Source organism: Pelobates fuscus, chromosome 5 (assembly GCF_036172605.1).
Source record: "Pelobates fuscus isolate aPelFus1 chromosome 5, aPelFus1.pri, whole genome shotgun sequence".
Lineage (NCBI taxonomy): Eukaryota > Metazoa > Chordata > Amphibia > Anura > Pelobatidae > Pelobates > Pelobates fuscus.
Genome location: NC_086321.1, coordinates 165,313,987 through 165,386,075, shown reverse-complemented (window position 1 = coordinate 165,386,075; position 72,089 = coordinate 165,313,987). Strand labels below are relative to the sequence as shown.

At 35.0% G+C, this 72,089-nt stretch overlaps 1 long non-coding RNA gene across 1 annotated transcript; it reads left to right on the top strand.

Moving 5' to 3' along the window:
• Positions 1–14,199: 14,199 nt before the first annotated feature.
• On the top strand, positions 14,200–37,939 carry LOC134611080 (uncharacterized). The gene is made up of 5 exons (XR_010090879.1): positions 14,200–14,711; positions 15,838–15,882; positions 33,672–33,790; positions 35,938–35,990; positions 37,220–37,939. It is a non-coding gene; the product is annotated as an uncharacterized LOC134611080 (long non-coding RNA).
• Positions 37,940–72,089: the final 34,150 nt, after the last annotated feature.

The window sequence follows — 72,089 nt, the reverse complement described above, 5'->3', positions numbered from 1 at the left end:
GTGCCCAATGACTGGCCACTAGGGAAGGGCCAATGATGCCACTTACAATACATCATTGGTAATGCCAATGGGTAGTTCCATGTGAAAAGGGGGTAGTGATGTTTAATGAAGCTGGGGCTGGTGAAGAGACACACAATATGAGCTGGGGGAAAAAGAGACACACCAATAGGCGAGGGAAGTAAAAGACACACAAAAGGGTGTGGAGTGAAGTAAGAGACACAGAAAGGACTGGGGGAAAGTAAAAGGCACACAGACCAAGGGGAAGTAATACATAAAGCAGAAAACATTGGGCACAGTCAGATACACTTAGGATACATTAGAAAGGCTAAGACATTCAAAAGATTGCATAAGAAACGCACAATGATATATAAGAAATTTAACGTTTGGTTAAGAGACACACTGATGAAGATGCATTTTTTTTGTGGGGAGAGGAAAATGCATCTTAACCTGTGTAGTCAAAATTCCTCGCATTGGCCCTGCAGACAACCATCTGCATTTTTGCAGATACCTATAGCAATGGACAGTGTTTTAAACACAGATTTATTTTTTTTAAACCAAAGCATGGGCTATGATGCAAAATGACCAGTGACCATAAACCAGCCATGGACTGCAATTTCAACATTGTGATTTGTACCAGCTCATTTCATCAGTTCCTAAACATATCATGTTTCAACCTGTGTTTAAAAATCAAGAATTAATATAAATAAACAAAGAAAATTACAATACATTGCTTATAGTAACAAAGAAACACTCAAAGGATAGTAAAAAGCACAGTGGAAATGAAACACAGATCATTATGTAATCTTCACAACTTAATATGAAAACAGCCCATGGGTGAACCATTTGTAATGATAACATTGTTAGTTAAGGCTATTTAGAATAAACACCTGATGAATTGGTCCTGACTTAGTTATATATGTGAGACACATAAATTAAGCATCCAAGTATACATGGATGATATCCCCTACTTCATCAGACATTTGAAATGATTGGAGCATTTCATTCAGGCAGCCTGACAACAATTCAAAATACACATAAAATGTGCATTATGCGTGTGCACTGATTCTCCCCTCTTATCTCTAATGTAGGAGAACTCTGGGGAGAGCTGCACTATGGTTTCCAGGCATGGTTAATACCTGTACTAATTAAGATGTGCATGCAAGCAGCCTTCCATCATATGTCACAACATGAAAGGAGAACACAGCACTCAGGAATCTGTAATTAACTTGCTAATGTGCCACGCTATAGAAGATACTGCAAGTCCCTGAAATTCAATAAACAGCGGATGTGAGGAGGCACAGGCTGATGAGAGTAACGGATGCTTTTTTCATGCCAATAAAAGGCTGCAATGTTTAAGTCCAAATGTACTTTAATCATGTATAGTAATTACACAGAATGGTAGGATTCAAGTTGTCACCTGACAGAAAATTTTAATTTTGTTTGCAATTTTGATCTTTTATATTGTATGTAGGTTGTTCTGCATGGTAGGATTATTTTGACGTCACTTTAATTAGGAATGATTCATACAAAAAATCTTATGAAATTAATAAAGTTCAAAGAATGTAAAGGACTTATATTTTAGACTCTGGACCATGGCCAGCCTTAGGTAGTTAGCTGCCTTGTGCAAAAAATCTTCACTGCGCCTCTCCCTGGTCATACTCCTTCATCCATGTATAGTGTGTGTGTATAGGGGTGTAATGTTTGTATAGGGGATTTATTAAATTAATAAGTATTTAAAAACAAATATTCATTCCCCGTAGCCTGTTGTTACCTTGTAGGGAGAGGGGCATGCTGATCTCAAGTGGTCCAGTGTGCTGGGAAACTGGTTTGCCCCTCCACCATACAGCTGTATACACACAGTCCCCTGGCACATAATCACACTAGACACAGAGCTCCCCCTATGCTACTCATTATTCTCCGCTCTCACTGCCATATTAGGTTTATAGTCCTGGGTAGAGAATCCTGAAAATCTTCACCCAGGTGCTACACATAGCTCGACCTGCTTTATAGAGGTGCTCTGTGCACCTCCCTCACACCTGTCACCCTCGGAGTGTGCAAGCTAAGTCGGCTGCATGGTGCCCCTTACTGCCATAGTGCCCTGTGCGGCCTCACAGCTTGTACATCCCTAAGGCCGACCCTGCTCTGGACAAGAGTTTAAACTCACAATATGTTTTACTACCATAGCATTTGATGGTTGGCAACCATTAACTTTAACTGATTACTTCAAAATAATATTTTTAAAACCAAAACTATTGACGTGTTTTTTTTTTCTGTGTGGAGCCACACAATATAACGATTTATAAAATGTAGCCTACCACTATTGAGAAATAAAAATAGTAATCACAACATTCAATCATTTAATTTCTCACCTAGAACTAAAGAAATAAAGTTTCTTTATTTTCCTTTTGACTTATTTAGTTATTACTATTAGGCATCAGCAACATTTGCATCACCCATTTAATAGAATTCAAATGGATGTTTGAAAACACATTTAAATCTAGTGCTACATTTGGAGTAATCAGCAGAATCAATCTTTTTTTTTTTTTTTTAAGAGTGTTTCAACTGATTAAGCCAAAATAGAATTAATGAAAACAGTGAATATTTGGTTAGTTGACTTGGCACAAGAGAACCCAGACAATCACAACAGTCAGCTTTGGGCCTTGTCATTCAGGTGTAGCTGATACCCCCCCAAGCAAAGTAAGCAAGGGTTTCGGTTAATAATAACAAGTGTGGAAATATGTATCTGACCTGTTTAAGTTTTGCCTTTAAAATATGGTTCGTAGTTGTACTCATTTTAATAGGTATGACTGAATATAAGTGTATAGTCTGGTACTTTATTATTTAAAAGAAGCTGTTTAGGATAGTTATTTTATTCACCCTTATAAAGCATGGAATATGATGGAGACATAGTTGCCCAGGAGATTTTCCACTGAGAGTATTCCATTGAAAATGTGTGTTTAATGTCATGTATAGAGCATCACATCAAATTTTTCAACGTTTGCGTGATTGGATTTTGCTTATATGTGGGTATTTATTTTGAAAACATTTTAATTTCATTGCAGCTTAAGCTAATTGAAAACATAGACATAGATTATGATCGGGAAAATAGATATCGTGATGAAAAAACATGGTTTGAAAATAGAAGGATGAAGGGAAGGATGATCACATCTTAAAAATATATTTATCATCCCAAATTTCATAACCTGTAATGAAAAGACTTGCAAGCAAAAAAAAAATTAAGCCAGTACAATTAAGATAATCTTGTAATAACACAGATATTTTTTTTTCCGGAAGCACAGCTTAAATAAAGGTTCCTGCTAGTTTGTTTGTTAGTACCTGAAAAAAAATCAGGGTTGGTGGGGAGCCTTTTCTAAAAAATTCTTATACCATTTAAAGCTAGAATACATACACTGATCAGCCACAATATTAAAACCACCTTCCTAATATTTTATAGATCCCCATTGTGCTACCAAAATACCTCTGATGCGTCGAGGCATGGACTTCACAGGATCACTAACATGTCCAAGACATTAGCAACAGATTCTTTAAGTCATACAAGTTGCGAAGTGAGGTCTCCATGGATCACATTTGTTGTTCCTGAATATTACACAGATGCTCACTTGGTTTAAGATCTGGGGGATTTGGAGGCCAAGGCAACATCTCAAACTATTTGTTATGTTCCTCAAAACATTCCTGAGCAATTTTTTGTAATGCAACAGGGAGCATTATCCTGCTGTAAGATGCCACTGACATCAGGGATTACCACTGCTATGAACGTGGTCTGCAACAATCTCTAGGTAGGTGGTATGTGTCAAAGTAGAATCCAGATGAATGCCAGGACCCAAAGAACATTACCCAGAGCCTCCACCTGCTTGCCTTCTTCCTATTGTGCATCCTCATGCCATCTCTTCTAAAAGTAAATGACTCACATGTACCCAGCTATTGAATTGATCTAAAAGAGAATGTCACAGGAGGCAACCTTCTTCCATTGCTCCATGGTCCAACCCCATTGAAGGAGCTTTCAGCAGTGCACAGTGTTCATCATGACTGGTCGGCAGCTACACAGCCCAATATGCAGCAAACTGGTTATGTCCTGTGTGTTTTGACACCTTTCTATCATGAAACAACATATACACCAGTGGGGATTGTACACTACATGCTGTTATACTCAGAGATGGTTTTATAACTCTACTAAATGTGAGTGCTACGTCATAGACCTCTTTGTTGTTTGTTCTGCACTAGACACTAAATACTCTGCACCATTACAAGTTATCTTTCTTCTTTATTACATATACCTGCCACCATTAGAAGCCTGGACAATTTACAAGTAAAGAATATTCCAAGTGTCTAATAATCTATTGGAATTTTGTTTTGGCGCAACCTGTACATATATTTTGTATTAACTTACCACTGCATACTAGGACCATCAAAAAAAGATTAGCCGTTTTGTAGATGCTCTGACCCAGTTGTCTAGCCATCACTATTTGACCCTTACCAAAGTAAGGGCCAGTTAAACACATGAGCTATTAGAGCTGAAGTTTCAGGTCATGTCACCAGGATAAGCCCACTGGTTTAAAAAAAAAAAAATCTTTATTTTAAATTTTTTATTACTTTTTACATGCTCTTGCTTTGTGCGGAAGAAATTATGTATGGGAACTGAAGTTGGATGTAGAGGAGCAAAATTTGTGTGGACTAGATGACCAAAAACTAGTTAAGTTAAACGTGACTTGGCACACTGTGCAAATGCTCTTGCTGCATCAGTCTCTCTAACAGTGTGGCATAGCCTCTTAATTTTACACTCACTACATCTATCTTTTTCTCTGTCCCATACGGCATAAAGCAAGATCCTGCTTGCTAGTAAGAAGGGAAGGGGAGGACTGGACAAATTAGTGTTGGGGACACCAGAAAACTGTCCCCAGAAAGCATCATTAAATGCACTGGCACCCAGAGTAGGGTGCTAAAAAAGCACTGTCTGCCTAGTCTGCCCTTAGTTGGCTGATCTTCGTGATTCACACCAGGCTGACCTTTCTAGGAGGGCCCATCATTTTGGGCAGTGCCCCTTATGTAATTCATGTCACTAGCCCACCTCCTTTTATCCCGTTCACCGACATCCCATTTCAAAGAATGCTGATGCTGGGGGGGGGGGGGGGGGGGAGGCGGGATTAGAGATTAGAGGTTAGCAAAGGGTATGTGTATTCTTATATCTGCATTCCCCTGGATACATGACACTTGTGAGGTATGACTGTTTAAGTGTTTTCTGTCAATAAAATTCTGTAATTAGGCCCATCATAATTGTCAACACCAAGTCCAATGGGCTCTTTATTCGGCCCTGGTCAAAGTCACTCAAATATTTTCACTTGCCATTTTTTCCTGTTTCCTGCATGAAATTCAAGAACTGACTGTTCACTTTCTACCTAACATAGCCCACCTACTGACAGGTGCCACTGCAACAATATAATCAATGTTATTCACTCCACCTGTCAGTGGTTTTGATGTTGTTTTTGATTGGTGTATATCATACTACTTGGTCTTATGCAGACGCATATTGTATATAATTGTTAGAAAGTTTGGAAGTAGCATTGCCACCAAAGCAGAAGTGAAAGTTTTAGCCACATGATATCACTAAAGTGGGGATATGGAGATAGGAGAAAACATGCTGCAAGTGTCGTATAGTGGCTTATATCCATTGCAGGCACCTGGGGCAAATAAGTGATTGGCATGTATAAAATATATAAAAGGCATGTGGCCAGAGCACCTATCTGAAGAGCTTGCAACAGGGTTTAGTAATAACTATACAGTTATGGTAAGTAGAAATGTACTTGGGTCTGTTGCAAGCAGCAGGTAGTACAAACTATCATGTAATGTCTTTTTGCAATGTCACATTTAATACAAACACATGATTCCGCACACACTTGCATTCTTATTGTTTGCAGAGACTCACTGTAAATACCTTTTTACTTACCTTCTCTACATAGTGCACACAAAGAATACACACAGAGAATCACCCCAGTTTGGTTCACTAGGGTGATTGAAGCAAGATACGGCTGAAACACGCAATTCAAGAGTTTCTCTTTATAGCAACATCAGATTAAGCCAGCATGTTCTTTCATTTGATGCCCTGTCATGTTGAAATTGTGCTTTATGTGACTATTACACTCATATTCTGCCACCAATCTAAAAGAAAATATGCCATAAAACTATTACATCAGATATCCCTTAATGAAAAACACGATACCCTATAAATACACTTTCATAGGATAAATTGTTAAATATACTATATTTAAATTTAAAAAACTGCCACATTTACATAACAGTTTACAATAAGAAAGGGGACAGCTATGTCTGTGTCAAAAGCAGGATATTTTATGTTTTACACAGAAAATAAATGGCAACCTTAATTTAATTTGAACAGTTGTAGATCAAAACAAAAAAGCTGAGAGACATCATGTATGAAAAATCTTTACATTTTACATTTAACTTTTGTGGGTTTCTATCAAATGCAGAAAAGTGTAACAGGAAAATCTTTGAATTTGATGTCTTGTAAATTTATGCCGCTATCTAGAACCTTTTTAAATCTATCAGGGTTATTCACTAAAGATCAAAAGTGTGTGGATTGACAAAGTTTAGTTTAAATTACCAAAATTCAGCTGGAATTGTAACTCTTATAATTACTAAAGGCAAATGTATTTTAGCTGAATAAGAACATCTCATTTAGTATAATCAGGTGTCTGATTTAAAAGAGTAATTCTGTAACTCTGGCAGTACAAATTTGATGAAATGAATCATAATGGGAAAAATATGACTTCCACATAACTATCATGAAGATAAATTCCTTCTTAGTCCACCATGTACTCCCATTGCCCAGCAGTTATCTTGCTGTGACAATCCACCCTCAAGGCTCCATGCAATTAATGGTGGGATGAGTCCTGTAATAGAACAAGGGGCATGCCATTGGTCCTCCTCCTAATGTACCGCCCATGGAAATCAAGTTAAGTCTATATAAAGAAATACGGGACCTACCATTGCTACCCCAACATTAGTAGTAATAGGGAAGACCTGCCCCAGGTTCCATCCAGCCAATTTAAACACCAATAAAACACGAGCACACTAGTGACAGGGGATATCCAATGTTTGTCACAATGCTGAAAAGAGGTCGCTCTGACTTGCTCTTTATAGGACGTGATAATTGTGAAATTTGATTACCTGGAACTTGACTTGAAGAACCAGCCATCAAATGAGAGGATATCTGGTTTGCTAGTTTGAACAAGTGGAGGCTTAAAAAAACAAATAAATATTCTATTAAAGTCCCCATTCATTGCTTACAGTCACTAGTTCCTTGAACACCCAACTGCAATGTAAGGTGAGGGGGGCAGAGACAGATCTCCCTCATTTTCATTGTATGAAATATATGTCCCAATCACCATCTGAATTTCAGCAATATTATCTGGGTTGGCTAGATATAGTGTGACCAATGTCTTTTTTCAGACGCATCCAAATGCCACCGAATTATGCAAGATTATTTTTGGTAATCCTGATTTGGGGCATTCAGATTTTAGTTAGTAATGCTAACAGGCACATTGTGTAATAAATTGTGGCATATGTAAACCTGGGTATTCTTTTCAGGACATATTAAAAAATAATCCCAATGTACTATATTATGCATCAATATACAAATGGAAATGTCTTTGTATTATATTAATAATTAAATTGATTTTGTAAGTCACTCATAATAGTTTTGTGTCAATTAATGATAAAAGCTATAAATTAAATGGTATGATAGGCTCCGCAACCCATAACATATCCTTATTCCTTCTTGTGATATTATCATATAAAGAAATATAGTTTTCTAGCGAGGGGCAGCAAGTTAAATGCCAGTCATTTTGAAAGAAAATGACATGGTTTACAGTTGAAAAGGTTAAGAAATTCCAAGTGTCACAGAAAGACCAACACATTGCTTACTGTAAATAGGTTGTGACAATATTTGGGCAGACAATATTTAGGCCATAATCCACTTTTGACTAAACTCCCTTGTTCCCTACATGTCATCATAATTCTTGCTTATATCTCTTATTCTCTGGTTACATGGCCAAATTCCACAACCTGAAAAAATAAGTGAATATGATTGCATAGGGTGAATTATGCACATTCTTACAAAATAATTATATAGAGATAATTCTTTATACGTATGTATTTTTAATATACATAAAATGCCCACTCATATAATTTCCACTCATGGACATGACCTTGCCAATAGAGTTCTGCAAACATTTATTTGAGCCTGTTTGTACGAATCAAATTCCATTGAATCCACACCCAAACTAACTGATCGATTCATCATTAACCCATGGAGTCTTAAAGCAACACTATTGTGTCAGAAACACAAATGTGTATTCCTAACACTATATTTGCCTTAGTCACCATTTAGGTTACTGCTCCCCCTGGAAAAGTAAAAAAAAAAACATATTCTGACATCTTATCTCATTATGTTCTCTCCACTGTTGGCCCTGCCTCCTATAGCAGAGATAATCCAGTTTGATGACTTCAACTAATCCAATGCTTTCCACAGGAAAACATTGGGAGGCTTGTACGCATGCATGGCAAAACATGATGCTGTGCCAATCAGATGGTCTTTTTTTTTAGGTGGAAAAATAGTTAACATATTTAGTACAATACAGAGTATTAATAAAAAATATATCACTGATGGTGCACAATATAATGTCCATTTTGAGTACAGTATTGTTTCAAACCTCAAGCAACAATCCGGAGATATTAAAGGAACACTATAGCGATACTTGCTGAAATTATTCAAAAAGTGATTATAATTATTCAACTAGTGTATTACCCCTCCCTTTTGATTACTTTGGACATGGTCCTTTGTGGTCCTGTGAGTAGGTACCAGCTCTGGACCTCCAGTGGTGCAGACTGTTCTCTCCTTTCAGGAGATATGCTCTGATATACTTTAAGGAACAGTTTATTTATATGTATTTTTACTATCTGTAGTCCACATTGATACATTTTGGCGCAGCCTTGCATTACTGTTGTTGTTGATTTCCATTCTTACTATGGAGGGTTACCCTCTGCTAGGCCGCTGCCCACCCACCTTTTTATTATTAGCACTAACCTCCTTTCTTGTTTTTACAGTGTCATGTAAATAAGATTGAAAAGGAATAAATATATTTTTTGTTGTAGCACAAGATTTAAAATTATAATTTTAAAAGGTTTTTGTTTTAATTGGTTAATGTTTAATATCTACTGTTGAATCAATATAGTTTTACTCAATTGGATGCTTTTCATAGAGAAGCATTGAGGACCCTTGGCACTTGACTATATCCGCAAAGCACTGAATTCAAACCACAATATTGGCATCAACCTACTTTACATGCTGATGTCAGATATCAAATAGATTTAATTACTGAGTCTATGTCACTCTAAATACTCTATTTGTTTTATGTCTGACAATCACTAGTAGTTGGAAACTGCAACATGTAACACCCTGATTGCTGAGAAGCATCACTGTTTGCAACAGCAAAACTGCTAATGTAGTTCCAATGCCCCAAATACTCTCGCTTTATAACCTCAAAATTACTGCTAACTTTAATAATGAATCTCAAAAGACTATCTTCAGTGTCCCTGTCAGATAAAGAAAATGTCATCTATATAACTTAGACAGAGGACTAAGCTAAAACTACAGTCATCCAGTTCGAGGTTAAGAAATTCTCCCAATAAGACTTAAAAATTCCAACATGAATGGGTACAAAACTTGTTCAGATCAGCAACCCTGTAATATGCACACAAAAAAAGACAAACCCCCAATGATACCAGAAAACAATATATATGAGTATTTAATTTACACTTTGTTCTTTATTAATTTTTCCATCTTTCTCTAGATGAAAATATACAGCTTTACAACAGTATATGGTCAGTGATAGCATATAAACCACCAATGTCACATTCCAATATGAATTTTTGCATTGGAACATTTCCTGTATTTGGATTAAATATCTAGAATCTTTAAAGTAGCCAGAACATTTTTTTTACCACATGTTGTAATTGGATGTCAGTTTATTAAAATCTTGCTAGCAAGGAATCAGCAACAGAGACAATCAGACTCCTTGATGTTTTTTCCACATTATTGTGTACTTTGGACAATATATTAAAAAAAATTAAAATAAGGAATATTTGGACTACTTACATTTAAAAAAAATACATACTTTTATTAAGAATTGTTTTTATTTTTCTCTCATGCAATAACATTATATACCTGCAAAAACATGACATACTTTTTTTATTTTAGAAGTCGTATCACCTGTTTTTATAAACTTTTACATGCTCTACTTGGTCTAACATAATATTTCCTACTCCAAAAGTTACTCCTCTTCTCTACCAGTTTAATATCTGGGTCACTAGTTAAATTCTCAAGGGCCTATCTTTAATTCAAATTCCAAGACTTATTTTTTTTGCATGTCCTCTGTAATAATTTTCTGAAATAACTTGCACCCAATATTTTTAGCTTTCTGTTTTGAACTGACCTCTGATTTATTTTCCAACATTTTTCAACAAACACCTGTGTTGCAGAAGTGTACACACTAATTAAACTAAAAATTAATCAAGATATTTTTTTTTCTATAAAAGGCTTCTGATAACAACACTGTTGGAGTTTTGCTATTTTGTCTCACTAATTTTTGCAGAAAAGTTCAAACTCAAAATCAAATCAACATTCTGCATGTAGGCTTCTTTAGATCATTCAGGGACTAGGGTATTTTTTTTTTTTAAGATTTTCTTCAGTTTCTAGCCATATTTGACAATGTTCTAAGGGCTAATGTCTACTCTCTGGCAAAACGAGATATAAAGTATGCATTATGAGGGGACTAGTATAAATTCCTTTGGCACCTTTAATCTTACAGGTAACCTTTTGGTCAACTCTCGAATGAACTTTCTGACTTGTCCAAATGTCATATTTGCAGGGACTCTTGATTTGTGTAAAATTCTGAAAGTGCCATATTTACTACCAATCGTCTGTTCCACAATGTATACAATGGTTCTAAAATACTTTTATACCTCATTCTTATGTTTACCTTTAACCCCTTAAGGACACCTGACATATGTGACATGTCATGATTCCCTTTTATTCCAGAAGTTTGGTCCTTAAGGGGTTAAGCAACAATGTCCCATAGATATTGTGTTAGCTCCTTATCACCCACTGCTATTTCTGCATTAAACAACTGTGTGCACACTCATCCCAGACAAAGACAATGTTTGTTATACATGACTTGGAATGTGATGGGTGAACACTGAACAGAGATATAACTTATATTGTAAAGAATTGGCACACATGTGATCAAAATATCAGTGTTCTATTTTTTATCTGATTTACCTATTGTATGCAAATATATATATTTATTGAATGAATAAAGAAGTACACTTTATGAGTGTCACTCTTTAGGGTCAGCTACATGTTTGACCTGTATATTCTATTTTTTTTTCAAAGAGAGCAAAGTGTATAAGTGTATCTAAGAGCTATATGGCAACAAAACACAACATAATATATCAACAGAAAAAAACAAGTAATGTGTAGACAGTGCAACGCAAGCAAGATGAATAAAACCATCCACAAAAACGAAGTATAATAATCTCTTTCCAAGAGGTCAGGAACACTGTCATATTTGTAACATTCAGACATGATATAAGAAACATAGTGTGTATGCTCATTTCTCCCTGGCTCATCATGGGGAGCCCATCATTCTTTAATTTGCAGATGTTATTAAGAAAGACATAAATTGGACAAGAGGGACAAGAATTTTGGGGGAGTTGGGCAGTGTTGTTACAAAATCGATTTTGAGCTAAAAATGGTAGCTCCTACAAATGTAAATTAGATTTTAAAATAGGTTTGTTTTTTTTTTAAAGAACTAGTTTATGACTTATAAGCTTATTAATATGCTATTTTTCTCTATTTAAACCCTGGCTATTCATATACAACAACACTTTTTACTGTTTCTTGTATATATAGTATTTTACAATAACTTTTATTCTTTCTGTGATACTTTTAAGGTGCATTGACATCCTTGGTATTGATTCTTGTGACCCATGAAGGGGGCCACCCCAATGCTGCATATATAAAGCCTGAATATGGCTTTGTTCCATGTGAGTGGTTCATTTTATTGTTCTGTTTACCCAAGTGTCCACCAGATATTGCACGATTTTACGCTTTTTATTAGATATGAGCAGTATATCCCACTGTTCCTGAACTCTAGCAAGGAAAGTATTACACGTCTGTTTTGTGGATTTTTCTTCCACCATGCTGATGTTGTTCAGCGTTCTCATTACTTTTTTATACAATTGTTATGTTACATACAGGTTGATTGTGAGAATACCACCTGCACGTGTACTTTCATTTCACTGTTGTTTAAGTAATATACAAGAAAATGTCTGAACACTTATTTTTAATTTTGTATTTGTTGTTTTCTCGTGAAAGGATTTATGTGTACATTGCAGTATATATTTCATTGAGTATTCAGCTCTTGTAAATAAAATAAGCTATGTTTGTTCGATGTAGCTCACCCAATTGCGCAAATAGCCTTCAAATGATCTTAAGATCACTGAAAAATGATTGTCAATATCTTGTCGTGTAACCATGCCAACTGCGAAACTCATTTTGTTCATGTTATACTCTATTAAGCATGCAATAAGTTCTAATATTGTGGAACACTTGTGGTGGTACCTGAGAATGCAGTGAATTAGGTTACAATAATGTGTTCATAAAGTTATCTGCTACAATGTGATCACCAGGGCAACAGAACTGTTACCATAATAATGAAAAAAAGGTTGATGCTTGTTATTATGATGGTTTTGCCCTTGCTTTGCAAAGAAACAACTTCATTTAGTAACCTATTGAAGCAATGCTGACATTTTCAATGCAACTGTCATAGACTTCTGGTTCAATTAAAATGTTGTGGAGCAGGATCCTACTACAACTATGATGCATTAAATTAAATTTAAATACAGGCTTCAGTCCTGTTCAGTGACCATTAATGACATCTCACATCAAAGATTTTTTTTAATTATGTTTTTTTTTTCAATTGTTTTTATTTTCTTAGCCAATTTATATCAAGAAGTTAGTCTGAGTTATAACCCCTATAGCGTGACAGCCCTGGCATGTCATATCATGAATTGTTAAACTGTCTAAATACACACAAAATTCAGTCATAGTTAATTACTGCAGATTTGCCTATTACTAGTTTAATATTATTATTACACACATTGAATTATCCCGCAGACACATCTAATAAAAGTAATGTGTACATATTGAGAAACAAGTCATCAACCTTAAAAAAATATATGCATATATGAATATGTTCTTTGAAACAGATTGACAGTGTAATGTTTTATATTTTATATGGTTGAACTCAATGAATTTTATATGTAATTTTCTTTTAAATAAACACTTCAAAAACAGCGTTAATTATATTAATCTTTTTTAATGAATGTGAAGATATTTGAAGATAGTCAATAATTAATTTTTATGTTTTAATGTATATATTTTTTTCTATACAATGATATATATATATTTATATATATATATATATATATATATATATATATATATATATATATACACACCCACATATGTTACATATATATCATTGTATAGAAAATATATATATATATATATATATATATATATATATTCCAAGGGGAACCCAAACGTCAACTTTTGGAGTAAATAGAAGTTTCTTCATAAAAAATCCTGGGAGTGCTGATTCTTTTTGTAACATTGTATAGAAAATATAAGTAAATACGACATTTGATAGATTCCATATTTCAGCTTCCATCTAACTGTACCATATACTGGGCAAACTTTTGGGTGATGGTAACTCACCTGAAACAGGGGCCTTCTTCATACTCTGACTCTCTGTGCCCCAGGCAATGGAAAGGTTAAATTATCACCTTTGAGTGATAAGATTAATGCTTTTGAAATGGCTGTTAATACTGAGCTGAAGACAGATGGTTTGGGGAAAGAGTGTAAAAAGAGCGTTATAGCTTTTGATTCTTCTCTTTTTAAAAAACCATTGCTACTATCCCCTCGATGTAAAAGCTATGTTGCTATGGAAGCACAGATGGTACTTAACTCTAGGCTCCAGCAGAAGGTGAATAATAGACACACATTCTTTGTTGAATAAGCAAGCAGCTGGTTTTCGACACAGCCCATTCAACAAAGTACAGATGGGTTGATTATTCGAAGCTTTTCAGTGGTCCCCCTTTATTCACGTAGACACTAATTACACTGGATTGTCATGCAATGACCTGCACTCATTCTCTGGAAGCAGTACATTGTATTCGGCACACGCCAACACCGCAGAACTGCTTCTCTATCTCTCCTCGGTTAAAACAGTCAAGCTACTCTTTGCAAAGTACAAACGATTTTATAGATCGGGCTCTTGCGAAGGTGACTTGGATATATTTTGGCATTAAAATTTAATAGTATCTGCAGCAGATTTTTCTTCCCCCATCTTTTTTTTTTCCAATGGGTTGTGCTTATAAGGAGATCCGTTTACTGAAAAGTGGGAGGAGAATGACAGACAAAATCTCCCCTGTATTTTTTTTTTCCTTAAGACCTAAGCCTCAGCACAAAGGAAAGATCTGTGTATTTCGCCAGACATCACACGGTTGGCTGCTGCACCTACTGTCAAAGTGAGAAGATTTGCCAAGATCAGGTAAAACTACAGATATCCTGCCTTCTCTCCCACTCACGACTATCAATCGACTTCAATGTCTTCATTTAAGTCATTTCATAATGTTTACATTTCAAATCAGTTTTACATCCTGCAATATTTGCATGACCTGTTTTTATATAAGGATTTTAGTACTTATTTACACTAATCTTTAATGAACTTATCATGAAATAAAAACCTCAACTATAAAAATGGGAATAACAATTAACATTGTGATTATTGTTACTATACTTCTCATAGAAAAACAACTACATGCATGCACACATACATCAACACAGACACACACTTACAATCTCTATGTTTTAAAATAGCAGACTTACATGATTTGGATTTTTGTTTACTAGATTTTTCAAACTTAATTAATACAATATTGAAGAAAAAAATTGAAACCGCATCTGCACAGCTAGAATTTATCTACAAGAATCAGCAATACTTCTGCAAGTAGATATCTGCAGCATACAGCAGGCAACATTTTATGAAGATGTTTTTCTAAAGGGAGTGGAATTAAATGTATTTGACAAACGACTAACATACACATACAGATATATTTGGAAGGAACCTCTATCATCTATCTACTAATATTGCTGAGAGATCTATTCTGAAGCGCTACCCCTCTACTAATACTAATATTGGATGAGAAAAATATTTAAGCCAGTAAAGTTAATGTTTTCATATTATTGTACACCTATTTTGATATTCCTACATTCATTGTAGGTAAGCACTATTATATGTTAAACAATTTCATTATTAAAAAACAAAAAAAAAACATGAATTAATTTGGCTTTCCATTGTTTATTACAATTGTATATTACAATTGTAGATTAAGAATTAAATCACGCATTCTAAATTAAAGACATACAAATGCATACACATGCATTCTAAATTAAAGACATACAAATGCATACACTTTTTGCTACAGAAATTTCAGTGGACTTATTAAAACACTGCATACAGACATTAACCTTTCATTTTCAAATAATTTTATACCTGAATCTTTTTTTCATATTCATTTTTTTTCCTATTTAGAATTTAATACATCAGAAATGCATATTGAAAAAAATATAATGCATTAATAAGTAAATCATTTTCTACTTTTCTTGTATTTCAGAATTCCCTCCAGAGTATTTCTATTTTAATTTACACTGATGGAAAGGTAAATATGTTTCCAGATGCTTGTCTATTACAATACTTGCAAAGCATTATATTTTTTTCCAGCAGTTGAAATGTTAACACAGTGAGACTCATTATCTCCAAGTATCTTTTCTGATGTGTGTAACAGTACACCACCATTTTCTCTTACAATCGTGGATACAGGCAGTTGCTGATGGCATTGCAGAGAGATACATGCCAGTTTATTTATATTCTGTTTCACTATCATAAAATAACACCCGATCAAACAGAATACCAATCGTATAAATATATTATGTACGTACATTCGAGAATATTATGTTTAATACAGTCACATGTACATGTATCTATCTAAGATAGATAGATAGATAGATAGATAGATAGATAGATAGATAGATAGATAGACAGCATTATGTTTTCCAGGAGAATATCTATTATGCATTTTAAGTGAATGCACACAAATAGTTTAGTATGCCTTCTAATATTTGACAATACTTACTAAGCTATAGAGTCAATGATATTTAGCAGGTATTTTGTTGGGCAGCTTGTTTTGACATTATTATGGCTTACATACCCCAGAGTAGATACTCTTTTAAATGCCTTCTGTACTGTTAGTTTCAGCATGGCATATATTTTTGAATGAAAAGAAAGAACACAATAGATTTCAAGATTCCAACCCCCACCCCCACACTACACACACTATCATAGCTTGGAGGCGTTTTGAAGGCTTATAATTATCTGCAATAAAAACACTATAATGGGCTACTAGTACAACATGCGTTTAAAAATAAAAACATCTTTATCCTTCACTAAAATGGTGTTTAAAGAATAAACGTGTTAGAATGAAGCCCTTGTAAAGCAAAGTTGCAAGCTTAATGGTTTTGTTGGTTCTGTAGTTTGTTTTTGGTATGTAAAGGGTTAATCATCAATTCCATCTAGCAAGGAACAGAATAAATACATTTATGGATTAATTAATAGATTTGTATTCCACAATCACCTTATTTCATTATTCCTTTTTTTTTAAGCTTATTGGTCTGTTCCATTTTGATTTGGCAGAAATGTGGATTTAATTGTTCTACAATCTCAGGGGAGAACAAAATTCGCAGAGCTATCTGCTCCAGATACTTGACAGCTGCTGCAGGAAGCCAATACTATATAGAACATTTTTTTTCACTGTTTGAGCAGCTTGTAACAGCCACACAAAGCACTTACATTGTGCTCTATAAAACTAAAATTTATATCATGAACTGCTGCATTGATGAATAAAATAAATATTTTTATAGTAAAAAAAATACTATAATTTAAACCAAATTACATTTTATTGAATTTATTAGAAGTGAATATAAGTTAACTATCATATTGAGACAATATTCACATTATTAATGCAGCTTTTATATTTTACTTTTTTTAGTCATGATGTTATGCAATGTTTTTTTTAAAGTGAGATTAAGTTTAATAAGAAACTGCCCATTTTTTTTTATTTTTTTACACATGACGTAAGTTAATTTTGTGATACTTCCCCAATTTCACATTAATATTGTTAAGCATACTATAAACACACAGAATTTTACTGATATTAAGTCCACATCATATATATTTTGCATTGCAACATTATGTTAACATGGCTGCAAATACAATATGTAATGAGGTATGTGGCTCATTTTTTTAAGATGTCCTGCACTGAAAGAAAAATAGTCTCATGTAAATATAGGGAAGTTTTCACATAGAGTGTTTTTGTTACCATGCAGTTTCCTAATGCACTTAGTGGTAAATAACAGAAGTTGAATGCGTATCTGCTTGGTAATAGCTTTTTTTTTTTTTACAAACATGGTTCTAAGTAGAAATTGTAGGCCTAATTGTTAGCGTTCACATATCAAATACCACTTATTCATATTTGTCCCTTAAATGCTAGTGCTGGTCTTCTGTCTAGTTACGGACTGTCATTTTTTCTTAATTAGTTAAGAGACCTTTGATTGAAATATCTAAACTTGAATATCCTGGATGGCTCTCTGATGCTCTCCTCTTTATGAAATGCAAGGCTTTTTGAAGTCAATAGGCTGTAATCACAAATCCCATGTTTTATTTTTTATTTTTTTATTTTTTTTACTTTTCCTGTCATGATTTTTCAGTCAATCTGGAAAGTTTAAGTTCAAACTGTGAATTAGCAATTTGCACATTGCCTCAATTATAGAAGCCAATTGACAATGTTATTGAATCGTGTAGCTGGAAACAAATGTCAATTTAAAATGTCCATGTTCCAGTGGGTTTAATGTCTAATAAGTGGCTCCTGAATATAACAAGGTGCAACTATGCTGAAATTACTATACTCAAATTATTGTTTTTTATCAAAAATGGTCTAAACTTCAACGAAGAGGGGCCTAAGAATCAAAATGAATTAGGCTAATGGAACAATTGTAAATTAAATGTAAATCTACTAATATAAGTGTTCTTGTGAAAAATATCTTTATTGTAAAGCAATTCCCTCCTTTTTCTGCTACATGCTATAGCACACCATGGGCCTATTAATTCCATTTTAAATGTCATTGGCTAATTTAGACCATACTGGGAGAGATTTGGCTTTAAAATATTCTTTTTAAAAACTTGTAAAATGTTAACTAAAAACTTACTTTAATTCCATTAGATAAAAACATTTTTAAAATACCATTAATAATCAAATATTTTCAACATGAGTTTTTTATAATTCAGTAAACAATGAATTGTGGTGAAATGAAACACACATTTCAAATGTCAAGCCAAAATAGCTGTATTGGGGGGAAATATCCCTAATCAGGTTTCAAAATCATTTTAAAATTGATAAACAACTATTTAAAAAACAATGGTTATTGTGTATAAACAACTAATTAAAAACTAGCTATTTCATGAAATACAAGCTAGTGTAGTTTTGTAAAACAAAATCCACTGCAAAGTAGTATATTTTGTATAAAGCAAGTTTAGAATGAAGGTAAAGACAACAGATAAAACATTGTGCCCATTTAAATTAAGACATTTTAGAACAAGAATGCTTTTATACATTGTTTATGAAAACTCCATGAGGAAAGCATTCCCAAAAATTATGCTGATTTCTAAGCAACATCAAGACTGTGAAATTCCCCAAATATATAACAAATATGCATTCCTTTTTAATAAATCATGCATATATAACTTCTGTGTTCTTTTTCAAAATTTGATTATTTTTTTATTATTTTTATAAGAGGTCATCATATCATCAGATTCTGTTATTGCTGCTGGGGAGAGTATTCCTCTGGGTCTCTATTTTGGTATGAGCTGAAAGGAATGGTACATATAATGTAAGTGAAATGAGATTTGATGTAGCAGAGAGATTGGAAGTGAGAGAGGAAATGGAGATTTAATGAGAGAGAGCTGGATGAATATAAAGATGAAGACAACAAAGGAAGGGAACACCGGTAAAGACACAGGGAGAGAAAGAAATGACATCATTTGGTTGCATCTCCAAACTCTAATTTAGGTACAATATCCAAGGGACAAACTTACCTTACGGGCCTGCCCCCATCCCTTTGGGATGGAGAATAGAAATTATGTATAGTAGAATATATTTTATAAAAGTGTGGGATCTCTATAATATCTATAATATTTTAAAAGAAAGACGTGTCACATAGTTTCCCTATTATAGTATGGATCAAGAAGGCCCTACTCCAGGGCTTCCCAACAGGTAGATCCCCAGATATTGTGGAACTGCAACTCCCATGCCTTTAAAATGCATTTAGAATGCCAAGGCAACATTGGAGTTGTAGTTCTACAAAATCTGGGGATCTACCTGTTGGGCAGCCCTGCCTAATCTAATCCAATGTCTTGTCATGCTGGTATAAATTCTTTAGATTTAAATAAGCATTTAGGATTTCCATTCCATGCCCTTATTAAATGCTGGCATAGCAATGTCTTCTGCAACATTTACCTCATATCAAAACAAGTTGTATCTTCTAGTTTGCTATTACAGCTGACTTGCATGGATATGCATCACTTTAGACAACTGGTTCATTCAAAAGCTTTAGTTTTGAATGAGACCATTGCCTCACTCTGCAGGCTGAATAAGGCAGGTAAATATGATTTGTTTCATGTTTACCTGATTTTTTGTTTCTTATGCTTTCCACACCTACTCTAGAGGGAAAATGATTTAACCAATCAGTGTCCTATCCCTAAGAATACTGTAAAAGTGCATTGATGAATTCTCTCCTTTGACAACATTTTGGAGATCAACCCCAAAATATGACCTAAAGTCAATATGTTTGTAATACATTCAAGGACTATATAAACATTTATATATTTTATAAGGAATAGTTACAGACTACATTTGGCACGTAAAGCGATCTACAGCATATCAAAAGTTATACAATAAAGATATATGTCAAATAAAATAAATAAATAAAGTATTAAATAATTTATTATGATGATGATAAATAAAGTATAACTAGTTAGTGATAATTAGCACTTGAAAATAATGAAATATTTTTTAATTAGAGTTTAGTTCAAAGTAACCATATTAAAAATTTATTTGAAGTATTGACACATTTATTTATTTTAAAATGATCCTTAATCTAATTAGAGGTTTTGGGCAGGTTAAATCCTTAGATAAATAGTAGTCCCTTGGACTTTTCCCACACATTGAGTCGGAGTATTGTGGATGAGTAAATACCAGAAGAGATATAGGATGTAGGTAAGTATAACATGTCAAGATCTGGACAAAAGGATATTGTTTGTTTATTTGTAAATGAGTAAAGGATAACTGGGTAATAGGATAATAATTGGGGCAAAGGAATCTACTTTGAACTCGGGAATCAGGTAAATGGTCATATGCATGTAATCAATTCAAATAATATGCACAGCAAATGTAATCTAAATTAAATCTTTGGTGAGCTGATAGAGATATAAAAAGTGATGTCTGTAGTGTGTGTCGGCATTATTCTGAAGACTGCACCAATATGGCAACAGTCAGAGAAATGGGAGCAGAAGACAAGCAAGTGTTACACTATGCAAATTATTTTTTCCTTTTATAAATTTTTATACTTTTAAGAAAAATGACAGGATGGAGAATAACAGATAACAAGTTTTAAAGATTAAATGCTATCCCTTATGATAAAATGTTCTACTGTGAAATATAAGTGTAGAAGCAGAAATACCAATTTGTCACATACAGTAACGGTGGCAAAAATAAATTAATATAATGGGCAAACAGCCTGCTTATAGTATCTGCAATAACTAAATTGCATTTTCTGGCGACGTGGCTTCCCAAAAATGTCGCAGGGATAAACAATTTATGCATGTGAGCATTATGCACTTATACAACATGAATAGGTAACTCACAACATGATCACTGATATCTTGTTTCAGTAATCGCTTTTTTTTCTCATTACAAATCCATGCAGTCTAGCTTGTAAAATGCCTGGTTTATAATTGGCCCTTGAACGGATTTCAGCTATGGTTCTTCTTTGCATTATCATTGACTTCTTGGTGGCTTATCTGATTAATGCACCTTCTTACAAGTCACTGATATTTTGTGGAAGACTCTTTGAGGTTATCAGTTATGTTTTTATATAGATTTTTTAATTATTCTAAAATGGGCTTAACTGTGCTTTAGTTGATGGTTTTGATAATATTTGATAGCCTAACCCTGACTGGCTCAAGAATTGTTTTGATTCTGGCCTAGAAGAAGGAACAGTCAGAATAGGTGTTGCCTGTTTTCTAGTAGGAAGTGACAAGACCTTAACCTAAAAAAATCTCTGGTGCCAGGAGAGAAGAGATGTACAAAATAGCGGTGCAGGTCTGGTTTGCAAGTTGGGAACCAGTGTACCCTCTACCAATTATAATTGGTTTCATCCATAGGATATTCCTCTCATTGGTTATCCAAGCCATCAGTTGGACCTTGAGTCTGCAGGAAATGACCAATCACTTGAACACAGTCTCAGCAATGGAAATCTGTAGTCTATGGTGCAGTTCCTCTGATGTCTAAAGTGAGCTATACTAAGTTATATTTACTTGAGGTAAGAGACAAGAATAAAATGTGAGCTGATCTCTGACCTCGTGGCATTTGACATCAGTACCAGCTCTTTTAAGAGGCAGTGTTCCTTGCACTAGGTAGAACCCAAGGACTTGGTAATGCTGCTTGCTGGCAAGCTCACTGGAAAAGTGGCAGGTGGCAGTAGTGAAGGAGTGGTTTTTGGCTTGGTATGTAATAAACCCTGATGCATATTGGTGTTTTTGGAGGCCAAAAAGAGACCCCAGGACTCGTTTAACGAATGAGCCCACCAGAAGTATTGAGCTGCCTCTAATTGGTGGCAAAGATGTCAACTGTCCACTGTGAAAGAGGGATAACAATTGGTTTTACTGGAGCAGTTCTATCAACATGCTCCTTCAGAGATCAGGTACCTGGTAATGGACCAGGTAGAGGATTCTTCCATGCTTGCTAATGAATACACTGATATCAGATTGTCAGGGCTTACCTGAGTTGGTAGTCCAGCAGGCAGAGATATATGCTCACCCTTCCAAGTAAACACAGGCCGAGGTGGTCAGGTAAGAATTCACCTGGCCTGTGAGTCGGTTCATGGGGGCTGTGCAGGTTAATTCTCCAAGTCGCAGTACAGGAACGAATAAAGCTGGAGAATTGTTGTTGGAAGTCAAAGGTCAGAGGATGCCAGAAATCAGAATAAATGAAACAACAAGCCAGGGTTAAGAGTAAACTGGAGCACACGAAACAGCAATACGTTTACCAGAGGCAAGGAACTGACCCTACCTTTTGGGAGAGGGAGGTTTATATACCTGGCTAATGAGACCATCAACATCAGGTGTACCAGGAGTAACTCCAATACATGTTCAGCCCCCAGTGCTGGATACAAGAATAGTGGCTTAGAGAGTGACATAGCAGCCCCAGGACTGCAAAGTACCCGGGTTCAAATCCACTACTGGGCACTCCTGGGGTGACCTCGTTTGGCACTCTGGAAGTTACGGTGGGAACCGTGACACAGATGAAGTGAATGGCATGATTCTCCAACAAATGAACCAGTACATTTACATTTTAATACTGACACTCCCACTTTGATCTGTGCTTCAAGGACTCTACTCAACTTCCCCTCTAAGGTTGGCACCATGTCAGACTGGAGAGCAGAAATCCATAGTTCAGAGTAACTGTTCTGTGCATGCTCATTCACAAAAATTTTTTTTCTCAATTCTTACACTACCCTGATGAGCATTAGCATCCATCCAAACTAGTTTACAGATTATGATCAGTTACCACCTATAAGAGCAGTAGTTAAAGTGTCCAGAAAGGATAACCGGCATTGGTAAACGTGGGACACTAGAGCTAGACATTGGTTTATCCACTCAACACCAGACAGTCTTTACATGTATCAGCTGAGGCCATGCAAAACAGCCCACAGCTAAAATACAGTTTGTTTGGAGCAATGATAGTCCAGAAATAAAAGTGGGCATTATGAATGACTTGCCAGGTCAAATCCTTATGGGAAATGATCTGAGACAACCTACCTCTTGCAGGACCTGAAATTACACACAAGCAGAATTAATGACAAATATTATGGCTCAGGAGAGCCTCCCCAAATGTAGAGTGGGGTCCAGAGTGCCAACTTCCAAGAAGACAGATGTCAATGAGTGGCCCTGCGTATAGTAACTGGACTAAAAAGACTGTTATAATGAGTCAACATTTTGAAACTAGTTGCCAAGTAACTTGGGTGCAGACCTGTTATAGATCTAATACCTTTTTAATCTACCCTTGGGGGAAATGTAACAAAATGGTGTCACTGAGATTAGAGTAAATTCCATCTTAAAAACATAGCCAGCATCTGCCCCTTTCTTACGCAAGATGCTACCATGGAGCTTGTCCATGATCTAGTAATTTCCTGCATGGATTATTGTAACCCTATCCTAATTGGTCCCCCCAAAATCCGTATTGCCCCTCTACAGTCTGGCCAGAGCTATGGAAACTTACCACACATCTGATCTTGATTATGTGCTGATTACTTGGGGGCGGCACTCTGGGGAATGTAAGAAATTTGTTTGTTTATATATCGTCTGTATCTTATGAATACTGTAGGACATTAGCATTGAGAAACGGCTTTCGCCCGAAATGTTTGCTGTTTGTACTTTGTCCTCAAATAAACTGTGGTAGTACCTGTGTGTGTATACTTATACTGGATGCGCAGGACTCCTTTTCCTTTATTGTTTCCTTCTACAGTCTGTAATGAATGCTGCCGCCAGACTGATTTTCTTCTCTAGTTGGTCCTCTCACACCTCACCCCTCTGTCATTTCTTACATTGGCTTCCTGTATCCTATAGGAGTCAATTCAAAGTGCTAACCCATACCTATAAAGCACTGAACAATTTTAGCCCCTCTTATATCTCTTCACAGATCCATATGTATGCCCCTTCTCGGTCTCTCTGCCCGTGGCCTCCCAGAGTAACTTGTACGTTGCATACCTGTCTATTGCTCTTTTTTCTAAAGGGCAGCACACTACTCTCTCATCCAGCTCTGCATCACTCCCACCTTATTTGATTGCTATTTCCTGTCCAAATGTGTTTTATACTCCACCTCCTGTAAGCTCGTTTGAGCAGGTTCCTCTTCAACCTATCGTTCCTGTAAGTTTTCTTGTTATTGTCCTATTTATAGTTAAATCCACTCTCTCATAATATTGTAAAGCGCTATAGAATCTGTTGGCGCTATATAAATGGCGATAATAATAATTAAAGTCCTTCTCTATATTCATTGTTGTGAGAATGTTTAAGCTACAGAATTTGCATATATTTGCACCCTTTTTTGTTTATTTGTGCAGCTGAAGTCTGTAAAGCTACTCTGTGTGGTGAATAAAGTATTCAGGGCATTCTTTCCATGAATAGTTGCGTTGGTCTCTGGTCCCAGTGGAAAGGAGATGGACAACATAATAGGAGAGAGGTCTGGATCTGAACGGGTGATCAGTCTACCCTGCACCCATTAGTCTTGATCTTCATGATGCTGATATGCTCTCTAAAAAAAAATCTGGAACCTTCTAGAAACAAGTATATTTATTTGGAGATCATTAGACACTTTAATTGCACTTAGCTGTACTTCAAATAATTATGTGATGGCAAATGATTGATCCAGAAATTATTTAGGTTTTTCTTAGCAATGGGGGTAGAAATGAATGCCTTAAAACCATACATATTATGGTTAATATTTATTAAGACACTACATTTTCAGCAAAGCTGCTCATATAGCAAAGGGTTTCATAAAAAAAGATAACAAGCAGTGAAGTTACATAATAGAAATGTAAACAATGACTTGCTTCTTAAAGTTTAAAATAAATCAAAAAGTTGCATAGGGAATTTGTAAAGTTGCAATGAGTTTAGAAAAAAAAAACTATGCGATTATAATGCTTAAAAAGTGTTCCTTAAAAAGTGGCAAACAAGCCACGTTAAAAATGTTGATTAATTGTGTGTGCTTAAAAACTAAAAATATATTATGTGCCTTATTTTGATTAATTCATAAATGTAGGGGTTTAAACATCTGTAAGAGGTAGGATGAGGTAGATGTGCAAGATATTATATGCTTGAAAATGGGAGTTATTGTTTTTTTTATCCTAAGTTTAAAAGTTTATGGTGAAAACATCAGCTATTGTGATTTTTATATGGATGAAAGAGAGATTGCATTTAGGTTGGGTAACTAAATGTAGCAAATAATTAGGGTAAACAAGATATGGGATCAATTGGGAAGTTTAAAGATAGCAAGAGATTAAGAAATCATCTCTTTAGCTATAAAGGGATAGTGAGGAAAGTTCTGAGATTTGTTAGAACTTGATTATGTAATAAGGTTTATAGCATCTATTTAGAATATACATTGAATGTAGAGGTTTTGTGTCTGTTCTGAAGAGTAGGTTGCAAATGTATACTAATTGGAAGACAATAAAGAAGAAAAACAATAACTTAATTATATGTGTTAGCAATGGAAAGATGTTTTACGTTATTTACTACAGTGAAAACTTGCTTACAAATAAATGTAAAATTAATTTTGCATTTTAGCACTGCTTGTAATTCTAAAAGTAGTGATGGATACTGAGAGTAAATATGTGTAATACTGCTAGGTAAGTCAGAGCAAGGATATGGGAGATAGCAACTAAATAGTATGGAAGCATTTGAGAAGATGTGCTGAACAACATTATCTAAATTTCTCTATTGATGCTTAGTCACATGGAAGCTTATTATTGGAAGTATTATTATTAAAAACTCATGAAAATAGGTCAATAGGACAATGAGGTTCTAGAAACAATCTTGTAATCATGAAATTGTTAAGGAATCCAGTTCAACAACCTGATTCTACACATCAAGTATTTTTCCTCTGTTTTAATTCCAATGCGATGCATACAACTCCAGTGGCTTATAAATTATAGACCGTGGTGTTATAACACCAGCCTGAAGCAGGTGCTAAAATTACTAAGTGCTTTTCCTAACACATCAATCCCAAGAGCTTGTTGAAACTTGTGAATTTTCACCATCAAAGCTTCTTTTTTCTAAAAAAAGTTTTGTAGTGCTTAAATATTTAACTAGAAATACAATTTTAATGAAACTGCTATCCTAAAATGTCATTGAGATATTAAAGCATGTGGACGTCATCATGATGGTCATCATGATGGTCTTATACAATATGTGCAGTTATGTAGTTAAACAAGGGCTATGCACATTGCTTTTGCAACCTATATATAAGCTAGTGTGAAATTTTCTTCTCACCACCTACGTAGCTGCAACCAATGAATTTTAAAGGTGTTTCAGCTCTTGAAAGGAGGAAGTAAAGCTCCTTTCTTGCCTGGCTGGGGCACTGGCATACATACATTTTGTTTTATATTGCTTTGCATAATTATATTTCCTTTGTATTAACATAATGTCACTCACATTAGACATTTTAAATTTTTGCATTGATGCAATTGTAATCTAGATTTCATTTGTGTTTTTAACATTTTGTTTACACAGCATTCTTAACACTTTGAAGTAGCAAATATATATTTTTGTAACACAAACGTACCAAACATAAACGCACATTTCTTGGTCGCATAAGGAATCCCCTATGTGAGTCAATAGTTGGTAGAACACCCTTTTGCTCAAATAACTACTTTGGAACTTTTAAAGGAACACTCTAGTGCAGTGTTCCCCAACCCAGTCCACGTGGACTGACAACATCCCAGGATTTATGTATTTCCCTGTTTCATTCCAATGGAGATACTGACAAAACCTGGATTGTTTGTGGTCCAAGAGGACTGGCTTGGGGAACACTGCTCTAGTGTCTATCTAAGGAAAGAGGTTCCTTATCTCTAACCCAGCTGCAAAATAATTACTTACCACAGCTCTGCTCCACCTACTGTAAATCTTCATTAGTGATGATTTCCCAGTCAGTCCAGTGTTTTTCATCCAATGCTTCACTATGAGCACTATGAAAATTCAGATTTATTTTGGAAGCAGCACGTTTCATAAAATAAAATTTTAGCTAACTTATTGTCTTCAGGGGTTTGGATTGTTCCTTTAAGATAAAGCTTCACCAGTTTTCATATCTATTGCATTCTTCTGAAGAAAAGTCACACAGTGATGATGGTGGTTTTCTTAGAATAACCTTTGATCATTGGATTGCAACAGAAATATAGTTTTGGTTTTATCTACCAAAACACCTATTTCTAAATGTTTGCTAATTTCCATTAATACTTTTATGCAAGTTCCGAAGAGGCTTTGATATGTTTTGTCAGTCACGGCTATTTTTTTTCTCACTCCAAGTCCATGAATCCTAGTTTGTACAGTTGCTAGTTTATAGCTCTTAGATTTTCCCATCTCAGCTATGGTTCTCATTGGCTACTTCAAGGGTTCTTCCTGGGTGCTTCTGTGTCTTATGCTATCCTCACAGGCCACTGAGGCTTTTTTGGAGGGCCATTGAATGTATATTCTAACTATACATACAATAGAAAAATTAAATGAAGATAAAAAAAGCAAACACAAAACCTTTCTTAAAATGTAGGCCACAATCCTGTTTTTCTGTTTTTTAGCTATAGTAAAATCATTTTAACTGATATTTTATTGTGAGTATATTTGTTTTATTCTCTTTACTTTTCCCTTTTTGTGTGCTTAGGAATGTAAGAAAGAACTAAAACAAGAGGGAATCTTGGTTTAAAAATATTATTTTTTAATAAATTTGAACAAGGCAGTTAAAATAAAAAGTCAGACATTTATTAGTATTTTAAAATTATTTCCTTAAAGGAACACCCAAAATACCTAAAGCACTTTTAGTTTGCTAATGTGCCTTATGTGTGAAATGTGTGTCATCATGTTACCCTTTTTAATAGAATTTGCACCTTTATAATTTACCTTGTTACATCTTGTTACTTCCTGGTTGTTTAGCTTAGTCGAGGGAAACTCAGAAGGTCGGTAGTTGCCTAATGCTCCTGCCTTACAAAGACATCTCATTAAATTGCATTGGAAAATCTGTGACTGGACAGCCACAGAAAGGCTGGGCTGGGAAAGAAGGAGGACTTGCGAAGACTGCCGGCCGGAGATCTGCAGCTTTCGTGAATTATTGTTAGATGTACACTAATGAAAAAATACATAATTAAATGCATGTTTTCATTGTGGGGATATCCACTAAATAGTGTTTTTTTATTTGGAGATTGGAGTGTCCCTTTAAGACTGTAAAATCAAACCTCTACTGCAAGTTCTAAATGCATGCAGATCCACCATATTTTTGAAAAGTTTTGACTTCCTTGTTAACGCTGGGCAGTGTAAAAGCAAACTATTCTCATAGAGAAGCATTTTGGAAACCGTGAACACATTTAGGAGCTATAAATATATATTAGCAAACATGATATATAAATAAAATGTTAAATAATTAAATACTTTTACAAATAATATGAATAAAATAAAATAACCACATTCTGCTAGTATAAATCTAAAACAGGCTTTTCTGGCAAGTTTTAAATTAGCAGACAATTAACAATGTAAAAGATAAGAACCTCTAAAGTAACACTCTCTTCTAAAATAGATTTGATAATGAAACTCACATTTTTTAGAATTGTGCAGTGACTCTGTGTAAATTATAGCCAGGGGAAGTGTGGCTACAGCTGCATGAAGTGATTTAACTCCTAACTAGCAGAGGATTGAACGGTAAGATTGGAAGTGCGTGAACTATACACCAAAACCACTTCATTAAGTTAAAGTTGTTTTATGATTCGAGTGTCACAAACATTTCTAAAGCATATTTTTTGTAAAAATAAAAAAAAACAATTGGACACAAAAAGTTATTAAATATATACGTGCTGTGTGATTAAGCTATCAACTGTGTGTCATTAAAAAAACTAGTCCTAGGCTTTTCCCTACTGCAAAATGGATAAAGAAATGCAGTGTTGTTATTTTTTGTTTATTTTAAGATTGGGTTGTTGTAAAGATTGTAATAAGGAAGTATAACTTTATCTATGGTTAATGTCTCGTATTTTGTCTGTACTCAAGTACTGGAGTCCAGCACAATCCAGGTAAATGAACTTCACAAAATATCTAACGTTACCCCAGGCACTAAAAGACACATTTCAAATCAGTAAGATTCTATGAATTTGAAGTGCAATAGATTTTGTTGGCCTGTGTTTCATTTGTTTGAAATAATAAAACATTTTCTGGAATATCCTTTAAATATTTTTTGGATCCTCTTTTGCATGCTGTTTGGTTTTGTAGGGTGAAACCATGAACAAGATAAGAATAGGGCAGTACAGCACCTTTGGAATTCGCAGTTTACACAGTTGCCATTTGAGCTTTTGTATTTGCTCTTGTCTACAAGCAAACATAAGGGGGTCTCATTTAAGTACAAGATTGATTTTGAAAACAAGGTAGTTTCTGCTCTAACATGTGATTCATATAATAAAGTGCTTGCATAGTCTCATAAACAAAACACATAGCATTTGCTGCACATTGTTATATACTTTTTAAGAGGGAGCAGTGTAAAATGGACTTATTATAAATATAATTGTATAATATAAGTTATCATTTACATTAATTTTAAAATACCTATTGCTATTATATGAAAAAAATAATTTGAGAACTATATATAAAGATTGATTATTTATCATATATCATGCTGCTGGCCTTTTATTCATTCACCCAACAGTTGTGTTAGCCTATCCCTATGAAAAAGAGATAACGTCAAGTAGATGTAGTTGTTGCAAACCTAGCTGCTTCATTGAAATATCAACTAGCAACATTGACCTGAACAGCTTGCCAGCTGTCACGTTGAAGAAACCAAAAAACAGCCAATGCCGAAGAGATTCTATTGCTCTCTATCAGTTAATGTCAGGCTGTAACTCGTAAAGTCCAGATGCAAGATATCACAACTATCTGTGATCAGGGATATAAAACAAACAATGAGAAAACAAAGAGGCACATATAACACAAAACTTACAAACAAGAGAGAATCAAGAACAATAGGGATTGTGTGGGCAGCAAAACAGTTGCTGCTATTCAACTAAATTCTAGATAGAAAATGTAGAAAGTGTCAAAATCATATTTTATTCTGTATTGTCCAGTGTTACCATGCTAAATACACATGCCAGCAGCCATGTCACTCCTATCTTCCAGTTGACATGGAATCATTACAGCCAGCACTATTTGTGTTAGGATGGAATCTGTGTGACCTAACCATATTCATTTAAATGAGACCCCTTATGTTTGCTTGTAGACAAGAACAAATAAGAAAGCTCAAATGGCAACTGTGTAAACTGCAAATTCCAAAGGTGCTGTACTGCCCTATTCTTATCATGTTCAAGGTTTCACCCTACAAAACCAAACAACATGCAAAAGAGGATCCCAAAAATATTTAAAGGATATTCCAGAAAATGTTTATTTTATTATTTCAAACAAATCAAACACAGGCCACTAAAGTCTATTGCACTTCAAGTTCAGAGAATCTTACTGATTTGAAATGTATCTTTTAGTGCCTGGGGTAACGTTAGATATTTTGTGAAGTTCATTTACCTGGATTGTGCTGGACTCCAGTACTTGAGTACAGACAAAATACGAGACATTAACCATAGATAAAGTTATACTTCCTTATTACAATATTTACAACAACCCAATCCTAAAATAAACAAAAAATAACAACGCTGCATTTCTTTATCCATTTTGCAGTAGGGAAAAGCCTAGGACTAGTTTTTTAATGACACGCAGTTGATAGCTTAAGTATTTACTGCAACATTAGAATAAATATTTCTCTTTTATACAATTCAGAGTCAGAAAAATAAATGTTGTAATATCTGTGTCTTAAAACAAGTTGTGTTATAATCAGGTATAGGTACATATATTTGTGCATGTATATATGTGGTTTTGCGTGCATTTTCTGTCATGTGTACACACACATTTTAATGTGCATATACAGTTTACATATATGAATCTATATTTGTATATGCATTATTAGATTTGCATTTGTTCATGTATCCACATGCATTTTGAGTTGATTGACTTTATGTTAATTTCATATATTTTTTTAAATGCTAGTCCAAATAAAGTATTACAAGATAATACAATACTCCATTATTTTACATCTAAATTCTCATAATGCCTAACTGGAAAGGAGGTAGACTGGAGGTATATTTAAGATGATGTTTTCTGTTATAAAAAAATGCCTCAGCTCCTATGATTAGACATGTTATCCTGGATTGTCTGGGAAGTTTCACATGAAGGTTCTGAATCCTAAACCAGTTGTCAGAAGAACCTGAACACTGAATGGAGATTAATGATTAGTCTAGCAATAGCGCTAGTGGACAATGTGGTATGTAAATACCAAATATTTGGAGAAGGGCTTTGCGCCCTTAGAAAGCATATATTAACAGGTCTGTCTCTATGCCACCATGTTCTCACAGTTGTGGGTACTACACTTCTGTAACACCCTCCTCAGTCCATGCTTACTCCTCTTGCAGTGTTATTTAATTTGCCCTGCCTGGGTATGCTTCCCCAGGGAGGGCAAACCTCCTTTGTGTCCGAGCTGTAAAGCGAATGACCCAGGGCAGATATCTGTGGGTAACTCCTATCACATCTGAAGAAAGCTATATTTAACTAGATTGAATGGCCCAAAACCCGAGTTACTCCATTCTTATGCTCCCTAGAAAGCGCTAGCAGCACCATCTAGGGAGCTACCATAACAGCCACAATGCATGTTCTGTGGTTGCTATACATGAAGGGCACAAGGACCATCTGTACTAGGCCTCTTGCTCACCCTTGTAAGTCAATTATTTGGCATTAAGAATTTATTGACAGGTAGGAGAAAGACCCATATTCAAATAGTTTTTTTTTTTGCTCAAAGTATACATGTGCTAGAAACCCGGCAGCACAATTTATAGGTAGAATGTATTGCTCGTTAAAAAGAGCATTTTGTACCCGGCATGACAAATACTCTTTAAATTATGTAATTTTCTGTAGGCAAAATAATACCTTGTCCCTACGGAAACATTAAGTAAACTGGGAAATACATTTTTCATAACCTATTCAAATGAACTGACCTTACCTTTGTATGAATATTAATATGCTACTTTTAAGTTAAAATAAAATATTATATTAAAAAAAAACTTATACATTTCCACTTCTTGTTGAATTATGAATGTTTTGAAAGGTATTGGGAGAAGATAATCAACTCTTAAAATATGCTTTGCTTTTCTCCTCTTGCTTAAACATATGGTCTCTTTGTTAATATCCTATAAAATCAATAGACTGCTATATGTTTATTAGGCCTAAGAATTATTACGCCAAGGTCACCCCCTGGCAAGGAGAGAAAGTGAAATGGAAGCTGAAATCCATGTTTAAGAAAAACAAACAAAAGAAAAAACAAACAAAGAAAAAAAAACTACTACATAGGAATTTTAGTAAAGAGTTTGGATAAAAATAAAGATTTTTCTTCCTACCGGTATCAAGGACAATTTGAAGTGTGATACATTTGGCATATGCATATACATTGGGAAAACAGGAAGATATTTGTGAAAAGGGTGGCTGTTTAATCTCATGCAGGGTTCCAAAAGATACACAAAATTAAGTATGCCAATAATAATTGATTTTAAACGGCTCCTCACATAATGGCATTATTACACAGTTTCTCTATTACAATGCTTTTTGTTAAGTTCCCCAGTAACTTATTGTTGGATAAATTAAGAAAACATATTTTGAAATATAATATTTTTTTTAGCTTAGCAATATGGTTTTCTTTTAGCCTGGAAGACAGACAGCTGCTTAATTTAAAATGAAATGCTTGTATTACTAAAAAGAGAGCTTTTTTCTAATGTTATGATTCATCATTAAAAGATTTTTCTGTGAAGTCTCTGAATTCGCAGTCATATAAAGATAAGTTTTCCATCAACCGAGGTCTTCTAAAGTTGAGTTCTGGAGCTTTCTTTGAAATCTGCAGAAATGATAACAGTGACATTAAATGGGTTTAATGAATTACATCTGAAAGGTTTGTAAAAAGAGACGCATTAATTAATTTATGAAGCTTGTTTGCAAATGGGACCATAATGTCTTGCAAAGCTCTTATGTAGCCTCAGGCTAAGAATCTTATTTTCGCCTTGTTACTGTACTGAAAGGAAATAATGACTGAGGGAGAGGAAAAATCGGAAGTGTTGAGGGAATTGATTGACATATGTTCTGCTCACAATGCCCCTTGTGTAATATACTATGCTCATTTCACGGTTGGAAAAAATAAACTTTAGATTTATAAATTGTACTTATTTGATTCAAGTAACGTTTTGTTATAGATTCATATGTTTAAGCTTTTACAAATATAGATTATTTTATTTTTAGGTTGTCTGAAATAAGTAACATGGCCCAGTTACACAGAGCTGATCGCTTTCCCAACAAATTAATACATGTCTTCCTGCTGATAATTTGCCTTCTGGACTTTTCTGAAGGATGATCCAAGGGTAAGTGAGTTATATGACTTGTGACATAGATTGCATGATCAATGGAAACCTTTATCATGCTGACAAAGAGCAATTAGGCGCATATTAAGACAGTGTATCACAGTGGTTCTTTGTTTGTGGCAAATTCATTTTCCTTAATAAATTTTTACTAATGCCAAATATTCTAAATGTTCCATGATTCTAGTCTTCATGTCCTCATTTAACAAACACACTGGTTATCTTAATTTGCTTAACTGTGAACAAGAGGGCAGTAGTATTGTGGATCCAATCACAAAAACAAACCACAGAATCATATATTACAAACACGTTCCGTTCATGTGAATGTACACTTCAATGCTATTGTGTGGGAGAAAAAGTAGATGTGGGACTGGATTTAGACTAACTAATTGTTATTGTTTCCTGACATGTCATTTATCTTAAAAGTAAATAAAATCCAGAAGCAACTCAGAAAAGCTTGCTTTTGCAAAACGTGATGCTTTGCTAAACATTGCACATTGTTTAGTACAGTGATATGCATCCATAGACAGGGCAATACATAGAACAGGAGGTCACACATTTAGGCTGGAAGAAAGGAGATTTAATCTAAGGCAAAGAAAAGGTTGGGTTTTTTTTTACAGTGAGAGCAATAAGGATATGGAATTCTCTGCCTGAAGAGGTGGTTTTATCAGAGTCCATACAGATGTTTAAACTGCAATTGGATAAATACTTGCAAAAACATAACATACAGGGATATAATTTCTAATTAGTGGGGTAATAGCTGCTTGATCCAAGGAGACATCTGACTGCTATTTTGGGGTCAAGAATGACTTTTTTTCCTAGTTTGTTGCAAAATTGGAAGTGCTCCAGACTGGGTTTTTTGCCTTCTTTTGGATCAACAGCAAAAACATATGTGAGGAAGGCTGAACTTGATGGACGCAAGTCTCTTTTCAGCTATGTAACTATGCAATATTCAGACATTAGGAGAAATATATTTGAACTGTGGTGCAAGCATTAAATTATGAGCCAGACAGTCATAATCCATTGACCTATAAAAGTGCCCACTTCCTTTACTTCGAGTGCCAGTTCCTTCAATAATGTATCCTACCACTACCTAGTTATTAGAATGCCAGGGAATAACCAATAGGCACCCCTAATATAAACAAAACTAAAGGTCATAGTTACCCCAATATCGGCTTCCCACATACCTTTAACTTCTGATGATTAAAATAGAAATCTCTAATAAAATAATGTCTCAATTCTGCAAAAAATGATCTTATTAAAAGAGATATAATCCTAACACATGAGCATTTGTGTAATAAAATTCATATCAAATACGTCCAATTGACTGCTTTTCTTTCCCGCCAACCACAAAATTATGATTGCATGGATTATGAATTTCCTAAGGTTATGCAAGTAAAATATAAATAGTAATTATGGTGCTTTGTGTACATATCTCTAAATATTTTGCAGTGACAAGCAACACTATTCAAAAAGAGTATGATCCCTAAATAAGTCTGTAAAAAGATGATGTTTTCTATGTATTCGCTGTAATTGGTATTTTTGCCAAGGAAGCAGGAGCAAATTATTGACACAATCTAGTGAATTTGTTGCTCTGTATACTTATTTCCAAATATTAGCAGGCAAAACAATTAGCAGAAATGTCCAACATTTCTGTAAAGTAAGCTTTTTCATATTTCTAACCATTTTTTTTGGTCAGTACAGCAGGTGCAAATACGTCAGAATCATTTTTTTGCCGCTGTGTATATCCAGATGAACTGACAAAAAACATTTGACTAATAACAATAAGCTAATGTCTTAAGCGGCTCTAAATATATATCCAACAAGTCCTTGTAAAACTGATAATGACATTACGTGTTTAATTACTTTTTTGTAAAGCAAACACTTTTATTAATTAATTAATTAACCTTTTTGCAAAGTTCTTGTGTAGCCTTGGGCTATAAACACTATTCAAACATATTTCACATAGCAGGAAAAAAATAATAATTTTGTACCCATGGCATGTATTTTCACAAATAAAGTGATAACGGATGGGTGACAATTTGTTCAAAGTCGTTATCTATACCTAGTGACATTGCGTATTTGTGCAACAATGATAAGCTAGAATATGCCAACCCTTCCTAAGATGACTCTAAATATCTATCCAACAGAATCCCTATGTGAAATGAATAAAGCAGTGGCAGATAAATGTTCGAATCAAAAGGTAAGAAGTACCAAGTATTACTTTAAAAAAAAATATGGTAGAAAATGATTAAATCTCTCTCTCTCTCACATATATGTATATATTACAGGCAAATTATGAAAAAAAAAACATTGTATATACTTTATGCTGTTTTATGTTAAAGGGACACTGTAGGCACCCAGATCACTTCAGCTAAATGAAGTAGTCTGGGTGCTGTTACCCTTTTGCACATAGTGTTTACATTGCAGCTCTGAGTCTGCTCTCTGTGGCTGTCTAACAGAAACCACTATAGGGCTTCCGGAATCCAAACTGACTTTCGGTCTGTTATCTGATGCTGGACATCCTCACGGACCTCCAGCATCAGATTTTCCCCATAGGAGAGCATTGAATAATGCTTTCCTATGGGGAGGTCTAATGCGTGCGTGGCCATTGCGTGGGCGGAGCCTGACCCAGCGCCGAGGGACATTGGAGCTGGATTCCGGTAAGTGGCTGAAGGAGTTTAAACCCCTTCAGCACTGCAGGAGGGGGTGCCTAATAACTCTGTAGTGCCAGGAAAACGGCTTTGTTTTCCTGGCACTATATGATCCATTTAAGTTTAAATCATCAGCTTACTTTAAAAGGACACTCAAGGCACTCACATATACTAGATTCAATGTGTTGGTTAGCTTATAGTTAGTTATGCTGGGCATTTTATTTGTATATACATTTTTTTTAGTATTAACAATTTAATCTGCACCCACTTGACTGAAAACATTTTATCTTCTCCGATAACACAGATATACACAATGTCATGAATTCTACCGAATGTAGTACAACTCACAATTAGTTTAATTATAAAAAAAAGAATCAAGCTATCTACTGACTGCTTTGCCCAGCGGCTTTTTTTAAGGAGCTAATGGCATGCATGCTCAGTAATGATAGCTGATGTCATCACAATGTGAATGTGCTTTCAGACAAAGCTAAGTGATCTTTGGTTGGGTAAGCACCAAGAAACTCTTCAATGGACACCATGGAAATTGGCATTTTTCCTTTAAGATAAAGTCAGTATCATACCAATGTAGTACGCATGAAGTTCAGAATAAAGACCTCAAATCATTCAAGCATATTAGCATAAGCATTTCTTGAAAAGTGACCTAATGGGCAAAAGCACATATATTGTATTTGATGTTGTAAGTGCTGAATCATTCGTGAAAGAACAAATGTGCATTCTTGCCACTTTTTTGATACTTGTAACAACTAATATTTTGCAGTAGAAAGAACATGAACAGCACTGAAGCAGAATGATAAAGGTATTTGCCTCAGAAATGCGAGTTACCAATGCTGTCAAGACACAAGATGGGTGCCTCCCCTTGTTAATTTGCAGGCCAGAGAAGGAAGAAAGTAGGTGTGCATCCTCCATTTTATGATCCATTTTTGCAATTAGCATTTTCTATTATTCCTTAACTTTCATCTATGCACTACAAATGTTTCCAAGGATAATTTTGATAATTGAGTAAGCTCACAGTGTAGATCCAGATTTATGAATAGATGCATCACATTATGATGCTAAGAAACAGACTGTTAGATTTCTTACAAGGTTAGTGATGATTCAGAAGGAAAATTTTCTTTCTGGCATGAAGCATTTGTTTTGTCAGTTGCATCATGCCCCAACGTGTTAATCATTTAAGTCATAATTATTTACCTGATGGCAACAATGCGGCAAATTTGGTACACTATGATTACTCTATACTTACTAACGGAAACATGCCATTGATTTCTCTGAATGCTTTGTCTTTACAATACAAGGGAACAATGGATTAACTAATACATGGCTTCAATTAGGCTTTACAAATTTTGGTCTGCAAGATTTAATTTGTCAGCAAAAATCTGGGACAGCTCAAGAGCAATATAATTATTCTTTGTTATTGATCCAGAAACAGATTAATAAAAAATGAAATATTTTTTTTCTGTTGATAAATATAGAGTACCACATTTTTTGCTGTGATAATATATATTTCATATTGCACTAAATGAAAATGAGGAATGATCTCACAGTACATTATTTAATTAACACGTACGTGAATTCACAGATGGACTGCTGGTAAAATGTGATATACCATTCATAATTAATGCCTATTGCCAAGTAACACTTTTTCCCTTGGTACATAGGGTGAGCATCTATTTGGAAAAGCATCATAATTTAAGCATTTGCATAAGCAAACCTGCTGCATGATTTGCCTTTTTGCTGCGTTGGTTGCTTTTTTGCTCTCTTTCTTCCAGCTTATTTTGACTGCTGATCGGAGTGAGTTGTCTCATGACTATGTATTCATCACTTCCTTGGAGAGAAGGCATTGTTAAATCATTCATTGTCAATAACAAGGTGAGCAATCCATGTTTCAAATTCCAGTAACTGAACTGTTATTGAACTTAGGATGCAGATGCACATTACTGTATAATTTTTTTAAGTAAAACTTTTTTCCCCATTGACTTCTATTATGTTATTATAGGTTAATATTGTGTCTATTTTCCTTTAAAATTGCACTTTCGCTTGTTGGGTCTTTGTATTTTTTTTGCAAAGATTAACCGTATCTTATCTGTCTGTGTTTGTGTTGGTGCCAGGAATACCACCTTACCAGTAAGTAGCTTTGGTCAAGATACCTAATTATATATGTCCCCTTACCTCAAATCCTCATAGATTGTAAATTTGTTGAGCTCACGCCTTTCTACAATTGTAAAAGGTGTTGAATAAGTTGTTGCTATATAAATATTACTAATATTAATACCAAATGAAGCCACCAGGTTGCTCTACTAATAATAATTTCAAATGAAGATACTAGGTGGCACTATAGGATGTCTTCTAATATTTTTATTGTGTTTGAAGTTCAATGACATTGCTGCATATGATATGCACTGAAAAAATTAATTAACTTTTACAAAATAGTACAAAATCTACAAAATAATCTGCCAGGTAGAATTGACATGAAATGAGATTCTTAAAAAAACACAAAAAACTGTCATGCATTTACAAACTTACGGGGACATGCATCACTTGACAATTATTTTTTTAAAACAACAAGCAAAGACGTTTAAACAAATATACAAACAAAAATAGAGCAAGAAACACATGTAATAAGTGTTTATAAACTTACTATAAACTTGGCCAGATTGTTTTGTTTGACATACATCTCAGCTAGATGATTTTCTCTAGCCTAACCCACCCCCACACCTTTATGAATTTCGGACCAGTCCACTAACGACAGAAACAGAGCATTGTTGTGCAGCAGCAAGAAAGAGAAACCCAACAACCAAGCATGCTCTGCGTGATCACACTGATCAGATTCCCTCTTTTCCCCCCTGTCAGGTGTTGCAAGGTGGAGAGATCTTCCAACTGCACATGTGTGAATCTGTCAAGCATGCACTTTTACAGCATTCCTAGGAATAGGACACTGATTGGTTAGATCGGTATCCCCTCTCCCTCCCCCCCCCTCCCCCCCCCCAGAGAGAGTGTGGAAAGCAAAGAAAGAAGAATTGTGTAAAGAAAAACAAATAGATTTACATGCTTTTTACAGCCTGCATAGTAAGGCAGCTAACGCTTTTGAAGTACATAATTATCTACAAGTGCATGAATCAAAGAGTAGAATGGTGAATATATATTCTCAGTGGAGAAGTATGTAAGATAAAATAACAGTTTGTGAATCACGAGCCATGTTTAAAGTATCTTGTTTTATGAAAATGAAAACATTTTGGGAGATAACGTCCCTCAATCCATCTTTGCAGAAGTTGCAATTTGGTATAAAATGTTTTGCTTCATTCAAAATTCTTAAAAAAAAAAAAGGTTTAAACGAAAATACAAAGCAAGCAGCAGAAAACAGATAGATAGAATAAAGAACTGCAAGGCAACTACCTTGTAAGTATGTTTTCTACAAATTTACATATAAACATAGAATGTGACAGCAGATAACAACAGTTTGGGCCAGCTAGTCTGCCCAATTTTCTAAATACTTTCATTAGATCTATTTAATGATAATTTATATCTCTTATGTTTAGCTAAATACTTTTGTTATAACTAACTGTATGATATAACATTAAACATGTTGGAAAGTAATACGTCGCTACTAGCCAAGTTACTTCAGTTTACTTATAGCCAAGTTGCTTTAGTTTACTAGTTAGTTAACAAACATTTGCTTGTCATTTCTAATTTGTGCCAGATAACATACTTAATGTTAATTTAGGAGGTGTCACTTTTTCAAGCAGCATGGCTAAATTTAAACTTGCAGAAATAAGTCACACCTTCTTTGTGACAAGTAAATAAACAGAATATACGACAATCTGCAGAACCAATTATTTTTTATTTATTTTTTACTGTGTGACTGTCAACACGCACTAATCTATATCATCCTTTAAGCCTTAAAGACCCAAGTGTATACAATTTGTGACAATGATCTGCCACCTGCTTTGCCAATCAGCTTGAATTTAAGGAGAGAGTTGGGGCCAGATGTAATTAGAAAGAAGCAGAATTGAATTACTGCTACAGATCATTGCAGGCACAACTGAGTGACATTTGATTGTGTATTTATTTCAATTCTTTTCAGATAAACGCTTTGTCTGTGGATTACTGTTTCAAAAAAAAAAAATCAATGTGTCACCACAAGCAATGAAGAAGCAATGAAACATCAATCTACACGTACAGTACATCTCTACGATTTGATCTTAAGAATTGTGTTTTATTTTCAGGACTTAAACAGATGATTGTATATGTGTGAAAGTTAGAACACATAGTTCTGTTGATATGTCACCAGACAGGAGAAATTGCAAGAATATAATATGGTATCACCTAATTATAAAATGAAAACAAGCTAAACAAATATAGAGTTGTTATAGGAGTCTAGCAAAAAAAACAATACAAAAGCATTGAAATCTATTTTTATGCATAACTAGTATCTCTGCACGCATGGCATCTGGACTACTTAACCAATCCACTAATGTTAGCAAGCTCGTCCTCAGTTTTCAGATCCAAAATATATGTTTCTTTAGAATATAATACTAGAAATCTCTGTTTCACTCTTCAATACTACTTCCTTTTTGAATGAAATATCAAACAGGAATTTCCTGCACAGTGCAATAATTAACAGAACAATCTATTTTAAAATCTCTGTTTCTTAATAGTACATTTCTACAATACATTCCCCAAGAATATTGATATTGTCACTAAATAGCACGTTATCTTATTCATCTCTAGACCATACAGAAAAGCAATTGCTGCATGTCATAATTGAGATGTCACCCATGTTACATGGTCTTTTTCCATGTTAATCAATAATAAAAAAAAATGACTGATATAGATACATCCCTTTTTCTCAAATTCCATAATTAACTTTTTTCTTACAGTAACAATTTAAAATGTCTTTCCTCTACTGATGGCCCTGACATTAAAATCTTTCTAAAAGCTGAAACATATTTCTTACCATGATTCTCATGTGCTTTTAGTACATTTATTAATCACATTTATAATATTTAAGACACATACATGTAGTATTTGGATTTATAATGCTTTTGAATTTCTAGTTTACGATTGTAACATTTTAAAAGCATCGAAACAATACTCTTTCAAACACATTTCTTTCACTTTGCCTTTGTGCCCTTGAAGCACAATGGTTTTTCTGTTATTTTTTTTTTTTTGCACGCACGTGTTACTGTTCGTCAAGGTACATTGTGCTGTTCAGAACCTTTTTGTATCCAAATGATCTGCAGATGTTTTGTTTGAACAGATTATCTTGGAAAATGCAGTTTTCTTTATGAGAATAATTAGCAACTAAAAGTTGAATGCATATTCTATTCTAGAATAGGTTTTCACAGTCCTTTGATGCTTAGAGACAATTAAGCTAATTACCTTTTCAGTGTCATCTGCTTTTATTTGATTGTTTATTTTTTTATTATACTTGAATTTGAAGATTACAAATCTGGTACAAACAATAAAATGGGTAGCTATACTTAGTTTCTTATAAGTCTGCTAAACTAGCGCTATTCATAGTGATTATTAAAAGAAAAAGAACTTGGACATATGTTTATGTGAAAAATCTTTAGAAAGGTATCAAAGGAACATCTAATGGAAAATTCAGCCAAACAATAATTGTAGAGTCTTGCTAAAGCTTATTTGTTTCAGGCTTTTAATGTTCCATTTATGTTGAGCTTTTTCATAAGGTATAAGTGGGAGAAAGCTGTCCGTAAATTAGGTACATTTGGCATATTATTGTTTGTGCTCCCTATACTGCACTCAGATCGAGTGCTGTGGGTTTCTGATGGTCTCCAGATCAATTTAGTTAAAAGCCTTTTTGGAAGTCTGTGTTTCTATTGGACCTGCTCAATGCTGATACTCAATTGATACTACTTATTTTCCATTTGCTTGTATAAATTGTGTTTTGACCATTTGTATTTGAGATGCTTTTAGTGGCAAGATACTGTGCAGGTGTCCATACTAACATTGATAATGTGTTGTAGATAATGATTTAAATGCAAAAATAGACCAAGTTGTTACATAGTTGTCTAGGTTGAAAAAAGACTAAAGTCCATCAAGTTCAACCGTGAAGCCCATTTAGTGTTGAAGTTGGAAATGATAGGTGATAGAGACTAAACCTTTAGAAGTTTACTAGCAATGAATTAGAAAAAGAAAGGCTTTAGAATTGATCAATGTCTGCAAATAATGTTTAACAAGACATGCTGAAAACCTTAAACATGTCAATATTTGGGAAGAGAAGAAGTAGTCATGACATGACACTAATGTTTAACCATCTCAAGAAATGTAACAAAATACAACCGGGTGGTGACTTCCATCAAAAATAGCAGAGATGAATGTTAAAGAATTTGAGAATACCGGAGTTAGGCCAATGGCATATCTGGGCATCACCCCCCTCCACCCCCCCATACATATTATGACATAACAAATGTATTTTAAATACAGAATAGACAGGATTGGCTGTTTCCCATCCAAGTCAATGTGACGCAAAATACGCTGCACTTAACATTGCCAAATTACAGCATTCAGCAATACACTAAAGCAACCATCATACCTAAAGATAATGCCACTGCGCAAAAAGCACTATATACCTAAAATATTGTTCTAAAAACAATATATTACATATAAATTTGCAAGCACTTTGGTAACAAAGTGTCAGTGTGTTCTTGTTAAATGACAGGTGTTGGGTAATCTCCAGAGACATCATATTGAGTGTTATCACAAGAGTTTTTAGTCTTCATTTTTCACTGCGTAATAAAATGTGAAGAGCTGATATAATTATGAGAGGGTTCTGAGCCAAAAATACTTAAATGTAGTTCCTTAATGAAAAAGACATTTCGTTTTTAGAATACTAGCTTTATACATACAATTTGAATCCCAGGTCACAATAACCTTAAAAAGATAAATTGGCTCTTATAATTACTACATCAGTAAACTTTGTGTTTCTTCTATGTACACATAGTTAAAAATGATAAGGGAGATAAAAAATCATGATAACTTTCCTTTAAATAAGAAAGCTATATTCTGTCTTTTCTTTACTGCTCTTAATTACCATCTGGTTCCCAGAGGTTATAAAAAAACTGGCACTGCTCACGCTGTGAGTGTGGCAATTACATACAGGCCAGATAAAAAATATATGTAGTTATTTCAGGGCAGGACTACTTTGCACTCTGTACCCTTCATCGCTTGAATATTGTAACTGTGTCAGTTGTAAAAATGGCATAGTTCTCTTGCTGGGAAAATGACAATTAAAGGTCGAAATTAAAGAGGAAAGCTGTTATTTCATGGTTGTTATATCCTGCACTTTAAACTCTTCAGTTTATGAAGGATGTGCAGATAATATCAGGATGTTCTTCCCCTCAATAATCTGTAGAATGTAAGCATGTTAAATTATATTTTAAAAATAATTGCCACTTGTATATTCTGCATAAGCTGTTCAGTAGTTGGGATGCGCAGAGTACTTTTCTTAATAATTCATGGAGTTTTTGAATTTCAATTGGAAATACTGCATTTCTTAACAATTGTGAAAGCTAGCTTGAATTCAGAGAAACTGATAATGACACATGTTGATAAAGAAACCAACCTTTAAGACTGATTTTAATCTAAATGGTACAGAACCTTGAATGTTAGGGTACAGACAAATTTAATTTTGTGGAATAATTTATGTTTTTCAGCCATTACACATTTGTCTTCTAGCAATCAGTGTAATGATCTAAAATGTTAATTCTGGAACTCTCCTGATCTGCATATGTGTATAACTGGGAATATTGTGGTTACTATTAACTATAGTATACATGTACAGTGTTGTAAATTAATTTGGTAGGAGTAGATGTCTCAGCCATTTAATCCTTACAAAATACAATGGGTTTGTTGTAGTGAATAGAGAACCAGCAAATATAGACTAAAATAGAAGAGTTGCATAAAATCTGCACAATTGCACAATAATCTTTTTTTCTGACTTGACTATTTTAACTTTTTCTGACTTGACTATTTTTGTAAGTTAATCCTTATGTTTAATTTATAGACCATTTAAAGTCAACCATTATAGCAATGGTATTGAAAGGAGTTGCAATGCATGTTTTTTTCTTTGTTTACAATATAAGACAATGCCATCTTACTTGCCAATCAATCAGGAAGTTATTAGGCTTTTTTTTTCTGTGGTTCATCGAAAAAGTCACAAATTAGGTTATTTATTGTATTGTAGTTTAAAGATCATTATATAACCTTATAAAACATATATACATATCAGTTATCACCGGGTATTCCATATTTTCCTATTTTACATTTTTAAATAATGTTTAAAATCATACATATTTCTTCAAACATGAAATGTGAATGGATAAGGCCAAATCAGTATAATTTTAGCAACCTAGATGTCATGGTCCAGGTTTTATAATTCGTCTTTTTTTTTTTATTTATTTAACTGGCAAATCTCTCATTACTCTCAAAATGAAATGTGAAAATATTCATCGACTGATGGAAAATGGAATTTGGTTTCCTTTTATACACCTATTATACAACTACTGATACTACATATTTTATAGAACAAAAACAGATAGGGGGCGCTCCAAATAGTGAATCAAGGCAATAAAAATACTTATACAGACTGGTTCTTCAGTTCATATGTACACCACCTAAATATCAAAGATAATAGCACATAGCATAATACTGCATGGTAGGAAATTGTTTGAAACAGTATATCAATTGCCAACTCACAATCTGCAGAGCCACGTATAGTAGGCTCTGACTATAATCGCATGCTCTGATGTCTCAGGAAATACACCTCCGCTCTCAATGCCCAGAACTCGACTGATCCCAGGAGTCAGCAAAGAAAAAAGTCAGCAGATCCAGAGTATTCCAAATGCTAAAAATAGCTATTTAATCAAAGGTATTTAAAATAAACAATAAAAAATATTGTATAAATACAGCAAGAACACTAACGCGTTTCGACCCGATGGTCTTTTTCAAAGTGTCTTTCACTTTGAAAAAGACCATCGGGTCGAAACTGCTGACTGCTGACTTTTTTCTTTGCTGACTCCTGGGATCAGTCGAGTTCTGGGCATTGAGAGCGGAGGTGTATTTCCTGAGACATCAGAGCATGCGATTATAGTCAGAGCCTACTATACGTGGCTCTGCAGATTGTGAGTTGGCAATTGATATACTGTTTCAAACAATTTCCTACCATGCAGTATTATGCTATGTGCTATTATCTTTGATATTTAGGTGGTGTACATATGAACTGAAGAACCAGTCTGTATACGTATTTTTATTGCCTTGATTCACTATTTGGAGCGCCCCCTATCTGTTTTTGTTCTATATTTTAATCTTGTGTTTTTTAAGTGGTTTTTAAACACTGGGGAAGTCGCACCTATTAAGAGAGTAACTGAAATACCGCACCTCACTTGCACTTTGTGTGTTAAGGTTTCTTCTACTACATATTTTATAGTTGTTATTTACCTAAAACAAAGACTGTTTAGAAATAGATTGACTAACAGTTAACAGGTTGGAGAATAGATCTCTATTTAAGATACAGTGTTATCTTATAAAGCACCATCTTGATTATTGTGCATTACTCTCCATCTTTTTTTTTATTTTTTCATTCTTTATTTTGTGATGACAGAAGGCGTGTTTGAGGCTTGTGCAAAAGCCGTATTATAGTTCAGTTAACAATCGGTAGGTACAGAAAGGAAAATTGGTACTCTCCATCTTTTTACATCTTTTTACATCCCAATGTTACTAATCACACTGTCGATAGAGAAAATTGCTTTTGTTAAACTTTTAAAGGGTATGTTTTAATTTCTATGCATTGCAAACAATAATGGCACTTTCTATGAAGGGAGATTGCAATCACTTAGGCAGAAACAGATGTCTACCTGTTGGCTTGTCACTGGCCAACAAATAGTTTTTCTGTTTCTGTTTGATGACATCTCTCTGGGTAACAGCTGTTGCTCTGCTACCATTCCACTCATTACGTGGGGCCTAGAAGCTTAGCACCAGCTGAAGATCCCAAGGTAAGCTATCCTGCAAACCTTCTCGTACAATAGTCTAAGCGTCTTTATGGGTTATTTACTAAAGCATTTCAGTGCAGGAGCAGCACAATGTTTATCAAAGAAAATTAATGCTACATAAACCAAAAGCCATTGTTTGATTTAATCAAAATTATATTTTTGCATTACTAACCAAGTCCTATTTTTGCATCTGAAAAGATTTAGCACATAACCCGTCTATTTATGTGTGCATCCCAGTCGTATTATTATTGGTGAACTGCATGTGTATTAACATACTAACCACTGAAGACACACAGTAATTTCAACCACTGAGTCTACAGTTTTGATTTTTTAATAAATTTGACTAACACCACTTACAAACAACTAACAAACTAACCAGGAACTAAAAGCATGCTCTACTAACCTCATTTTCTACTAACCATGCAGAGAAACAGCAAACCTTTCAAGTTACTGACTCTGCCTATCTCTCTTTTCTTATTACTAACATGCTAATTACAAACCAACTAACTCTAACTGCCTGTTCTGTCTTCTGAATTGTCTGGTGTGGTACAATACAAGTGTGAAAACCCTGAGGAAAAGATGTGGAGTCCGCAATGCTGATGTACTAACATTATTTACTAATGCGTACACTAATACGTACACTAACTGATCTAAGCACTCTAACGAAAATCTGTCTGCTCTTCAGCAATGGGACACTGTGCAAAATGACAAACTTATTTTTTCCCGAGCTGCAGATCCGTTAAAGTATTTAATGCTAATAGCCAACAATCAAGCATTAACTATTTAACATTTGGGATGAAGTATATATGTATAAGTTTCCAGTCAGTGGGATATTATGAGATTATGAAATTACCATATCAGATCATATGATTTGAACGAATGCACCTGTTGTGTCAGTCTTTTATACATATATTAACATATTAGCAGGCTGGTTGTTTCTATATGAACAACTTTTAAATTGTAGTGGACTTAAAGAAAGAGTTCTATATTTCATGCTATCAAAAATAAACCGTTTTGGATATTGTGCATGTATGAATGATAGTGGATGAACTAGCAGAAACAACTGCCATCAATGTAGATTTAAACTGCACTTGATTACCGTACTTACAATTGACTGAATTGTATTATAATTTGGTACATATATAGACAAATGGTTACAGATTTATGTGTCTTTAAAAAGCTTGATACAATAAAGCAACATTTGCAAGTTAAAAGTGCTGCTGTTAATAAAATAAACACCATAAGTATAGCGAGTAATAATTTTAAGTGGTCATTTAACAATTTAAGATATTTTATTTTCCTCATTCATTTTGTTTTGCTTTAAAATTGTAGAAAACAACACAAAGAACTTTCAACTGTTTGTCATTTTGTTCAGCTGTCTTGTGAAAATGTGTTTTGTTTAAGTGCAATCGCAGATTAAAGTTCAAATTGTGCATTCCTAGATCTTTGTGGAATATAAGACATTTGTTTTCTTTAACATCCAATATAATATTTTGCATGGATTTTCCGATTTTTTTTTAACAAACCTAATGCATGCTAGTAGCTCATAAGGTACTTACATCCTTTGAGTGCCCGAAAGGAATGACATGAATCATTCATTCTTTTCTGGCACCCAGATGGTTAACAAAGACCATTGCTACAATAATACTAACTCAAAATGCACGCATAAGGCTTCATAGAAAGAATTCCTTAATTTTTTTCTAAACAATATATGACTAATACTTACTAACTCCTAATGCATGCAGAAGGCTCAGTATAGAGCATTTGTGCAATTAACCTCTCCAGCAAATTGAATATTAATCTAGAGCATGACAATTGATATAATATCAGATAATTACTTTGTTGTAAACAGCAACAGTTATCCTATTAATGACTCTGGGCTAGAGTCTTATATCTTATCTTATATTGAATATTGAAGGAGATATTCCATTAATTAAATGTGCTGCCGAATGATGCTGTTTGGCTTATTTAGTCAAAAAAGTCGAATGCCTTTCAAGCTAAATCAATGCATACTGTTGTATAACAATTAAATACAATTTCAACGTTTTTGATCAGGGAAAAAATTGGTTGGCCATAGAGTCCAAAGGATTATTTAACCCCATTAATATCTAAATAGAAAGAGTGTCTGGCTTTATCAATTCTTAATATTCATTTTTAGGAAGCATCAACTTGACAGCTTCTGTGTCTTTTCTTCTTTCTTTTTATCAGCCTAATCAACTCAATTTAACATTTTGACTTCGTAGAGCATTATTACAAGTTATTACTGCTGATTTTCATATGTGTGTATCAGACTGTATGTATGTATGTATGTATGTATGTATGTATGCGTAAGTATATAGCTCTTGAAATGTTTCATAAACATTTTATTAGTATAGTATTTCAACTAACCCAATGAAATTCATGATATATCATTTTCCTAATAACATTTTCATGAAAAAATGCTATTAACTTACAACACGTCTTCAATAACTAAAGTATCAGCAAAACCTCATACAGTAAATTACTAATAATTTTAAAGAAACAGTGTAGCAGTAAAGATACAAACATGTATTCCTAATGCTACAGTGTTACCCTTCCTATTTAGGTGTCTGCCTTAACCCCCATGAGGATTTAAAAGGCAGTTTTACTTATCTTTACTCACTTGCTAGTTTTGCAGTGGCAACCCCACCTCCCTGGATAAGATAATCAAGATTGATCATCTTAGCCAATACAATGCTTCTCCATCAGGAAGTATTGGGAGGCTAGTGCACATGTGCATCAAAGCACCATGCTGCACCAATCAAATATGCTTTATGAGCAACATTTGATTGAACAACTGAGTGGGAAGAATAAGCAACCTCTAGGGGCTGTCAGAAAGACAGTCACTAGAGGTGTGTTTAACTCTGCAACCATAAAATTAGTAAACTTGCCATATGTACTTTAAGCGACACTCCAGACCTGTAAAGCACTTTTAGCTTGCTGAAAAGCTTTATGTGTGAAGAGTGTGTCTTCTGATTTATTTTTACAAAAAGTGCAGGTTTCAACAGAAATTGGCACTTTTATAAATTAACCTGGTGATACCCCCTAGACATCAGGTGCTGTTACTTTCTTGTTTCCTAGCGTCCTTTAACAGCAATGTCTTAGATTACAGGGTTAATACTAGTTCATTGAGGTGAGGTTCAAAGCATATACTAAAATGCATGCTTGCTCAATCTTTGTAAAAATAAATCCCACACAAAGAGTCTGAGATTTTAAAGATGCCATACAATCTTTTTGCAATTTTTCTGTCTTAGTTGTGAAGGTAACTAAACAGTTACATTATAATCTTGTATAAATGTTAGAGATATTGACAGCCTCAGTGATCTGCAGCTTGACAGACATGCTCATAGTGTTTAGGAAGCAAACATATACTTTAGTATCCATTTAATGCTCAATAATTGTATGTTTCAGGAATACCCAATTTTAATGCATGCATAGTGTTATACACAGGCCAATCTACCTTCATATTTTGTAAAATGTATTCATACTTTACAATGCTAACCATTAAACACAGAGCAAACGCGTTAAATCTCAGATTCCTATTAATACCATCAAATCCAACTCTCTAGAAAAATGCTTGCTATTTGCCATTTTAACCTTGAATATAATAACAATTATATGAGGTTAAAGAAAGCAGAGTGCATAACAACTAATAGCGCTGATGCACATTGGTGCCATGAATTGAATAAAAAAAAATGTAATATTGTATAGCTCAGTATAGCTGCACACTGCTATTTCAAACTTGTCATTGTGATTTCAAATGAAAAGGTATCTGATCATATCTCTTATCAAACATATCGTATGATATAATGAATATTAAACTGTGTTGCTATTTATACTATTTACATAAAATGTTCTGCATTTAAATGATATAGCTGATATAATACAAACATCTTAAAGGTCAGAATTTCACCAAATTAGCAGTTGAATTGGCCTTAACCATAAACATTTTGTTATATATTTATTAAGATTAGTATCCTATACTTAAACTGATAATTACTTTACAATTTAAAATGCACTTTTAGTAAAATACATAAATTATTATTTGGAATAAAAGTGAAACCTATATATCTATGATATGTATTTATGTATCATCTATCTATCTATCTATCTATCTATATGTCAGCCCTGCACTGCCCAACTGTAGCCTTACAACCGTTGGACTATTATAACTCCAATCATCCTAAATTTGCAGAGGAAGCTGACTGATGACTGTTTGAGATGTAGACTTTTCCTTAAAAAATAGTTACTCTAAGCATCATGACCACTATAATTATTTAAATTGATCATGGTGTCTGGAGTCTGTATGTGTAGCATTTCACTTTGAAATACTGCACATATGTATTTTAACCCCTCTGCTGTCAGAGATGTTACTCCGCCTCCAGCAGAGTCATTGGATTGTCATTATCCAGTCTGGAACAAGAATTCTGGCCTGGCTAATACCAACTCTGTGACAATATCATTGGACAGAATGCCAGCCATTGGATGAGAGTGGCCAGCTGATGCGTCAGCATTACCAGACCACCAGGAAGCCTTAGATCTTGGTAGGAACCCAGGTAAGGGGCCAAAGTGTAGCCAAATAGTTATCCTGGCATCATAACCAATACAGTGAGCTTTAGTTGTTTTGATGTTTGGAGTAACACTTTAGTTCTTCACTATACCCTGAAAATGTACAGAACTATATTTAATACATTTATCCCAAATTGAATAATTGAAGAGCATATTTGACTCACTTTACTGTGAAATACAATCAAACGTAAAAGTACATTCATTTTTTTTTTATATTCATACATTTTACATTATATTTCAATATCATACATTCTAAACAGAGGCAAAAACATCTGAGTTTACTGTTGTGTGTGTGTGTTTTTAGTAACAATTTTAGCCTGAGGAATTGTCATTTAAAATAGACTACCAGCCCTCACAGTAAATGTGATTTAGCCTGGCCACATGTTGTGTGGAAATATCCACTTAAACACATAATTACATATGCCTACAAACTCCAGGATCTCTGTAACATCTGCTCAGTGTCTATCAGCAGACATTCCTTGGAGTGCATATATCGTTGTACGCTCAGATTCAGTTAATTCATGCATGGTTTTAGCATATGATACGTTTTAGGCATATGCTACCAAATAGGCAACTAAGAATATTTTTAATTTAGTAACAAAGCAGTACAGATTAATTTCAGTTAAAGTCTTCAGTGTGTGTGTGTTTAATGATTTGAATGAGATACCTGGAGACGGAGAAAGTCAAGCATTTACATCAAATGCTCAGAATATTAATCATGTATAAAGAATGCATCTAACTGTACAGCACACAGCCACATAACAATTTAAAATAATTTAAAGGAGCACTCTAATTGTAAATATACATGTTGTTAGTCTAGGTTTGGTCTCCATTAAAAAAAAAAAAAAAAAAAAAACTTGAAATATAACATTTCTGTATTTTGTAATTTAGCACTGGGACAGACTGCTTTCTGCAGTCTGATTCTCAAACCATTGAGTTAAAAATCCTGATGACTTCTATTGAGTCAAATGCATCTCAGAGAGAAGCATTAAGGACACGTGACTTTCAGCATACTTTGTATGTCACATAGAATCAATACTTTAATGTATTTCTGCTGGAAACCTTTAGTAGCCACTACTAGACATGACATTGCCAAATGTAAACAGTGCCATTTCCTGAGAAATAGCACTGCTTAAACCATCAAAACTGCAGGGACACTATTTGTAATGCTGCAAGTGCCTACTATTGCTGCTGAATTCATGTTTGTTTAGTAAAGAGACTTTAGTATAAAAGTACATTTATATTCTATAAAAAGCTATTATCTTTCTATCGCTTCACCTCTTTTAATAACTAACTCAATCAGTATCTACTTTATGTGTACTCAGATAAACCAACCTTCCTTCCTTCCTTTACAAGTATTAAATATTTGTTTTAATCAATGTGATTCAACTAACTAACAAATTAACATGTATGTTCTAACCAAGTGGTTTGCTTTAACAACTAACATATTGCTAACAATCTGCTGTTAACCCGGATGCACTCATATGCAAATTGCGACTCAACTCTGTCATGGATGGCACATATCTCAAGGTGAGCAATACAATGTGATGTATTGGAAGCACATGAAAAGAATGTACATTTTTTCAGTATAAATTCATAGCTAGAGGAGTAAAGTATTTGATTTATAATATATTCGATACATCTTATTGCAAATTCCATGACAAACTTGTGTTCATAAGCATGACTAACAATCTTAAACCATGTATTGTCCTAACACTGTCATGGATGTATCTCTTAATATTACTGACTAATAAAGAAACTAATAATACTAAACAAGAGCTAACATATTTTTATTAATATACTAACATTGTGCTAATCTGTATTGATATAGCAAAAGGACACTCTTGGCACCATAACTCCTTTATAAAATTAGCTAGAGGAGCAAAGGGTGGCAACTCTCTTTGCCTATCACTGTTGCCCGTCACTGGTAAGACTAGGTATAGCTAATGTGAGGTTAAAATCCACTTTAGAAATATCTTCAGTGGGAGGCAGAGTGACCCAGAACCCTCATTCAATGTCAAACAGATCAAAAATAATTTTAATATTAAACAGTGGAATGGTGCCATGGGACTTCACGCACCATAACCACTGCAATGATATAAAGTAGTTATGGTATCCAGATTGTTCATTTAAGCAGCCCTGTCAATGTTGCAACCACTAGGGAAATATTTGAAGAATAATTATTGTTTGAAATGGTAGAAAAGAAGTTTCAAATAATGACTCTGTATATGCCATATGGAATCTTCTTTTGTCAGTTGGTTCCTTAAGGTATAACGTTTTGAATAAAACATATTGCTTAACTTAGTGTTAAAAAAAAAAAAACATAGAAGCCAGTGGACTCTTTTGTATATGAAACCAATAGTGCATCAGTGCATTTCACGTATTACATCAACCTTACTTGTAATTTCTATACAGTCATCATATTGTGTTTATTTGAATAATGTGTTAATGAAACCAAATTGTTATTATAATTATTAATAATACATACTAGTACAAATATTTATAAAGTTTCTGTATTATAGAATACTTTTATTATTTATTAACCCCTTAAGGACACATGACATGTGTGACATGTCATGATTCCCTTTTATTCCAGAAGTTTGGTCCTTAAGGGGTTAAAAAACATATCTCAACCAGTTAAATTAACAGTAATGTTGCCTCTCTTAATCAATTTGGAAATACCTATAAAGTTATTAGCTTGGAAAATACAGCAGAAGGGATCTGATTATCGCAAATAACCATAGATAAAAAAAAAGGGAGATAATTTCAACGTGTTCATGCTCTACAACTCTTCTTGCCATTTAGATGTGGTTGAGTCAAAATTAATGTATATACTTGATTGCAAATTGAAATAGTTATTAATTGACCTTCTAAAACCCTTGTGTTTTCTGTTTTTTATGAAAAATCTTCAACTAGTAGTTGCTCCAATTAGACTTGTGCTGCTTCACTTCTATCACTGGCTCATATTAAGAGCTGTAATTTGCAGAAACTGACTCTGTGGAGAAGACACTAATACTTAAAAATGGATAAAGAAGACAATGCAAATGTGTAACAGTATGTCCAATTGATTATAGTCTAATTCCACTTTGGTAGTGTTTCCATCCTAAAAGAAATGATTTCTAGAAGTAGCATTATTGATTGTCTATAAAAAGTAATGTGCACAAACAAAAACACTATCTAATCTAATGAAAGCTTGGTAGACTGGGTAAAAGGGCGTTTCAAGTTTAGAATCTCCTGCTGCAGTCCTTGTAATCATCAATGTACCTATAAATGCAATAAGCAAGCTAAAGACAGTAACATTTTGTTTTTGGAATCTGTGTAATACTAGCATTTAAATGTTATCTACACTCTAATTTTGTAAAGGCTTTTCATGTCTTAAACATAGAAGAAAGTATATTCATATGAATATGTAAAAAGTGAAACAGATAATATAATACTTTGAGATAGATCATAGAGCGATTTCAACTAAACTCTGATCTTGCCAACTACTTTTAAAGAAATGTTGTTCAGGACCAACAGTTCAGAAAAAGCTTTGTACACATTTAGTCTTTCTTAAGTTGACTGGAACTACCTTTGTTTCAATGTCAAATATTTATTTTTTATAACTTGAATGAAAAAATATGTTGCCAAAGCACAGCCAATTAGTAAAAAAATATAGCTAAGTTTGGGTCTCTATGAACCCTCTTAATTGGATGCAAAGGAATTTTATCAATGTTAATTTTATTTAGTTGTTGATCACAACCCTCACAGATTTCTAAATTACTCTATTAAAAATAAGTCTGTCAAATAAAACTATTTAAAATGCATCCTCATATGAAATAAGCATTATTGAACTTAAATAAACCCTTAAAGTCTGAAGCAAAAACAATAATCCTCATAACAGAGAATAGCAACATTAAATTATGTTATTATATTTTTACTTAAGCGTGGGTCACTCCTGGTCACACCTGGCACCATAACCACTAGAGTGTAATCTAGTGGTTATCATCTTAGAATTTCCCTTTAAATGCTTAGGAAACGTTAAACCAGAAGAGTAGTTATTTTATACATTTCATTTTTTTTTTACATTTTATATATTGTTACGCATCCTATTACATTTTCCAAATAGCCATGTCATTTCCCTTCGTCACAGTCTTGCTCTATCCAAATATACAAGTCTGGTTTTATTTTAAAGGGTGTTGCACATAACCTTTAATTACATTGTTACTTTTTTTACTTACATGGTATTTGTAGTGACAAAGAAAACTTAAACGAGTCAAAAATGGCATAATGTGAGCAAAGCATTGTCTTCTTTTTTCAGAGTGCTATGTATTGCACGTGACTAGTGCAAATACTAACGGACCATACTAACACCTTGGAGCAGAGAAGATCAACCTGTGGCTATCCAGCTGTTATTGGTCTACAGTTCCCATCATCTAGTTGCGGCTGGCCAAGAACAGCTGGAAAGGGACATGTTGGGCACCTCTGCTTGAGAGTTTGTGCTTCCTTTGCTTACCGTAGCTCTGTCACTCTTTTTTCACACAATTACAAAATTCTTCTACTAATTCCTATATGTTGCTTTTCTCTAGTTGCTAAGGATAACACTTTTTAGGTTTTGGTTGTAATATAGTATGTATTTTTTTTTAAAGAAGATTTATATTTAAAGCCTCACAAAGGCTCAGTTAGATGGTGAATCTTCTATAAGTTTTTTTTTCCACACACCACTATACTATTTTCCTTAGAACTTGGCTAACCTCATCACAGTATGTGCAGCAATAAACATTTATGAAATAAGTAAAATCTGGAGATGATAAAGCATATGAACATTAGGAAAGGACACAATAGAAAAAGCAACAACAACAACAACAACATCTAGACAACATTAGAAGAAGAATATACATCTATGCAAAAAAGATGACAGATCCACTTTAAAATAAAGGACAGGAATACGAGCACATTGCATGTTGATTCTTATTGAAAACTGTAAAAAAAATATGATCTTGATCTTAATAGTATCTACGAATCTCTATAACACTTAGAAAATTATTTACCAAACCAGAAATTGTGGAAAATTGACAGTGAAATTTGAATTTTCCGTCTTATTTTGGACTGAAGGTTTCAATCTCCTTGTCAAATAGCCGCAGCTCTCTGTTTAGTAAATGCAACCTCAATGGGCTATTCACTAAGCTGACTAAGAGCTTTTCACTAAACTGGATAAGGGAATTGTTTAAAGTAACTAAGTTGGTAAAATGTTTTCAATCTGCCTCTTCTTGACTGAAATCTGCAATTCCTTATAAATATATTTTTAAAAAATTGGTTTAGTGAATAACCATATCAGTGCTTAACCCTATATCCCTTAACTATAGCTGGTAAATACAACAGGTCATTCGAAGTACCATGTACTTGGATCAACCAGGTGTGAACACTAATTTCGTGAAACAGTGACTGCAGCATGATATTTCACTAACTTACTAACCTGTGACCTGGAATGTGCATGTCTTGTGGCATCCAGGAGAATTTTAACATTGTTAACTTATTAACTTTGTGGGGCTGACCTAACCGTTAAATACATTAAGTTGTATAAACTCCATTCCTCAAGGACCTTGCAGTAAATACTTACTTAATGACTTTGACTTGAAGTAAAAAAGATTGTGCAACAAAAGAGTGTACAAGAAGGCATAGTTATTTTAGTTTGAATAGTAGTATACACGCACTCTACTCTATTAGAGATCCTTGAGAACTGGAAACCAGAAGCCAATGTAAAAAGTAAAAACAAATCATAAAACATAACAATTACTTTAATCTGGATGAGATTTTCAGCATAAAATAGAAGTATTCAGAACCTGGGTTCGAAGAGTAACTAGAAATGACTATAACTTATTAGTTTTGGTTATTTGGCCTAGCAGTCTGAATTTTGTCCTAAGAAATAAGAATCATTTAGTATTCAGACAATATGAGCGAGCACAAAGTCCTCTATTTAATATAATTTGATACACTTTTCAAATGATTTCATATGCTGCATAAACTTTAGAAATACACTTTTTTTATATTTTTACAATATTCATATATTCCTATATATGATATGTAAAAAATACATTTAATATTTTAATATTTTGACATTTCAAAAAATTAAAATGTTTTCTCAATAAATTTAAATCATTTGGAAATGTTATCCAAAAATGTTAAATAGAAGCCAAAATCAGTGTTTGATTTTTGAGGTTGGTTTATATAAACATCACTAAATGTCTGATAATCATATGGAATTCATCTGGACACATTAATTAGTTAGTGCTGCCCAGTAAAGCCACTCTATTTATAAGCCATCATATTTTCCCTGAAATACTTGAGATTTCAGAGGTCACAATATTTTTAGGTCAATGACGCAAAAGTTATATACTGCAGTAATAGAAAATAATATTTTAAGTAATTCTGACTTATCTTTTCAACTTTTTTTAAATACATTAAATGTTTTACAATAGTTATTATGTTTTGTGAGCATTTTATGCTATTTTTCCAATAGCAAGTGGTAGTCTCTGTACCCTGAAATACATATATAAAACATACATAGAGTTAGAGAAAAGAGAGAGGAAAAGGAGAGGGATAATAGATATAAAGACCATAATTACCTACTAGGTGAAAACAGTTGATTGTAGAGAGTTAACAACTAGCCGTAAAATTTAGTTCAAAGTATTTGGATCTTATTTTACAGTCAGATTTCAGGTCTCCTCAACTCATCTACATCTATTTAGTTTGTGTATATTGTAAAAAAAACAAAAACAGTGTTGGATGTAGTTAACACATTTAATTATATAAATTTGTGAAAGGATCTAATTGACAGTGTTCCCTCTAGAATACACTATTCGGTTATTTAAATCTTAGTATTTGTAACTAAAAACACATCAACAAAAGTGTGTTAAGAAATTTAGCATTTACTTTAATATACTTTGCAGTCTTCTTTCAAAATGAAACTGATGGCTGTACATGAGCCCTATTTTTAATTATTATATGGATTGTGCGTTACAAAATCAACTAAAATTAAATTGATTATCTAAAAATAAAATGACCTTCACATGTTCATTCCTTGTGTTTGCCTGACTCCATATTGAAGAAGCTCCCATTACTACATGCTGTTCCAGCAAGGGCTTCAAAGAATGCTGATGTTTTAGGGAGTCTCCTGCATTTACTTTGCTTACTCTTAGTCTAGTACATAAAGAGTTAACGTACCATATCTGACAAAATATTATCAGTATTTATAATCTATTGGCCAATCTTTTAAACCTCACAGCTTATCTTGAAATTAACACTTCTATGTATTAACCCCTTTAGCACTGAATCTGAGGTGCTCTGGGGGTTTGTAGTGTTACTCTAAATTAAATAATTTGGTAACAATTTAATTTATGGTAGATATCAATTCAAATAATGTTTTTATCAAGGAAAACTCCATCATAAAAAGCCACTAAGGGCCTGTCCTGTGTATGTGACCTGTTTGGATTAGGGGTTGCATATTTATGTAGCTATAAAAAAAGCATTCAGATTTAGGGACCTCCTTTTATCTTACTTTTGTAATGGGAATAGGTTTTTATGAAGCTTTCAATGGTCCTTTAATTGTTCCATGCTGGATTGTTCATTTAAGAGGGAACATTGTTAAACATGTTTTATTGTAACAATTATATAATGGAACTGTATTACTCTCTGTGTTAATTTGTGCAGTTTTAACTTATGATGTCATAATATTCTGCAATAATGTTTGTATAAATTAAGCACATTATAATGCCATGTTCGGCTATTTATACTCAATTAGTAAACTGTAAAATGTATATATTTTGCTAATATGTTCAGACTACTTACACATTTTCTTTATTAACACAGAAAATTACTCCCGCTTACAACAGAAAACCAGTAAAAATAGTAACATACATTAATGTTATTAATGTTATTGTATGCTTCATCATTATGACTTATTTGTAAATATACCTCATTGAGTGGCAGCTGAAACACTTTGCAGTAAGAATTTACATTGTAAGAAAGGTTTGCATACATATAATTACACACTGGGGTGATTATGACGCTTTAACTAGTGTAACTATATTTTGTCTGAAAATATTATTTGCTTTTGTTTTGTGTACTGTAAAACATGTTAATGTGTGCTGTCTATAAAATAAAATTTTTAAAAAAAGAAAAAAAACGTGATATTTTAATATTGATAATAAATGTCACTTTTCTTACATGATTACCTTTTTGACCCCTTCAAATTCTTCCTGGATAATGACAATCAATCAATAAATGTTTATACAAATCCTATTGGTGTTGTATGTTTCTATAATTATGTTAATGAGTGGATTACTCACAAGTAGTCAGCCATGTTATTATTTAAACGCATTTCAATTGTAACTAATATTTGGCATTCGTGCTGAATTGCTATGATTACTGGTTCAAGAATAGTTACACATTTCAAACATGTTAATTAGGCATTAGATATACTGCTCACTATTCCCCATCTTGGCAGGAACCACGTACACAGAATTTAGTGATGTAAATCTTACTTAAAATAGATTCCTTAGGAAGTCATTCATGACAAATTTTTACACTGACTTTGTAGGAAATACCTAACTTGGACCAAAATATAGAAGGAATAACTATGTATGTGAATTGCAATTAAAGTTTTTTTTGTCCAAATCACTTTGCTGAAAATAAAACATTTCTGGACAGCAGAATTTCAACCAAGTTATGACTTGACTTGTATGAAGTTTATGAACAAAAAAAGCGAAAATAAATTTGGGCAGCCAAAAAGAAACAGGAAAAAAATGGCACCTATTTTTGTGCTGCAATGCAAACATATTGCCTAAATGTCTTGCATAATGGCTAGACAATGTCAGCCATTTTTGCAATTCTGAGTTGGGAGTATTATATATTTGGATTAAAAAAAAGAAAAATAGGAAGTGAGAGAACTATATAATTATTGAAGTTTAATAATGATTGGTTGCAATCTGTTTTCTTTTGCTATCTTATAAAAATGAAACAGTAGTTTTAAGTTGAAAAAAATGTGATTTATCAAAACATTTAAGGGAAAAGTCAGTGGGCAACCTGGGAAGAACAGAACTTTCCCTACAAATCCAGTCTGTGTAGTGTGTGACCTTTTTTAAAAAAAAAAAAAAAAAAAAACCCACTAAAAACTCAGTGCCCTACACTAAAATGAACATTTTAAATTTCACTATTAATCTATAAAATCAAAATATCTCACTAACAAAATTAAGAATGTATTGACTATAATCGGCGTTTAGAAATTTACCACTTAAAAAGCATAGATTAAACTAAGTATTTTGGTAAAAATCATGCTTTAACAAAATATATAGGTTGCAGTAATAATGATGGTCATAATGGGAATCCTTCCATAAGACATGGTTAAGATAGGTTCTCATAGAAGAGGAGTAAACAATAGTAGCACAGGTTATCCCATCATAAATTCCATAGTGACTTAATATCATGGTCTCTGAAGATGTGTACCATTTCTTTAATATATTTTTGTCATATGTGGCACCTGTTCGGGCTGCAGCGAGCTTCTTCAGATCTCTAAATGTGTCTTCCAAGTTGTACTTTACTTGAGCTTTCTTCCCCAAATGGTCACTCATTAAAACACCTCTATAAGGATAGATTTTGCTTTTTTGGAACAGAATTATCATCATCTGATTCATCACCTCCAACAATAACAGACATTGGGGATACTTCTTTTGTACCCTTCTCTATGTCTTCACAGAAGAGTGGCTTTGTTGACCCCCACAAAGTAGACTTTGCTGTACTCAATGACAAACATATAACAATAAAAAATAAATAAATTTGTAAGTTAGTGACTTCAAGTTCTTGTTACGTGGCAGAGCAGTAGACACAGCACTAACCATGACCACCATCACACTTGGATGACTGAAGCATGCTTTCTCCCACTCAAGTATGTGTGAGTGTCACTATGGCACTAGCTAGGCAAGAGGAACTATATATATATATATATATATATATATATATATGTTTCTTATTTTTTTTTTAACTGAACAAAACTACCCCCCCCCCCCCCAAAAAAAAACCCCCAAACTTTAAAACCCACAAATTGGTGATTCCAAGTTTGTGATAATCACCAGTGGCTACTAGCAGCAGGCATAGCATGAACCTTAACACTGATAGTAGCTCCTTAAGATACTGCAATTAGCTTAAACCTAGCTTCACATTAGGTTCAATGACAAAGCAAATATCATATCTCCCACTCAAAGTGCTACTGACAGACAGTAGTTAATGCAAGCTGGTAGATACAGCAATACCCTCCCATCCCCACAAAGACACAGCAAGGGTATAAAACAAACATCAGTCATGAACTGTGTCCCTTAATAGTTGCAGTCAAAGTCTCTAAGAATTCTTATTGGAAGTATATATGTTTTTTTGCTCTTCCTTTTTCCTCTTTATTGGTCACTTGTCACTTGATCTGTGAAAAGAAAAATCAACATTTACTTAATGTCCCCTAACCATCAAAATAATTGTATTTTCTACCTCTTGATTGGACAGGAGGTCCATCCCACATGATTGGGAAGACACCTTGTCCATCATGACATACTCAGGGCCGTCTTTAACACAGGGCAAATTGGGCAGCTGCTCTGGGCCCAGTTGCTCCTGGGGGCCCCAGAGCAGCTGCCCCGTGGGCCCCACAATTTGAGCAGCCCTCATGGACCCGGCAGTGCGGCTGCACAGAGCTGCACCGGCCCACACACTAAAGAGGGTCCCCGGGTGGCTCATGCACTAAGGGCCACCCAGTGGGTAGGTGTCAGCAGGGTACAATATTTCAAGAAATTCAAAGATGAAATGGCGCCAAAGTAATACCCAAAACCAGTGCATCTCAAATTCACCCAAGGTGCTATACCAAAGGAACACTCATACATCTTGAAAACAATACTCCCCTAAGATTAGAATTAGTAATAATCTCGATGATATGGTATGTCAATTGGAATCACTACTTACTAGGGAAAACAAGATCAAATGTGAAATGTTTACATTGGAGAAATACCAGGAGGATAAAACAACCTAGAAAGATTTGAAAAATTAATTATCACTAATAAAAAGAAGAAATACCAGCATGATCTGATTATGCAAATGATAGAGTTAGAAAGATGCCAGGAAAACAAAAGAAAAAATACTATCAGAATAATTCCACTAGACAAAATTGGAAAAGAAATGGAAGTCCTAAACACAAAGAAATGTACCGTCATAATCAGCAGAGTAAAGCTAAAGCTAATTACCAACCAACACCCCTGCCGCCTAGGGGGAGACAGAGGAAAGAAAGTCTTAATCAAAAGAGTAAAAGACCAGACGGTAAATACTATGATGGGGTGGTTAAATCAAAAACATTCTCTACCCCACCACTGTAATCGAGGCAGAATTATAGGGAAAATGAAAATAAAAAGTCCACTTTTAAAATATAGATTTGAAAAACTAAAGAACGATAGAGAGGAGGATGTTTTTTTAGGAAGACAGAGCATGGGACGCCATTAAAAAGAGAAAGAAGATTAGAAGAGTATTTAGAGGAGGGAGAGTTAAATTGGGAAAAAAGGAGGAAAAGAACAATGACATAAAGGTTTTTAATCTTTCTAAAAAAGAATTTACCCCAACCCAAGACATTTTTTTAACCAAAGGTTTTAAATTTGCTCCAAGCTGTCCAATTAAGAAATTTGAGGATTATGTGGACATTAACCGTTCTATTAGAAAGTTATGTCTAAAGAAGTATTTTAATAGACAAATTAATAATTAATAATTATAAATAATATGAATATGCCCTGTGAAACTAATTCAGCAATGGTACACACTAATTTTTTTTTAATAAAGTCTACCTTTTATCCGCAGTTTTTAAAATCAGGAAATATGATCGTTTTTGAAAAAGTCTGTATATAGTAATATATAAAATCAAACCATTGTCCAAATACTAACAAAATTTGTTGGTAAGTGAGAGAAAAATGACTGACAATTTAAAAAAGATAACTGGGGGGGTGGAGGGCATAGTTATTGTAGATAAAGAGCAATACTTATCATAAATTGCATGCCAACTACAGGATAGTACTACATATACCAAGCTTTCAAAAAAAATCCTACAGACGATATTAATAGGGAATATTATGATTTTTTAAAGACTGGTCTGAATAATAAAATATTAAATAAAGGAGAATTTTCATTTTTGTTTTTAGAACATCCAAGAATACCGGTTATATATATTTTACCCAAGTTACACAAGGACCCGGTCAACCCCCTCGGGAAGACCTATTGTGTCTGGGATTAATTCAACCCTCTTTCCCAGACATGTTTTTGCAGCCCTTGGTAAAGGCTTGTCCATCGCACCTCCAAGTTTCAATGAGTCTTCTGAATTTATTAAATGACTTTCAATGGGAGGAAAGTTATTTCTTGGTTACATGCGATGTGACAAGTTTATATACCATTATTGAACATGCCAGGGGCTGCAAAGCAGTAGAATGTTACCTCAAACAGTCTCAAAAATTTGTAGACAACCAAATAAATGTTATCATAAAAGGAATTAAAATGATTCTTTCCAATAATTATTTTTGATTAGAGGACAATTTTTTTTCTACAAACTCGTAGTACCACTATGGGGACCAAGTTCGCCCCCAGCTATGCCAGTTTATTTATTTCCTATTGGGAAAGATCTTATATTTATCAGGATGGTGGGCTGGGGGAGAACTTGGTCCTCTATTGGAGATATATTGATGATATTTTTGATTTAGAGGGGATCGGAGGATGATTTAAATAGGTTTTATGATTCTCTTAACAATAATAACTGGGGAATAAAATTGAGTAAATGCATTAGCCCCAATAATATAGATTTTTTAGACCTAAATATATTTACGTTTTTAATCATATTCTTAGAACCCGGACCTATTTTAAACAGGTAGACGTTAACAGTTTTATTGAAAAGGAAAGCTGTCACCATCATCCCTGGCTGGAGAATGTGCCTAAAGGCCTATTTTTAAGGTTAAGATGGAATTTGTAACGGCACCCCCAGGCATAAAAGGGGTTAAACCGCCGTTTAGGAGATCTTCCCCTTCCAGATATACAGGCACAGCTACTGCAGAACACAAAACTCCCGAACTGGATACAAAATAGCACTCCAACTCCCGAACTGGAATCCCACGAATAGCTGCTAGCAGACGAACAGGAAAAACAGACAATCAGCTCACACTCCCTGCAATTAGAGATGTCCCGAACAGTTCGCACTTCTGTCCCCCCCCCGGCCCCCACCCCTGAGTGGTGGGTGGGGGCCCTAAATACTAATAAGGGGGGACATAAGGTCCTCCCCCCTGGCCCCCACACCTGAGCGGTGGGTGGGGGCCATAAATACTAAAAAGGGGGAGGACCTAAGGTCCTGCCCCCTGGCCCCCACCCCTAAGCGGCGGGTGGGGGCCCTAAATACTAAAAAGGGGGGACCTAAGGTCCTGCCCCCTGGCCCCCACCCCTAAGTGGCGGGTGGGGGCCCTAAATACTAAAAAGGGGGGACCTAAGGTCCTCCCCCTGGCCCCCACCCCTGAGCGGCGGGATGGAGGCCCTAAATACTAAAAGGGGGGGACCTAAGGTCCTTCCCCCTGGCCCTAAAAATGTGTGTCCCCCCAATTGACTAGGGGTCCCCAAACCCCTAGTCACCCCCTCCCCCCCGCAAAAAAAAATAACCCCCTACCTACCTCCCTCACCCTAAAAATAATGAGGGGGGACCTTTAACTAAGTACCTGTAAAAATAAAATACAACTTACCATTTCTTTCTTCTAAATCTTTTTTCAGCCCCAAAAAAGGCCAAATAAAAAAACCATAATAACCGACGCAATTACAAAAACAAAAACAAAAAAAAAACAAGTGCAAAAAAAAATCCATGTTCACCCGGCGAGGGCTCAGCGCAGACTGAGCTCTGCAGGGTGGGGGAAGGCTTATAAAGCCTTGCCCCGCCCCGCAATTAGGCTCAGAGCACATCCAATCAGAGTGCTCTGACAGGTAAATTAAGAGACTGACAGGTAAGTCTCTACATTTACCTGTCACAGCACTCTGATTGGTTGGTTTGAAATCCACCAATAAGAGTGCTCTGTGTCATTTTACACAGCGTGGGAAAGCTCTTTGGAATTTTCCCACACTGTGTAATTTGACTCATAACTCTCGGATTGGTTACTTAATCCACCAATCAGAGTGTTATGAGTAAAATTACACAGCGTGGGAAAATTCCAAAGAACTTTCCCACACTGTGTAAAATTGGTGGATTTCAAACCAACCAATCAGAGTGCTGTGACAGGTAAATGTAGAGACTTACCTGTCAGTCTCTTCATTTACCTGTCAGAGCACTCTGATTGGATGGCTTAAACCCACCAATCAGAGTGTTCTGAGCCTATTTGCAGGGCGGGGCAAGGCTTTATAATCCTTCCCCCGCCCTGCAAAGCTCAGTCTGCGCGGAGCCCTCGCCGAGTGAACATGGATTAATTTTTTTGCGCTCGTTTTTTTTTTTTAAATTGCGTTGGTTATTATGTTTTTTTATTTGCCCTTTTTTTGGGGGCTAAAAAAGAAGATTTAGAAGAAAGAAAACATCAAATGGCAAGTTTTTTTTTTTTTACAGGTACTTAGTTAAAGGTCCCCCCTCATTATTTTTAGGGTTAGGGGGGTAAGTAGGGGGTTAATTTTTTTGGGGGGGAGGGAGTGACTAGGGGTTTGGGGACCCCTAAATACCTGGGGGGTAAACAATTTTTAGGGCCCCCACCCACCGCTCAGGGGTGGGGGCCAGGGGGAGGTCTTTAGGTCCCCCCATTTTAGTATTTAGGGCCCCCACCCACCGCTCAGGGGTGGGGGCCAGGGGGGAGGACCTTAGGTCCCCCCTCTTTTTAGTATTTAGGGCCACCACCCACCGCTCAGGGGTGGGGGCCAGGGGGGAGGACCATAGGTCACCCCCTTTTTAGTATTTAGGGCCCCCACCTGCCGCTCAAGGGTGGGGGCATGGGGGGAGGACATTAGGTCCCCCATTGTGATTTATGGCCCCCACCCACTGCGCAGGGGTGGATGCCGGGGGGGAGGACAGTAAGTACCCCCTCATTATTTTTATGGCCCAACCCACTGTGCAGGGGTGGGGGCGTGGGGGGAGGACAGTAGGAGGACATCAGCATACTTTAAACATAAGCACTCTCAAAAATCATACCAATCCCTCCAGTGGATAAAAAGATAGCCGGAAAAGTCCTTTATGACCGACCCATAGATTTGGGCTGTGCGGTCAGTCAATTTCCTGTAGAAAAATGGCTAAGTCGAAGGCACGAACAGGTCCATTCGTGCAAATAGCACATTAAAACAGGATGTTCGAATTGTCGAACGTACTTCGACTTTTACTGAAGTGTCGAATTGGAGGCGACGGTAAGGGTCAGCGGTGTTCGTGTATTTGCGTAGCCGATTTTAGTTCCACAGATTCTTTAGCATACACCGCTGACCGCGTTCGACTAAATTAAAATGGCAGCCGCCACATGTTCCTTTGTCGAATGGCGGCCACTTCGACGACTTCGACAACTTCGGCACTTCGGCTGCATCCGAAGTGCCATATAAAAAGTGCCAAACCTTCCCCAACAGTATTTAAAGGGCCAGAATGAGTGACATACACTCTGGTATGGCCCAATACTGTTTTTAAAGGGCCCAATCTCCCAGGGCCATAGTCCAGAGGCAACAGGCAGGCAACCAGGCTCCTCCAATGCAATGTGGCGAGATTAGTCACAGAATTGTTCGGCTACTAACGATTTTATGGAACAATCAACCGTCATTAAGAAGCAATTTGAACAAAAAGGTTTTAATAGGGAACACCTCCAGAAAGAAATTTTAGAAAAAAAGTAGAGAGGTCCCAACTTTTAAAATATATAAAGATTAGAAAAACAAAGAAAATCAAAACAAACAAATCCCATTTATTTTTAATTATAGTACCAATGCGGGAATTTAAAAAAAGATTATTAATCACAACTGGCATATTTTAAAACAAGAACATGAACTGGATGAATTTATAGGACCACAACCTAAATTTGTTTTTAGAGGAGCAACGGATTTTAAACGTATTCGAACATCCAGCTATATTAAAGATGAGAATAATGATGATAATTTTTTAAATAAATGGTCTCAATCACAATCAGGATTTTTTCATTGTGGTTGTTGTAATTCGTGTAAACAAACAAAAGTCTTAAAAAAGAAAAAAAGGATTTTAATGCTGCGGTTACTAATAACATTTTAGGATCAAATCCCTCATTACTTACGAAACAAAATTTTTTGTTTATTTATTAAAATGTCCATGTGGCAGGCATGGCCAGGATGCACATGTGACCAGGTCGCACATGTAGACGGTTGCACGGCTCCAGAGCTCCGCCGAGAAATGGCAAAAAAAGGCGTGAATCCACCCAATAAATGAGAGACAAAAATCCGCAACACCCTGCACGGATCTCCCGGTGTCATGGCAAACAAGGCATGGCAAGCAAGGCCCTGGCCTCACCAAGCAAGCATGCCCAAGATGACCCTGGGGAAGCCCGCTCGCCGGTCTCAGAATCAGACCACAGCGAGTCAGAACAGAGTGATCTGATCTCCATATCGCTGACCACGGCAGTCCCACCCTGCATAAGCTGCTGGATGACCTAAAATCCACTATCAGGTCAGACTTTAGGCGGGAAGTGCAGGCCATAGGGGAACAAACAGCACACTTGGAGGATAAAACAGAGGAGATAATAGAGGCACATAACACACTAGCTGATGCCTATACTGACTTCTACACACAGTTACAAGAGATGCATACAAAAATTACAGATATGGAGGACAGGGCCCGTGGCATACTGGAGGAGGTCAAAACGCAAGATTTAAAGGCGTATATACACCAGCTATTCCAAACCCTGCTCTCAGACGCCACATCCCAGGAATTGGAGATTGACAGGGATCATAGGCTACAAAAACCCAGGAATATCCATGCTGCAGTACCAAGGGACGCCATTGTCTGGGTCCATTTCTATGCCACCAAAGACAGACTGATGTAGGAAGCCAGAGACACGACGAAACTGGCGGGCAAGTACCCACGCCTGCAGTTTTTGCTGATCTGTCCCTTACTACACTGGCCAAGAGGCGGTCTTTTGGTAACATAACCAGGGCACTGAGAGAAGCACAGATCCCTTACAATTGGTGGGTTTTCCCACCAGACTTATTATCCACAAAAATGGCTCCAACAGAGCAGTCTCCACACCAGAGGACGGACGTAAATTGCTGGGACAGTGGAACATGCAAGTGCAGGCAGATCCATCACCCACCAAAGGTTCGGAACCAGCATTGAACCGCATCGCAGGGAACTGGCAGAGAGTTGCAACAGCCAAGTGAAACACAGGCCCAAGGCGCCGAGACACAATTTCAGCACACGCCGAGGAGCTACAAGCTGACTATGGACTGGGTGCAGTATTATCCCCCTACAAACATTGGCATAATCATTGTAATGGACCGTTTCACTTACAAGAGGATAAAACCCAGTTTAGGCGATAATCCCCTTTTCCATAGACAAGCAGCTACTGCAAGCACCAATCTCCCGGACTGCAAACTGTACAAATCTTCCAACTCCCGAACTGGAAACACACGAACCCTGGAATCAGCTGAACAGGAAAAGCCTACAATCCGCTTACACTCCTGGCAGTCAGCATACAATCCAATTTCCCCAAAAACGAGACGACACATCGGTTTGAGGGTCAAGCAGCATCTCAGGTCTGGAACACCCAGCCTGCTTTTTATTACAGTTGTGCACATACAGGACACACCCAGGGGGAGGCATAAATCAACCAATCAAGTAACAGTGCAACCCACACATCCCCTCCCCTCAGATAAGCAATTAACATAATTACTACATACAGTAAAAATAGTTTCCACACATACTCTGTAACTTTAAAACCATACATCACATTCACATAAAAATACATATCCACAATCAATCCATTCAGGGGAACAACATATTAAAAATTGGCATGAATCAGACCAGGGGTTCAAAAGTTAGTAAAAGTATCTTTTGTTCCCCCTGGCTGGTAGTATTTTAATCTGGCTCACACAGTAAAAGTAAAAACATCCCCACAATGCATCCTGGTTTCCTCCCTCCTGCCCTGGAGATAATTGGAGAAGTAATCCAATTATCTCCCAGGTCAAAGACAAAACTCCATTACACATGTGGGGACCTAAATACAGGATTATGTTTTAAAATATATAAAGTTACTTTTTATACATTAAACACAGACATGTAACATATCCCCAGATAGCTCAGGTCTGCGTGCACATTATTAGGTGAATGGCACGTAGACCACACAAATACAGTTTAATTTCCATGGAGCCAAAGTCTTTCCCATAGTCTTTCATTATATGAATAGGCTCCATGGCATAGCCATCTGGGGGTATCACTGCTCACACAGGGCAAGTACTGAATGGCCCCACTGTGTTTAAAGGGCCAGAATGAGTGACATGCACTCTGTTAGGGCCGAATACGTTTTGTAAAAGGGCCCACTCTCCCAGGGCCATAGTCCAAAGGCAAGAGGCGGGCAAGCAGCCCCCTCCAAGCACACGTGGCGAGGTCGGTTTCGCCACAATCATCTTGTTCATTTAATTATTCTCTACCAATCTATCTCTGCATATACTCACCTCTTGCTTAGTATAAAAAAACAACAAAAAAACAAGAAAACACAAAAAACATACAAAAATAAATAAATAATAATAAAAAAAAAATTCATACATCCCTCTATCTTGCTCCCTAGGAAGAATGAGCTTTAGACCTATTTTATTCCTATACACATTTTCTTACCCACTGCAGTGAGAGATGGAAGGGTTAGCTAAAAAAAAAAAAGGCCATGAATTTCCAAACATATAAGTTTTAGGACTAAGGGTTGAAATGTGGATGGACAATTTGATTTTTTATTAGTACTATTGTTCACGCATATACCGACAAGTCCTCGTTGACCCCCATGGAGACCGTTGTCGGGGGGGCTGGAGACTGGGGCCGTGAAAAATAGTAATTTTTCTTAATTTGATCTGTAAGAGTCAGGAGCATATCATCAGCGCAGAGTGTGATTTTTATCTCTTATTTATTTACCGTTAAACCTTTACTATCTATGTTCAGTCTAATAGCTGCTGCCAGAGGTTCAATGGAAAGAATATATAATAGTAGGGCTAATGGACAACCTTGCCAAGTCCCGTTCCAGATTGGAAACCAGTCCAACTGGAACATAAAACCTAAAACCCTTGGCTTGTGGGTCCCCATATAAAGCCATGGTGTAATCTCTAAATGTGCCCCAGATGCCGAAGAAGTCCAGAACTTGTTCCAGATATGACCACCCCAACCGGTCGAAAGCCTTCTCAGCATTGAGGGCAATCAGAGCAAAAGGGGACCTTTGCTGGCCAGTATAGTGAATAACATTTAGAATCTTTCTAATGTTATCTAATGTGCTCCTCCCCCTCATGAACCCAGAATGATCGAGATGAACAATGTCCGGTATAACCCGCCTAATTGGTTCTGGAATATATCTTTATATCTAGGAGCTGTCCACAACAAAAGAGACTCTGTCTAAATTGCTAAATTATGCTTTTAATAGGGAAGTCAAATTAACAGCACACATGCTTTTATTCTATATCAGCTGCCCTCCTGACAATAATAATGCAAAAACCCTTCTGATTCATGTTTTTATGGCCACTAAATTAATAATTGACAGAAACTGGAGGGAAATAGACCCCTTGATTTTGTCAGAAAAAAGTTTACTGGTTAATTTCCAGTATAGAATGGAAAAAGGGATTCTCCCAGACAGAATGTCCACTGACAAATACGAAGAGGAGTTGCTTCCCTGGCTTAAATTTAACACATCTTATGGTCATTAGATGTAACCCTCTGTCCCTCCCCTCTGCCATTAGTATGACAGGTGTGTCTGAAGTGTGACTGTAGGCTATTAGTTGGGAAGCATAGGTTCGATGCTGCATGAGTTGGTTAGAGGTTTTGTAATGTTTTGTACAAATCAGTCAATAATTCATGTATAACGAAGTACTCACTTTATTAATACATATAGAACAGGATCTTCATGTTGCTGCCTTGTTACACAGGGTTTCTGCAGCCGCCATTTAAAATCCCTAGAACATTCCACCAACTGTCAACAGGAACAGGAAGTAAAGAACCAAAAGAAAGGAAGTGCATCATCCACAGCCAACAACAGCCCAACTGCCCATACATCACAATACATACACTCATATATTCACACACTCATACACAGCCCAACAGTCCATACATCACAGGTTTACCTTTGTTTCTATAATGAGAAAGCTCCATACTCTGCTTTGGCATTCATCTAACTCTTGTCCCAACTGTGGACCTAGTTAGATTGTAAGAATTATTTATATGCACGGGTTTTGTACTATTTATAATGAATATTGTACAACAGTATGTAAAGCTGTACCTTGAAAATAAAGAAATGTAACAAAAAAATTAACAAGTAAAAAAAGGTTTAAAAAGTTTTAAAAAATAAAAAAGGTTAAAAAAGTAACAAAATACATAAAAAATGAAAAAAACATTTTTTCATTACCACAGCACCTGGAACAAACAAAAAAAAAATTAAATATTTCAAAATAATATATATATAGCGAGCTGGGGTGGGTAGGTGGGAGATAGAGGGAAATTTAAGAATTTACTGTTAGGCTAGTTAGGGGTTAACAGTAAAAAAGTTTATAAAAAATTTAAAAGCTTACAACATTTTTATGAAAGTTTAAACAAGTTTAAAAAAATGTAATAAGTAAAAAATAGTTTTAAAAAGTTTTAAAAAGTAAAAAATTTCAAAATACATAAAAAAATAAAACATTTTCATTACCACTAGACCTGGAACAATCTAAAAATGATTCAATGCTAAGGTTTAAAATATGCCTTTTGAAATGCCTTTTGAAATACCCATAGTGTATTCTTTAACCCCTTAAGGGGTTAAAAAATGGTATGCTTTTGTGGGGTAGTTTGAATAACCAACCAGCCAAAATGGAACA